The 72089-nt window shown below is 44.0% G+C and overlaps 1 long non-coding RNA gene and 1 other non-coding gene across 2 annotated transcripts; one reads left to right on the top strand and one right to left on the bottom strand.

The window, feature by feature from the left end:
- Positions 1–688: 688 nt before the first annotated feature.
- Positions 689–795, top strand: LOC122437433. Its single transcript, XR_006268260.1, has one exon. It is a non-coding gene; the product is annotated as a U6 spliceosomal RNA (small nuclear RNA).
- A 21738-nt stretch (positions 796–22533) lies between these two features.
- Positions 22534–58412, bottom strand: LOC122428134. The gene is made up of 3 exons (XR_006265653.1): positions 58280–58412; positions 45733–46025; positions 22534–22872 (listed from the first exon to the last, which is right to left on the bottom strand). It is a non-coding gene; the product is annotated as an uncharacterized LOC122428134 (long non-coding RNA).
- Between the last annotated feature and the right edge of the window lie 13677 nt (positions 58413–72089).

The raw sequence follows: 72089 nt of genomic DNA, 5'->3' as shown, positions 1-72089 counted from the left end.
AATTAAATTGGGGAAAGTCGCTTGGCCCGGGTGGGAAATTTGCACACAAAGGCACGGTGTCTGGCGTTTCCCTTCGACCAAACCGCTCACAACAAAACCACGACCTCACCCGCTCCCCAGCCCCCAGCTCTCCCCCTCTGCTCTCAGCACCCCCTCATTAGAGGGCATTTGTTTGGGAATGTTTTCCCAGCGATTCACTGACAGGCCTTTCATTCCTCCCTGGGCAATCAGGGGTGGCAAGTACAGGCTAAGAGCCCTCCAAGGCTGATTGCTGAAAGAATTTCCAAAAGTAAAGAGTGTAAACAGGTACATTGAAAAAGCCTCTTTTGAACAATTATGTAAACATTCCAAACACTATTTGAAAACTTTCACAGTGGAACTGTCAGATCGGAGCATTCTTGTCTAATTGCCCGCGCACAATGCACCCTGCAGACCCAGTTCTGAGAGAGTTTAGCTGGACGTGTGGGGCATCAGATAAAGAAAGTCAAGGGAACGTCGTCGTGCATAACTGCGTCTTTCTGTGTGTGTTCCCACCCCCTCGGCTTCCAGAAGAATCTTTTGGGAACAGGAGATTCTTTCTTCTGGGAGGATTTTTCCAGGACCCAGTCCAGTGCTCTGCACACAGGGTCAGTTGATGAGCCTGGAGATAAGATATTCCCAGATTCACTTCCATCAAAGCATCAAACAAGTGTTCACTTCGGCAGCACATATACTAAAATTGGAACGATACAGAGAAGATTAGCATGGCCCCTGTGCAAGGATGACATGCAAATTCGTGAAGCGTTCCATATTTTTTATAAAAGTATGAAAAATATAATAAAAATGAGAAATAATTTTTAAAAAAGCATCAAACAATCATCCAGTGATACCAAGCAGAGTTGTTGGCCATGTTCCCCTCACCACAGGAATGGTTCCTTGCTTGCCTGTCTTGTCCTCCTCTAACAGGGCTTCCCTGGTAGCTCAGCTGGTAAAGAATCCACCTGCAATGCAGGAGACCCTGGTTCCATTCCTGGGTTGGGAAAATCCCCTGGAGAAGGCAGAGGCTACCCACTTCAGTATTCTTGGGCTTCACTGGTGGCTCAGCTGGTAAAGAATCCGCCTGCAATGTGGAAGACCTGGGTTCGATCCCTGGGTTGAGAAGATCCCCTGGAGAAGGGAACAGCTACCCACTCCAGTATTCTGGCCTGGAGAATTCCATAGACTGTCTAGTCCACGGGGTGGCAAAGAGTCGGAGAAAACTGAACAACTCTCACTTTCACTTTCTTTCTTGTCTTCCACTAGTCTCCTGTTTTCCTCTTTTCGCATACAGCCCAGATTCCCACAATTAAACAGAACTACTCCGCTGCACGCCGGAAACTAGTATGATATTGTAAATTAACTATCCTTCAAGAAAAAAAAAAATTCTAAAAGGAAGGTCATATATGAAAAGTCATCTGAAACCTTGGTATTTCCATGATCACACTACTAGGAGATGGGAGTTTGGGTGACATGAACAAGCTGCTTCATTTCAAATTTCATGGAAACACCAAAGTTTCAGGTGACTGGTGTGCCAGTTTCTGGTGTATGGCAAAGTGATTAATTTGCATACATACACATAGATATGTTCTTTTTCAGATTCTTTTCCATTATAGGTTATTACAACATCTTCAACATAGTTCCATGTGCTCTACAGCAGTACAGTATTATTTATCTATTTTATATACAGTAGTTTGTATCTGCTATTCACAAACTCCTAATTTATCCCTCCCCCACCCTTTCCCCTTTGGTAACCACAAGCCGGTTCCCTATGTCTGTGAGTCTGTCTTATAAATAAGTTCATTTGTATAATTTTTTAGATTCCATGTATAAGTGCTATAGGCAGCATTTGTCTTTGTCTGACTTGACTTAGTATGATAATCTCTAAGTCCATTCAATACATGGCCTTCTTTGAGTCAATGTAGTCTCCAGTCATTTGGGGTCCATTCAGCCTCTGACTGTCAAGCCTTGAAGGGTTTATCTCAGTAGAAATTTTGGAGTGGGGCGGGGTGGGGTGTGACTTATTTTTGTATTTTAAAATCTGTTTCTTAAGAGTCAGTAGGAAAAGACAAAATGTTCAGCAAAGAGGACTGGCATATCAACACAATAAAGTCTTACAAATGTGTGACATGAGGGCTAAGTGGAGACATGGGAGATATTATGAAAACAAAGTAAAAAAATCAGGGCGCAAAATCATATTTGCACACTACCTGCAAAGACAAAAAACAAAAAACATATCTGCGGGTGGCAAGTGGAAAGGGTCATGGCAGAATGAAAACACTTGCTCTGGGGACTGGGTGTGCCAGCATGTTTCACTTTGCAAGCCTATCTTTAATGTCATTGCATTGTGTCGTCCAGGCAGGGTCTGGGAATGCTAGAAAGCACCCGTGTACATACACAGTTGAACATAAAAGGCTACCCCAGTAACCAACAGAGAGATGTACGTATCAACCTGCAGCACTGTGCATCCTTACCAAGGATGTGGATCAGAGTTTCTGAGTACCTTCCTCAGGTCTGCAGAAGGAGCTCAGGCTGGCCTGCTTGCTGAGTCCCCAGGAGGCAGACACAGAATCACAACTACAAGGTAAGTTAGATGTGGTTAGAAAAATGCTGATGCTCAACAGGGCCAGTTAGAGAGCTGGAATCAGAGAGGAAAGTTACCTCTATCTCATGAGCTTCCTAGATACAGAAGGGCTCAGAGTTGGAATGTGCCTACCTAGTAGGCTTACTCCATTTGACTGAAGTCAACATCACTCTGCATCTACATTGTTCCAGGGCCTGTGCTATTCACTGGGCATACAAAGTCATAGGATAATTTTGATCCCAAAACTTAACTCACAATTAAGTGAGGAACCATCATCTTCAAAAATGCACACGAGTCAAGTAGGTTTTAACAAGGGTATTAGGACAATGCATTTCCAGGTGGCGCTCTTGGTAAAGAACCCGCCTGCCAGTGCAGGAGACATAAGAGATGCAGATTCGATCCTTTGGTCAGGAAGATCCCCTGGAGAAGGAAATAGCAACCCACTCCAGTATTCTTGCCTGGAGAATCCCGTGGACAGAGGAGCCTGGTGGGCTTCAGTCCACAGGGTCTCAGAGTCCAACAGGACTGAAATGACTTAGCACATACACATAACGGGCAAAGAATAGTCTTTTCAACAACTGATGCTGGAACAAATGGATATCCATATGGAAAAGGATGAATTTGGACCCCTACTTCACACCATGTACAAAAACTGCTTCAAAATAGACCATACATAAATATAAGAGCTAACACTATAAGACTTTTGGAAGAAAGCATAGGTGTAAATCTTTATGACCTTGCATGAGGTAACGGTTTCTTAGATAAGACACCAAAAAGCACAAGCAATAAAGGAAAAAACTAGATTAACTGGAGTTGATAAAAATTAGAAACGTTTTTTTCTAAGGATGTTATCAAGAATGTAAAAAGGAAACTCACAGAATGAGTGAAAATATTTATGAATCATATACCAAATAAGGGTCTGTTGTTGCTACTGTTTAGTCGCTAGGTTATGTCCAACTCGTTGCGACCCCATGGACTGTAGCCCACCAGGCTCCCCTCTCTATGGGATTTCCCAGGCAAGAATACTGGAATGGGTTGCCATTTCCTCCTCCAGGGGATCTTCTCAACCCAGGGATAAACCCACAGCTCCTGCTTGGTAGGTGGTTTCCTTAGTATCCAACATATATAAAAATTCAACAATAAAAAGACAAAAAAATCTAATTTAAAAATAGCAGAGGATTTTAAGACATTTTTCCAAAGAATATATACAAATGACCAACAAGCAAATATAAAGATGCTCGACATCATTAGTCATTAATGAAATTCAAGTCAAAACCACAGTGAGATACCACCTTACACCTACCATGATAGCTATAATCAAAAAGATAGACAATGAAAAAAAAAAAAAGATAAGACAATGAAAAGTATTGGCAAAGAAATACTTATATTGGAACTCTCAAAGATTGTGGTGGAAGTGTAAAAATGATGCTGCCATTATGGAAAAGAGCTTGGCAGATCCCCAAAAAGTTAAACATAGAGTTACCATATGACATTGCAAGTGCACCCAAGAAAACTGGAAACATGCTGTGCTGTGCTTAGTCGCTCAGTCATGTCTGACTCTTTGCGGCCCCAAGGACTGTAGCCTCCAGGCTCCTATGTCGATGAGGATTCTCCAGGCAAGAATACTGGAGTGGGTTGCCAAGCCCTCCTCTAGGGGATCTTCTTAACCCAGGGATCAAACCCAGGTCTCCCGCATTGCTGGTGGATTCTTTACCATCTGAGCCACCAAGGAAGCTACCCAATAAGGGTAGCTTATCCTTTCTCCAGGGGATCTTCCTGGCCCAGGAATTGAGCTGTGGTCTTCTGCACTGCAGGCAGATTCTTTATCAGCTGAGCTACTCAGTTCAGTTCAGTTCAGTTCAGTTGCTCAGTCATGTCTGACTATTTGTGACCCCATAAATCACAGCATGCCAGGCCTCCCTGTCCATCACCAACTCCCGGAGTCTACCCAAACCCATGCCTATCGAGTTGGTGATGCCGTCCAGCCATCTCATCCTCTGTCATCCCCTTCTCCTCCTGCCCCCAATCCCTCCCAGCATCAGGGTCTTTTCCAATGAGTCAACTCTTCGCATGAGGTGGCCAAAGTATTGAGTTTCAGCTTCAGCATCAGTCCTTCCAATGAACACCCAGGACTGATCTCCTTTAGGATGGACTGGTTGGATCTCCTTGCAGTCCAAGGGACTCTCAAGAGTCTTCTCCAACACCACAATTCAAAAGCATCAATTCTTCGGCTCCCAGCCTTCCTCACAGTCCAACTCTCATATCCATACATGACCACTGGAAAAACCAAAGCCTTGAGCAGACAGACCTTTGTTGGCTGAGCTACTAGGGAAGCCTAATTGGAAACATATGTCCACACAAAAACTTGGGTATAACCATTTATAGCAGCATTATTCATAATAGCCCAAAAGTATAAATAATCCAAATGTTCATCATTGATGAATGGCTAAACAAATCGTGATATGTCCATACAATGGAACATCATTTAGTCATAAGAAGGAAGTACTGTTACATGCTGTGAGCAAGACTCAGAAGGCTACATATTGTCTGCTTCTATTAATATGAAATGCCCAGAATAGGTAAAGCCATAGAGACATAGAGTAGATTAGTGGATGCCAGGGGCTGAGGAAAAGGGAGAATGAGGGGTGACTGCTAAAGAGTACAGGGTCTCTTTTGGGGGTGATGAGAATATTCTAGAATTAGATAGAAATGATGGTTGCACAGCTTTGGGACTATACTAAAACCACTGTATACTTTAAAAGGATGAATTTTATGATATGTGAATTATACTTCAGTTATTATTGTTTTTTTAAACTGCACTTGAGAAGTTCTACAAACTGTAAAGTGCCACGCAAGGATATAGAGAAGCTGGAACTCTCACAGACTGTGGTGGAAGTGTAAAATGATGCTGCCATTATGGAAAAGAGTTTGGCAGATCCCCAAAAAGTCTGTAGCAGGAGCAGGAGCCCTAGGTATTGCATGGAATCCAAAATGCTCATCAGCCTAATTCCTGAGGCCCATCTCAGCCTTCACAGCAGCGTTTCACCAGAATGAGTTGACACTGTAGCCAGCCCTGGGACTCAGGAGCCTAACTGGAGTTTCTGTGTGGCCCTGTTCTTCCGGAATAGGATGCAGCACATGATTCCTAGGTCTGCTAAGCCTTCTAGGAAGGGAACATAGGGAACATGTACAAATAATCTGCCTGGAAAGCTAGCACACACAGGGAGGCCAATGGCACTGAGTCAGAATCAGAGGGCTCAGGCCAAAATTCCAGGAGTAGGGTAACCCTGAGCAGGGGCCACATATACACTCCACTGGTTTCTTTCATCAGACTGGGTTAGACTGTGCCTTGAAATTCCAAGGAGTGAATCTTCCAGTTATTCTGTGGTTCTGCAATAGCAGCCAAGGGGGGCAGAATCCTTATACCCCAAGCACAGCCCTGCTGGAGATGGGTTCTGTGTTTCCCAGAGCAGGCCTGCTGCAGTGACTGGCTTGGGTCCATAGGAGCTGGACCTGGTTTCAGACTGCTTCCAGGCCATGGGTCACCCATGCCCACCAGATTCCTGGGCCATGCCCCTGACTCTCCAGGTTGATATCCCCATTCTCTGTATGAATAGTTGTTGAGACTGCATCCAGGATCCAATATACATTTCAAATTGCCCCAAGGGCCTCATCTATCTTTGGCCATAGTCTTCTGAGCTCTAGACTGGGCTGGCCTGAGTGGTTGGTACCCAGTGTTCAAAGGGTAGCCTGGGCTTCAGAGCATTCCTACATTAAGATAATCTCCTGAGCTATATGAGTCTATAGGAACAGGCTCAGCTTGTCTCTCTGACCTCATCCCCCACCATTCCCACCTTCCTTCATTCCATGCAGGCCATGTTGGCCTCTGGGGTCCTGCAATCCAAGCATGGTCCTACTTCAGGGCTTTTGCAAGCTTTCTTCTCTAGCTGGAATGGTTCTCACCTTAGTCACATGGCTGGCTCACTCATTTCACTTAGTTCCTCCCTTGGATATAGCCTCACAGAAGTCTCCTCGGACCACCCTTTATAAAATAACACCCCTGTCACATTGTATCCCCATATCCTGCTCAATTTTCCTTTTTTATATGCCTTTCATCTGTAGCCCCCTCCAGAAGGGAAGCTGAAATAGGGTCTCCATAAAGATTGGACTTTGTGGTCTTGTAGACCAAAGCTTGTATCCTCAGCATCTGAGAGTCCATGGCACCTCACTGACTATACATATCGTTGAATGAATGAATGAGCAAATGATAAATAATGAATATTTTATCCCATTTGAACCTCCTGACAGCCTTATGAGAAAGGCAGGTTATGAGCTTTGCCTCAGCTCTGAGAAATTTAAACACAGGGCAATAAATTCCTTGTCTGTGTTCACAGATAGTCAGGGGTGAAAAAGAAACTTGTGTGCGGGGGCTGGTCTCAAGGCCCTCTTTACAACTCCAGAGCCATCCCTCTGCCCATGTGAAATCCTCTGTGTAGAGACCTCCTGGAGGGTTTATGGAAGGTCAGTGCAGCCTAGCATGCCTGGCCTTCAGAGGGAGCGGGTCTGGAGAACTGGGATGATGAGACATTCAAAGAGAGGAGCTCAGAGTCTCTCAGCACTGGCCCTGGGTGTGCCTTCCATCCCAGGAAAGCCCCTGCCGGAGACTGCTCCAGATATACCTGGGGCCATGTTCTACTCTCCTGCTACTGGCAGAGGTCAAAGAGTCTTTAGAAATTCCTGGGCACAAAGCTAGAGCACCGATGTCCCAGGCCCGGCCTCACCAATTCCTAACACTTAAACAATAGGACAAAGAGACCTGTCCTACTACCGCAGAAAGGGTAGGAAATACAGATGCACAGTACTTTGGAAATGGCCACTTGCACACATGGGATCCTGTCTGCCTTTGGAGAGGTGTTGTGGTGAAGGTGGAAAGCACTAGGCTGGGAGTTTGGAGATTTTTGTTGGAATTTCAGTTCTCCTTATTTAGGAGCTCTGGATGAACAAGGCTCCTCTGAACCTAAATATTCTCAACCATTAGATGGAACTAATAAACCCAGCCTCAGAAATGCTGTGAGGATTTCAGAGACTGAAATTTCAGGGAGAATGACTTCAGCATTGTCAGCTGTGGGTCAGTGTGACCTGAGTGTGATACATGTGTGGCCAACAAGCCTAGGAAGTTGCATGCGTGATGAGAGAAGAAGGAAACCAACCCATCAAGAGCAAGAATACTGACTCTCTGTGCCTCAATTTTCTCATCTGTAAAGTGGGGATAATAATAGGGCCTTTGGTAGGATTGTCATAAAATATGATATATTGACATATGAAGTGCTCAGAATCCTGCCTGGCTCATGGGAGGCTCTTAGGAGACATCAGTTATTACCGTTATTATTATTATATGAGCATCATGGATCACTATTATATTCTATAAATAATGCAATATCAACTGTGAGGGGTTTACACACTTGCCTCCACTTGGGCAATATTGATTATCCATCCCACCTCTACTCTCCATCCCAGGATCCCTATCGAGAGTGAATGACTCATTTGTCATCTCAGCTCCTTCCCCCAACATGCATCTCAGGAAAAACCTGGGTACTGTTCTTATACATAAGAAGTATTTAAGGGGAAAATACTACAGTGCCTTTCTGTGACAAGAAAAGTTTGGTGACTTACATTTCTCTGTGAATCAGGAAGGATGTAGGAAGCTGTGAAATTACTGGTTTAATAAAAGTTAACCACCCATGAGGTATCCAACCTAGAAATTCCAGTGGTCCTTGGAGGAGGGACAAATGTCTACACCCTCAGGTTGCTTTTAACTGTAAGAGAGAGGCAAATATTTTTTGTGCAAGAGGCTGTGCCAGGGCCAGGGCTGCAGATATAAGGAGGCCGACTGCAATTCAATATTAAAAAAAAAAACACTCTGCATCCAAAGAGCTGCCTGAAAATGAAATAGCCTGACTCGGGAGGAAGGGGGTTCCCTGTCACTGCATGTGAGTAAGCGGAAGCCTCTGCTGCAGAGGAAATTAACTCACTGGGTGAAGGTCTGAGTTACATTACTTTTAAGGTCTCTTCAACCCTAAGTTTCCACGACTCTCTAAGTGTATAAACTGCCTAGGAGGAGCAAAGGAAGCCTTGAGGCCTGTATCTCAGATCAAGACCTTATGCACAGAAAAACAGACCTGCCTAACAGTTACCTTTGGCCACCTGCATCGCACCAGCCAGGGGCGTATGGAGCATTCTTTCCTTCCCCCTCCAATTTTGAGATCATATCTTCTTGCCACAGGAAGTCAACTGTAAACAACATTCCACCAGTGAACTTGCTACAGATGGAGATCACAGAGGGCCAGGGTGAGGCTGCTCAGCTCTGCTCGTCTCAGCTTCATTCATTCAGCAAATGTTTACTGAGCACCTACTTTCTGCCGGGCACTATGCTGCGTGCTGGTGATACTGAGTCAAGTAAGTAAGTATGGTCCCTGTCTTCAGGGAACCCACAGTATGTTTGAGCATTCACAGAAGGCAGTGAGTGGGAAATAACATACACACACTACTATGTATAAAATGGATAATCAATAAGGGCCTACTGTATAGCACAGGAAACTCTGCTCAATATTCTCTAATATCCTATACGGGAAACGAATCTGAAAAAGAATGGATATGTTGATATGTATAGGTTGAATTGAATCACTTTGCTGTTCATGTGAAACTAACACAACATTGTAAATCAACTCTACTCCAATATAAAATAAAAACTAAACTAGAAATTTTAAAAATTAATGAAATATAAAATTTCACATATAATATAATTAGTAAATAAAGACAACAAAAACAAAAAAGTCAGCAAGGTGCATCACATAGGATAGTGGAGGCAGATAAAGGATGCAGTGAGGAGATGTCTAAACTAGACTGGAAACAATCCCCTGGAAGAGATGGCAAAGGCTGAGTTTCAGAGATTACATAAGAGCAAGATCTGTAGAATTTTCTGCAATAAAGGCAATGTTCTATATTCTACCAATATGGTAACCACTGGCCACATGTGACTATGGAGCGCTTGAAATGTAGTGTGTAAGGAGGTAGTGTGACTAAGGCACTGAATTTTTAATTGTATTAATACTAAAACATGCCTGGATTGGGTAGGAGGAAGGTGGTGGATGCCATGATACGGAATTTCAAGTGGATGAGACTGGGGACAAGGCCACTCAGAGCATGTGACTAGGATAAACAGAAGAGAACAGGAGAACAGAGGATTGAGCTCTGAAGACCGACCTTTAAAGGGTGAACCAAGAAAATCAGAGAAGCAAAAAGAAATCTAGAAGCTTAGTGTCACTGACATAGTGGAGAGAGGGTTTGCAGAGAGGAGTAGTCAAGGGTGTCAAACGCTATAAGCACTAAAAAGGTGATGGTGAATCCGGCAGTTAGACTTGAGGGTATGGGGTGAGGAGAGGAGACTGAATGGCGGGTTGGGGGGTTTTCACACCCATCTGGATTTGGCAGCTCAGACCTGTTGCTCTCTGAGATACCTTACTTCCTGGAGACTCAGAGCCCTGTGTGATTTCTGTCTATTCTTGGTTGTGCTGGGTCTTCATCGCTGTGAGGGGGGCTTTCTCTAGATGTGGCAAATGGGGGCTACTCCCTATTAATAGTCTCGATGCTCCGGGCTTCTCATTGTGCTGGCTTCTCTTGTTGCAGAGCACATGCTCTAGGCACATGGACTCAGTAGTTGTGGCTTAGTTGCCCTGAGGCATGTTGAATCTTCCTCGATCAGGGATGGAACTCATGTCCTCTACACTGGCAGGCAGATTCTTAACCACTGGACCACTAGGGAAGTTCCAAGCCCGATGTTTTGAAAACATTTTGGAGTCGCAAATGACTTTGATAATTTGTGTGCTGTGCTGTGCTTAGTCACTGTCATATCAGACTCTTGCTGACCCCATGGACTACAGCCTGACAGGCTCTTCTGTCCATGGGGATTCTCCAGGCAAGAATACTGGAGTGGGTTGCCATGTCCTCCTCCAGGGGATCTTCCCAACCCAGGGATCGAACCCAGGTCTTCTGCATTGCAGGTGGATTCTTTACTAGCTGAGCTACCTTAGGAAAGTGATATATTCCCTCTCTAGAAAAATCCACCAAAATGAAGTGTTGATTTCATTTTAGGCACCTCTAAAAGCTTGTCAACAGACCCCCTAGTTTTTAGAAATCTAAATTAGTTCTCATTTGCTGAGTTCTCGCTGCAGCTATCTGAATTGTAGCCAGGAATGTAAAAGGGGATAGAAACCTACAACTCCATCCCTGAGGCCCTCCAGCCTCAGTGCAAGTCTGGTTCATTCACAGTTCTGAGCTTTATTGTCCTGTGGCCTGTCAATCCATTACACAATTAGCATCTCTAAAGCCACCTAAGCAGCCTCTGCCTGGAAATGTGTAACTAGTGTTTCCCAGGGTGCTCAGCTTTGATACAAAGAGATCACAAAAGCAGTTACAAAACTGGGGGGACTGTTTGCCACACCCCTCCCCCGACGCCTGTGGGGCTAATTGTGGGCCCTGTTCCCGGCATTTTCAGGCCTGTGGCCAGCACCAGTATGCCACTTTCTCTTTCCATCCAAAGTCTTGACTCACAGACCCATTAAGGACCACTCTTCTAGTTTTTGAACATACTTAGGAATAGGGCTTCCCTGGTGACTCAGATGGTAAAGAATCTGCCTGCAATGCAGGAGACCTGGGTTCAATCCCTGGGTTGGGAAGATCCCTTGGAGAAGGGAGTATCTACCCACTTCAGTATTCTTGCCTGGAGAATCCCATGGACAGAGGAGCCTAGCCAGCTACAGTCCATGGGATCACAAAGAGTCGGATACGACTGAGCAACTACAAAGGAATAAAATAGTTGGATTAGCTGATATTCCACAGCCTTGTCTCAGTTTGGAACTCAGATATAGTTTGGGCCTTTAACCTGAAGAAAGAATCTGAAATTAAGCAATTTTTCAGGAGGGAAAAGAGAGAACAGGTGGATAGACGGAAGGGAAAGAAAGAAGGAGGGACAAATCACCTTGTCTCTTTATCTTGGGCTCTTTTTTCTTTTATCTTGGGTTTTTCAATCAGTCTTAGTTGTAAAGACTTTACAGAGGAAGATAAATCAGTTGCCAAAATCCACTACTACTGCTACAATAATTATAACAATAATGGCCTTAAATATTAAATGCTCCCTGGCTAGATGGTTGTGTTGTGGCTGAGCTAAAGTGAATGGTGATTCCTGCCCACAAGCTTATGCTTGGCTACTGTTGCTGAAAGCTTGGAAAGTCAGCAAGCCTCCCCACAAACCCACTCCCAAGAAATTGACACATTAATTCCAGAATGCTATGTGTTACCACTTCCAGCGCATCGATCCAGGCTGGGGCTCCCCAGACTGGCGCTGCTGGTTTTCAGTGCCACAGCGAGTGTGATATGGCCCTTTAGATTTCACAGACACCCTCTCCAAGTACAAACACACACTCACACACACACAGGCACACACGCACGCCCACTCTCTCTGCAGCCTGCGTGGTGCCTGCAGTCAGAAGCCGTGTGGGAAATGTGCCATCACACCTCGCTTTCTGAGGCAGTGAAATCTTTCTTGGTTTGGGAACTGCAACAGTTTGCACATTAAGAGGGTATAGGAGGTTTCCAGCATGCCGTGCGGAGTTTGGTGTTCTGGCACAGTTCACCTAGTTCCTATTTTGCCAGATTCTTCCTGGAAGCCCCCGCACAGCCTGGGGAAGACCCTCAACAGAGCATAACATAAGTCTGTGGTTCTTGTTAGTTTTCTCAAAGATAGTACATAGGTTTGTTCAATTCTTGACAGTTTGCACACATTACTTATAATTCTTAGCCCATTTGCTTCTCCCAGAGGCACTGGGAGGGATCCCAGCAGGAATTATTGACCTTGTTTTACAGGGGAGGAAAAGGAAGGGCAAAGATGTCAAATGATTTGCTAAATATAAAGAGTTTTCTTCATCAAAAGAGATACTTATTTGCAATCTTTTAAGGAAGTCCCATCCCAGGAGATGAGCTGGGGAGATGGACACCAAGAAGAATGAGTGATGCCAGGTCAGATGATCATAAGCGGTAAAGGTCAACGTGGTAGTGTTAAAGGAAAAATTATTCCATATATAAATGTAACAAACAGTATATTAAAAAATACTTTATTCAGGACTATTGTACTAGGAGAGAGAGAGATTGAGCTCAACTACAAACACAGCAATGAAAGCTGACTAAGGAACAGAGTGGAGGGGTCAGTGGATGAGAAATTACCAAGAAGGTATACAAGGGTAGGGGGATTCTTGCTAATCAAAGATGGGGCATAAAGCACTTGATCAACTACCTAGGGTGGGGCATTCTCTCTAAACTGATTTACCAGGATTCTCACTAAAATTTAGCTGTGTAGGGACAGACAGCCAAGGTCAAGACCTAATCAAAAAGAGAGCTCAGAGGAGCCTGCGTAAAGTTTACTCAAAGAGAGCGTCTTTGTCATAGTGGCAACATGCTTCAACTACAAGCTCAATTGTGTTCAACTCTGCATCCCAGTGGACTGTAGCCCGCCAAGATCCTTTGTCCATGGGATTGTTTTTTTAGGCAAGAATACTGACTGGGTTGCCATATCCTACTCCAGGAAATCTTCCCCACCCAGGGATCAAACCCACGTCTTCTGCATCTCCTGCATTGGAAGGTGGATTCTTTACCACTGCGTGTCTTAGTGTCAAAGCTGAGATTAAACCCTGGTTCTAGGCTGGCAGTTCTTTGGCTGTGCTGTTCTGTGCTAAGTCACTTCAGTCATGTCCGAGTTTTTGCAATCCTATGGACTGTAACCTGCCAAGTTCCTCCATCTGTGGGATTCTCCAGGCAAGAACACTGAAGTGGATTGCCATTCCTTTCTCCAGGGGATCTTCCTGACCTAGGAAAAGGCTGAATTAAGTGCACCTTCTTACACACACTGCAGAACGATTTGCCAAGTATATTGTGGATGTAAGTCTGATTGTAGGAAACATTTTCATTTAATAAACCAGTTTTTAAAGGGGAAAAAAATCTGGTTCTGAGGTTGGGGCTTTCCCTTGAGTTGGCATTATAATAATCATCATCCCAACCCATCCCTACATATATTAGTAACTTTCCAGCATGTCAAGTTACATATAGAATTCCATATACAGGATGTTATTCTTCTTCTCAAATTAATGCTAAGCCTAGGTTATGTTTTCTTTGTAAATTCTAAGTTTTTCCAACTCTAAGGATTAAGGAACTATTCATTAGGAATGAATTTTTATTGAAAGACAATGCTGATTGATGGACTTCCCAGGTGGCTCAGTGGGTAAAGAATCTGCCTGCAATGCAGGATATGCAGGAGATGTGGGTTCGATCCCTGGGTTAGGAAGATCCCCTGGAGGACGGCATGGCAGACCACTCCAGTAGTCTCACCTGGAGAATCCCATTGACAGAGGAGCCCCGGGGAGCTATAGTCCACAGGGTTGCAAAGAGTCGGACATGGCTGAAGCAATTGAGTATGCACGCACATTGATTGATAAAATACCTGTGGGGAACAAATGATGATGTCATATTTTGGTGTCAGATTTCAGTTCTGCTATTCGATTCAAGTGACCGTAAGTGATTCTCTTCATGTCAATGAGGGAACAGCCTAGCGGGTGCTGTTTTAGCAGTTACTAGCTGCGTGACCTTGGACATACATGATCCTTTCCCATAATTAACCTCAGCTTCATCATTTGTAGAATGGGGATAATAGTAGTACTCTATCTTGAGGGTGATGAGAGTTGAAATGTTCTATTTAAGGCACATAGCACGGTGCCTTTCAATGAGTGCTCCAGGGCCATCGGCTACTAGGATCTCAGGGTCCTTTTCTGTGAACTGGAGATAATAACACCTCTCTCACGGGATTGTTACGGACAATTATGAAGATGTGCTTTGTAGCCTTTGTACAAATCATGTACGATAGTAATACTATGTGCCCAGGGGGTGGATTAAACTGGTCAAATGACCTGGAAATACGAGGATGGCCCATGGGCTTCATGGGCATCCATCACAGTTGCTCTCCAAGCAGGGAGAAGATGGGATGAAGGCAGAGCCTCTCTTGGTTCTGGGTGGAGCAGCTTGGTGGTGGGATACGATTAGTTCTAGATGGTAAGAAATGAGGTGATGCTCTCCATGTGAAAATCTAGAACTTGAATAGATGTTTGGACAGGGGCTGTGCCTCTCCAGTCAGTAAACAGGTGGAATTTGGTTTTGAGGTCACTGGGAGTTCAGAGAAGGTCTTCACTGTTTCCCTGGGACTAGAAGATTATTTGCCATAGCCATATGAAATTGCCAATACTCAATTGGTTTTGACCTGCAAAACCAGCAACATGTGATTCAACCTAATGTTAACCTCTTCACGTGAGTTTGTCTGTACCACTTTGTCATGGATTGATTTCCAGGATTCACTGGTTCAGTCTTTCATTCTGCAGCATTTACTGTTGTCTACTATGCAGGCTGCTTTGGTAGGGGTTAAGGAACCAACCAATCTCCCTCTCTCCTTTCTACCTGAGTTCTAGACCACTTCAAAGAGGCGTGGAGTCTGGCCGGTGGGACCTGAAAAGTTGACTTTTATTACTGATAAGACTGGTTCTGGAGGGTGTGGCTTGGTCAGGGGTGATGATAGACTTCCTAATGCTGAATCCCAGGATTGGGCAGACAGCCCACTTGGTCACAAGGAGGGCTAGAAAACTGTCACCCTTGCCTTTACTGCCAGGGCTGTCCATGTACAGGTCCTCTTGTTGACAACCCAAAATGAAGCGGGGGAGGAGCTCCAAGTCGGGTTCCTTTCCAAACTCACCAATCAAGTCATCCGCCTCCACTCTAGGGGCAAAGTGAGTACAGCACCATCTATAAAGGGCAAAAGCACAACTTGCTGTCCTTCTCCAGGGAAACTGAGACAGGGAAAAGAAGGTCCCCCAACAAACAGTAACAGCAGCAAAACAAAAACAAACAACCCCCGCCCCCCTTCCCACACACACTAAAGACCTGCATGTTTAGACGTTAGTAAAGGTTTGGAGGGAATGGAAATGGGTTTATATTCCAGCAAAGCTGACAACTTATAATTCGTTATCAGAAATCTTTTTCTTAATAGGCTGCATTTAGTTCCTTTTCCCCCTTCCCCTCCTCTGCCCTCTCCCCTGTCTTCTCTGTCCTTTATCACTCAGGAGCATCCTCTACTCCTCTTTTCCCATTTAAAAAGTAGAACATCAGGGTTGTTTTCAACTTCTACCCCTTGATTTCAGTTAAACTGTTTCTTCGCATATTTCATCTATCTCCAAAGGTGTACCCCTTTCTATAATATAGACGCTAACTTAAATACATAAATAAATTTTCTAAGTCCTAAAAACCCCAAACCTCATTACCTCCATCTTTCTTGCCACAAAATAAAAACCTAAAAAAAAAAAACAACTTCAATTATGCTGACATACACCATTCCCCAAAACGTCTTTCTCTAAATATAACTATTCTAAGTACTAACCCCAGCTAAGTTTTGTATCGAAAAACACACTATGACCCCTGCCCTCCAAAATTACTGTTACTACATTAAGCTTTGTAGTATAGGCATATGTTAGTCTCAACCAGAATCATTGATTTCCATTCCTCCTCTCCCGTTCAAATTAAGAGAAAAATGAGGGAAAGCTAAGAAATTAAAAGAAATCTCTAATGACTCTTTCTCTTTAAAGAAGCAATCCTTTCTAGTAATCAGTTTTCAGGAATTGTGGCTTCTTTTCCAATGATTAATCATACGCACATGACAAGTGTGGGGAGAAATGTAAATTTAAGGAAAAGTACATTTTGATATAATTCTAAAAACATATTTCAAGCATTTGATCAATAACACAGTTGTACTAGATCATCTCTGATCCTAAGTATCAGGATAATAAAATGTGGAAATAGGGGATAATTTAGACACCATCAGGTGCCTCCTCCTTGTTGAGACTTTGTTCGATTGCCTCTCCCACGGTCACCCAGGGGGTGAGGGGCAAGGCAGGGACTAGCACAGGTCCCTTTCATGCCTGTTGTCAGATTCTACTTTAAAAACCAAAAAACAAAAAAACCATGGATGGACCTGGAGACTGTCATACAGAGAGAAGTAAGTCAGAAAGAGAAAAACAAATATCATATATTAATGCATATATGTGGAATCTAGAAAAAGTGGCACAGATGATCTTATTTGCAAAGCAGAAGTAGAGACACAATGTAGAGAACATATGGACACCAAGGGGGAAAGTTGGGTGGGTGGGACGAATTTGGGAATTGAGATTGACATATATCTACACTAATGGTACTATGTATAAAATAGATGACTAATGAGGATCTACTGGATAGCACAGGGAACTCTGCTCACTGCTCTGTGGTGACCCAAACGGGAAGGAAGTCCCAAAGAGGGGATGTTTGTAAACACACAGCTGATTCACTTCGCTGTGCAGCAGACCCTAACACAACACTCTAAAGCAACCACGTGTGTGTGCTTAGTAGCTTCACTTGTGTCCGACTCTTTGCGACCCCATGGTCTGTAACCCGCCAGGCTCCTCTGTCCGTGGGCTTCTCCAGGCAAGAATACTGGAGTGGGTTGCCATTCCCTCCTCCAGGGGAATCTTCCTGACCCAGGGATCGAACCTGAGTCTCCTGTGTCTCCTGCATTGCAGGTGGATTCTTTACCACTGAGCCATGGGGTACTCCCAAAGCAACTATACTTCAATAGAAATTAATTAAAAAAAGAAAAAGAAACAAGCGAACACAATCCCAGAACATCAGAGCAGACACTGGGGTTTTCACCTTCCCTCATGGCCTATGATAACGAAATTCTAATCAGAATAACCAAAGGACACCTAGAGTTAAAAATCTATGAAGTATTTGGAGCAGATGGACTTGGAATCTTGGTGACATCCTTTCCATCTATCCAAGAAGCCGCGTCCTCTGCCCGCTGGAGATGACCTGCTGATTCACAGAGCACTTCAATGCTAAGACCTCCTGTCTCCTTGGCGGTGCATCCTTCCAGCAGATACAGCAGTCCTCTCTGTTCCTTGCATCACTTTATTGATGCCTGTTCTAGGGGAGCATGGTTTACTCTTTTCTAGTGAAATATTCACACTTTCTTAATGAAGAGGAGGCCCTCCAACTTCAGTACATCAACTCCTGTGTAAGACCAGGGCAATCTCCAACCCTTCCATTGGAGATAACATGCTTACGTAACCTCTTATTGGACCACACAGAGAAAGCATGATAGAACACACATGGCACAAGCTTCCTTAGCTGTTTTCATTGACATCCAATTCTAGTGCTCTTAAAACCCATTTAACTTAGTCTATGAGCTCATTTGTACGTTTGCTCTTCGAAATACAACATGCTTGGTGCAGAAATGAGACCCAATGACTATATTATATGCAGATCCTGCTAATAGTCTAAACTATCCAGGTGGCATTCTGTGCTTCCCATTCAATTTGGGAATCAGCGTCAGGAATTATTCTTTTCATGTTAGAAGAGGGGAGAGAGATAAAGGGAGAAATTTTGCCTGAGTTGCATCCCACACAGCAGAAGCAGAAAAACCTGTGCTGGTAGAGCAGAGTTCTCCCCAGCCCAGTCCTCTTGAGTGAAGACAGTTCCCACCCCCACGAGGTGTCCCAGACTTGGGCTCTACTGTCACAATGACTTGGGAAGGAGCGGGGAGGGGCTGAAAGAGGATGTCACTGACAGTCGTCAAAGGGATAGGGAGTTATACTTTGGGAACAAACACCTTGACTTTGCTGAGGCATAAACTTCACAGCAGGAAACCATTATTTCAGTGACAAAGCTTTGTTCGGTTGACATTATCTCTTAATTATCTGCATAAGAATGCATTTGTCAAGTTTCAAGAGATGGGATTGATAACAATAAACCTGCATTGCTGCACAATATTTTAATTCTGAAGGCAGAAGCAGCACAACATACTAGGAAAGAACTGTGGGCAGCTCATCTTGGCTGCGGCTGCTGGAGCATGGATTCCAACCCTGTAACTAAAATGAATTGGGACTCCCCCACCCCGACCCCGACCCTGCCTACTCCATGCCCACTCCTGGCCAAACCAGGCCACCATGCTGTGTCAGCACTTCTAGAGCCACAAGTCTAAGGCAAGAGTCCTGGAATGTCCCAGCCCAAATGTTCCACATCCTGGGAAGATGCAATCCGTGCTTCTGCAAAACAGAGCCACTCTGGTTCCCTTGGCCGTGGGTGCCATATACCTGAGCATAGGTGATAATCAGAGGTTTTGACCTGAAGCCACCTCCTGGCCTAGTTAGCAGGACACCAAAATCCCAGCTTCTTCCACCCCAGCCTTTCCCCTAAGAGGGCTCCAACTCCCCAGTAGCTTTCTCTTTATGTCACTGCCCCTCCTGCAGTATTTTAATCAGGGCAAGATTCACCTATGATGGGAAATGGGGTAGTTTCTGGGCTTGGATGGCCTGACTTGATAATATTTTGTCTTTAAATTATTGACAGTAATTTAATTTTCAGATAAATACAGCTCCTTTTACAACTCCTAAGACATCTCTGATTCTTACATTCTGCCAGGGAATTTAGAAGATGTTACTCAAGGGGCTGGACCATACCATAGTTTCAGGATTTCTACTCAAACGACACTGAAACTTAGGTGTATATTATAACCCAGGAATCTGCTCTGAGGTTCCAGAGTTTCCTGGTTGGGTGTACAGGTTAGTGTCCCAGCATGATCTTCATTACAGGGAGCCAAAGGCAGAGTAGAAAATACAGGCATTTAGAGGGTGGGCTGAGAAAGGAACCCACAAGAGGCTGGGAAAGAACACTGAGTAGAACACATGTGTTTGTCCACACCTACTCCTGTCAGAGCTTTTGGGGACCTGGTAAGTGACTGTGACAGACTGTTACAGAGTCACCCCCAGTTTGTGTTGATACCTCCCTGTATCTACATCCTTGAGTGGTCCCCTCCTGCCCCGATTCAAGACTTGCCCATGTGAGCTGCGTTGACCAAAGGGGCAGTAACTAGTATGATGCCAGTGGAGAGTTGAAAGCACTTGAACTTGGAGCCCTGCGACAGCCATCATGGAAGGATATCCTGGCATGCCTGCAGCATGACATGAGGCCCATGACCCACCCTCCCAACTGACAGTCTGCTGACCCCCAGATACACGGGTGAGACCACCCTAGACCACTGAGCTGCAAACCAGCCACCGCTGACTGCAGCAGCAAGAGTGAGCCGATCAGGATCAACCTAGCAACCCAGAGCAGATGGACCACACTGAAGGTTTGTTCTGCATCCACTGATAATGTAATAACTAATACACTGACCAAGACAAACTCAGACTGGGGATCCCAAGTGTGACGGTTAGTTGCATGTGTCAACTTGAGTGGGCTACTGGCTTCCCAGCCATTTCGTCAAACATGATTCTGGGTGTGTCTCTGAGGTTGTTTCTGGATGAGATAGTATCCAAATCGGACTGGGGAAAGCAGATGGCCCTCCCTAACATGAGTGGGTCTCATTCAATCAAATGAAGGCCTGAGTAGACCAGAAAGGCTGAGTAAGAGGGACCTCTGCTTGCCTGACTGTTGAGTTGGGACACTGGCTTTCTCCTGCCCTCAGACTAGAACTGACACCTGTGGTTTTCCTGATTCTCCGTCCCTTGGACTCAGGCTGGAACTTACCCCACCAGCCTTCCTGGGTCTCATTTGCCAACTGCAGATCTTGGGACTTTTCAAAATCCAAAATCACGTGAGTCAATTCCTAATCATAAATCTCTTGATAGAAATAAACACTATTGTACTTATTATATATTATAAATATTTCTATAATTGTGTAATTTATATAAAAGGTACATAAATAGTATATATACATGTAATATAAATAGTATGTATCTCATTGGTTCTGTGTCTCTGAAGAACCCTGATTGGTACACCTAGTTTCCTGGTAACTGATGTTCTCTGCTCCTAGGCTCCCCTTAGCAGGCATCCTTCTCTCCCTTCCCCTAAGATGGCTGAGACAGTCTGCAGGTGGGACTGGAGCCTTCCAGACTCCTTTGTTCTAATTGCAATCAGCAGTGACTTTCCCCTCACTTGGTGCCACCGTTAGCTCCTCGGCTCCCTGTCCTCCGCCGTGGGAGGGTAGCCGTCACCTTGGAAATGAGGTCCCGGTCTGTAGAGGGGAGGAGGTGGAGAGGAGGAAGGTTACATCTGATTTATGTCGCACAGGGGCCATTCTTTTTCCTCTTTTTCTTCCCCCACAGAACTGAATCCAAAATAAATGATCAGACTCACCCATTCCTGAGTTTTAATGGAACTAATTACCTGATTGCAGAGTCCCAACTCTGTGACTGCTTCCATTCTGGCTAGCGTTAGATTGCATTACTATTTTCATTTGTTTTCATTATTATTAGCTTTTAGCAATGAAATGGAGTTAAAATTATTACAGTTTGTAACATGCTTTTTTGTACTAATAATTCAAGTACTTTGGAGTAGGAGCTGAGAGCATTAATTTGTCAATCACTCCCGCTTTGTATCTAGTCCTACTTTAAATAGACTAAACAAAAGAAATGAACACTATATATTTCCCCAAGGGATAGAACTTGTAAACATTCAGATATGTTAGGCTTTCATGAAATTATGAACCGTAATTCCAAGGTATATTGCACAAATAATAGGGTATTTCGAAATCAGTGCAGCTGACACACAAAAGCTTCAGCTCTGGTTCAGATAATAACACAGGGCAGCCATCTGTGCTCTGAGTCTAACCTAGTCAGGAATCAAGGTGAAGGGGAATAAATGCAAACATTTTTGGAGGTTGAGCAGAAGGTCTTCAAGAAGCTCTGAGTCAGGGACCTATGCATTAAGGAAAATGAGAGCCTTTCCCAGCATCTACGCCCACTCAATCGGAAGCAGCATTTCAAAAACAACAACAAAAAGGGGATAGCCTGAACTTTCCCTAAGAAGTGCCACATTAATTCTCCCAGAAGTGTTTACAACAAAGAGAAAAGAAAGGAACATCCAGAGCTTGAAATAAACACGCTGATATGGCTACATGTAAAAGCTGTATCTTTATTAAAAGGGATAAAAAAAATCAACTTGTATCCCTGAAATGCCTAAATTACAGGATACTTTTTAAATAAAGAAATGCTGTCTTATTACCTTAAAATGTATAGTATATTCAATCAGATTAAGACAATATTAGTCCTCTAGGACCTACTTTAATGAATGAATAGGAATGGTTTGTAATTACCAAATCAATTGTCTCATGCAACTAGGTCTTAAAAATAGTTCATTTTCTTAACTAGATTAAGCACTCTCTCTCTCTGAAAATCTTGTGTACCTTTGTTTTATAAAGCTTTTTTTTAAGCCCTAAAGCAAAGGAAATCTGTAACCTGGCTTCACTGTTGGTGGTTACAGAAGGACCCAGAACAGAGGGCCTTGGGTGGGCACAGGTGGGACAGCAGAAAGGTCTGTCTCTGCAGGTTTGATCCTACTTCTGATTAGCCTCATGCTGATTTTTCATCCCACCTGAGAAAAGCCAGAATGTCAAACTTGGCCCCCAAAATTCAACCCTTCCAAGAAAACACAGGAGTTCATATGTTCCTGGGTTTCACTCCCACTGTTTAAGACTGTGATTTAGATCATCTCAAATTTCTGACAAGAATATATTTTGTTGTGAGTAAGAGGCTGCCCTGCACCTGTTCACTAAACCCGGGAGGTTTTTCAAATCTAGATTTTCTCTGGCAGAGGAGACCTTGGAAATCAACCACTTGGTGAATCCCATTGACTCTCCAAATCCCCTCCGCATGCCCTGCCCCCTACCCTCACCTCTCAGCCTGCTCAAAAAATAGCTTTTGACTGTGGCCTTTAACAATATGATAATTTATTTAAAACAGATACAGTCCTGAAAGTGACCCACTTAAAATTATTAAAGAGATACTGTGTTTATTTTTGCTGTCCATAAAACAGAAAATGGTTTATGAATATGCAAACCGATCTGATGTAATTAGCATGATTGGCTCCTACCGCACTCCGTTTTATGTGGTTAGGAGAGTAGATGCACAAACTAATGAGGTCATGTTAATGTGCCTGTGAAGAGAGCTTCAGCTGTCAGAACCACGGAGGCGGATGTCTGCGAGGATCCTTTATTTTTTGCAGAATCACTGGAAGTGGGCACGCATGGGCTGAGTTCCTGCCTGGGGCCGGGGTACCACCAGGGCCGGAAGCCTCTTCCCCTTCTGCAGGCGGGAAGCCTAGATGAGAGAGAAAATTCTGTGTCCATTTGGAGCAATGATTAATGTGCTATTTAATTATCTAGAAAGTCTTCAACAAGTGCTAATAACCGAAACTCTTCTGGCAGTAGGCACGTGCCACAGGGTCCCATTAGACGTGCAAACACCTTATCGCCTGGCCCTTCTTAATTAAAATAAGAGGCCCAAATGTTAATTGTGCACCGACCACCTCTTGGGATTAATCTGCCCCGGTTGTTGGGCCCAGTGAACCCAGAAAGCGGATTTCTTATTCAGGCATGAGGCTCGTACAGGTCCTGATGCCCTGCCACACACTCGGTCCTGCCAGGGCCCCGCTGGGGAGGGGCAGAGGAAAGGAAGGGGCCACGGACCGGCAGGGAGGCTTTTTAATCAGAATGCTCGAAGGCATGTCTCAGAAAGCTTCTTAGATATTGAACAGGACACACAGACCTCCACTGAGCTGCTCCTTTACATCGCTTCTAAAGCATAAACATATGAACTTGAAAACCTTATTTTCCATTTCTGCCAGCTCCTCTCTAGCTATAAAAATACACCTCGCCTCTGCTTCTTGGTACCCCCTCTCTCCAACACACACACACACACACACATTTTGCACCAGAAACAAAGAACATCTTGAGAGCGCCAATGTTAAAGGGGAGGAACCAGTAGAAAGTGAAAAATGAGGTTTTGGTGCTAATCAAAGACTTAGTCAAGTTCAATGTAAAGAGATCTCACAGGAAAGACTGAGTTGGCTCGTTGTAAAGACACTTCAGCTGAAAGAAAAGGCAGTCGTGTTCTTCAGCCTGCACCAGGCAGCAGCCGTGACTCCCACTTTTGGAGAAGCAGCTGGTCCATTCCTGATGGTCTTCAGTCACAGGATCTCAAAGAAGAAAGTTTTTTTGAGTACCTACCATGTATCTGGTGCTTTTCGGGACCCCATGAAGTAAAGATTTTGAGGCTTTGAGAGAGTGAATAACTTGCCAAAGGGCTAGTCAATGGCAGAGGCAGTCTCCAGATCAGGTCTGTTATGCTTAATGAAAGCTAGTTGCTCGGTTGTGTCCAACTTTTTGTGACCCCATGGACTGAGGCTCACCACGCTCCTCTCTCCATGGAATCCTCCAGGCAAGAATCCTGGAGTGGGTAGCCATTCCCATTCTCCAAGGGAGTCTTCCTGACCTAGGGATTAATCCCAGGTCTCCTGCATTGCAGGCAGATTCTTTACTATCTGAGTTCATGTTTTTTCCCCATGTTATCTTAGGACAAGGGACAAAAGGGGACACACAAGTGTGGGTCTCACTCTGTGATGCCTTAAGTTTGGCATGTTTAAGGAAAAGAATAGTCTTTAGCCAAAAATAGTTCTACAGCCTTGAAAACTAGCTAGAGTTTGACAGTGGGGAACGGCAGCAGATACCACCCACATAACCCCAGGGAAGGAGATTAGCAGGAAAATAAATGGAGCTGGATCTCTTCAGCCTGGTCTCCAGGCACTCTTGTCCTTGGGCTCTACATCTTGGTCACATGGAATTCATTTGCCTCTTCCCAGATGTGCCACGGACCTGCACATCCCCGTGTCTGTGCCCCGCTGTTCCCTCTGGCTGGATTTCCCTCCCGTGCTGCATCTCACGCTGGGAAAGGTTGAAGGCAAAAGGAGAAGGGGGTGGCAGGGGACGAGATGGTTAGACAGCATCACCAACTCAATGGACGTGAATGTGAGCAAACTCCGAGGGAGAGTGAAAAGAGGAGCCTGGAATGCTATAGTCCCTGGGGTTGCAGAGTCAGACATGACTTAGCGACTGGATGACAACAGCTGCATCTCCTTTCACTTCTTCACATAGCAGCTGGCTATATCCTTCAAGGCTGAACTTGAACTTCCTTTTTTTCTGTAGACTTACATTCCTACAGAAGCAGGCACACATCATCACACTGGAATATAGCTACATGTTCATCTATCTTCCCGGCTAGTCTGTATGTTTTTTGAAAAGATGGAACCTGAATGTGTGTTTATAGCACTTAGCCATTGCCAGGTACATAGAAGGGGCTCTGTAAATGTTTTTGTTAAATGAATGAATAAAGGAACAAGTAAAGTTTTAAGCAGTGTGTGATCCTTTTCTTGGGGTTTTTACACTTTAAGGAGTACACTTCTGAGATCATTTCTTGCCTTTTTACACAGAGATCCCTACACTCCAGCAGGGTACAGTTCCCAGCCATGAAAGCAGAGATGCCAAAAGGTCCCATCCCAATCCAAAATCTCTCACCCACGCACTGTCCAGTATCTGTTTTCATCCTGATTTTGTGGCACCTGGCACCTCCTTCCTAAATATTTATCACAGTTGTAATTTTGCATCTAGTTAGGTGATCCTTTGATTAATAGCCAGTAACCACCTCCTTCACTGGCTGATAGGATCCACAAGGGAAGGTTCTGTTTGTCTTTTTTTCTTTAATCACTGTTGTCCAGCCCATACCTGGCCCAGAGGAGGCGCTTCATAAATATCTGTTGACATTCAGTCTGTCCATCTCTACAGCAAGCCCTCCTCCAGTCCTGCCGTTCTGTGATGCTCTGCTAGCCCCACCTTTATTTTTTCCGGCTTTATTGAGATATAATTGACATAGAACACTGTATATGTATATACACAAGACAGGGATTTTGTGTGTGTGTATATTGCAAAATGATCGCCACAGTATGGTTAGTTAATTCATCCATCACCTCATATAGTTAAAATACTTGTGTGTGTGTGTGTGTGGTGAGAGCTTTTAAAATCTACTCTCAACAACTTTTGAACATGCGGTACAATATTGTTAACTATAATCACTGTACTATACACTGCATCCCCAGAGCTTATTTATCTTATAACTGGAAGTTTATGCCTTTTGACCACCTTCACCCATTCCTCCATTCTGCTCCCCAGATACCACCAGTCTGCTGTTTCTATGAATTTAGCTTTTTAGATTCTTCATAAAAGTGAGGTCATACAGAACGTCTTTCTCCATCTGGCTTGTTTCATTTAGCATGATGCCCTCAATGTCAAGGATTTCCTTCTTTTTTATGGCTGAATAACATTCTATTGTATACATACACACCACGTTTTCTGTATCCATTCATCTGTTGATGGACGCTTGTTTCCATGTCTTGGCTATTGTAAATAGGGCTGTAATGAACATGGGGGTGCAGATGTCTTGTCAAGATGGTGATTTCATTTCTTCAGAAGTGGATCCCAAAGTGAGTTCCACATTTAGAGTCACTCTTGGGAGTAAAAGCTTTAAGTTTCCAGAAGGTCCAGGTCAAAATTAAAATCTATCCTCAAGCAAGAGTATACTAATACGAAAGCAAGGGCTGGCCTGGCAGACTGGCCAACTATCAGGAAAAGGGGCCTTGACAAAAGGCCAAGAGATGGGTGTGGTTGTAGCAACAAAGACAGGTGAGCCTGGGAGGAACCCAGCTGGAGAAGCAGGCCTAGGCACGGCTGTCAGGGCTCAGAAAGCCAAGAAGCAGTACTGGGGGTCAACACTGGAAAAGGATAAGAATAAGGGCATCCTCTGAGTGTCCCAGGGCAGCCCTCACAAACTACCACAAACAAATTTATTGTCTCTCATCTCTGGAGGCTGGAAGTCTGAAACCAAGGTGTTGGCAGGATCATGTATCTTACAAAGCTTTTTGAGGAGGATCCATCCTTGCCTTTTCCAGCTTCTGGCAGTCAAGGTCTTCCTTGGCTTATGACAGCATCAGTCCAGTCTCTGCCCCTGTCCACACACAGCCAGCTTTCCTCTGTGTCTTCATGTCATCTTTCCTGTGTCATCTCTTTCTTCTCCTCTTCTTATAAGGACTCCAGTCCTATTAGAGTGGGGCCCACCCTATTTCACCATGACCTCATCTTAACTTGCTTACATGCACAAAGCCCCCTTTTCCAAATAGGGTCACATTCACAGTTCCAGCATCAGAGGTTAGGATTTGAACATATTGTTTGGTGGCAAGGGGAAGAATAATTCAACCAAGAGAGGAATGAAAAAGCAGAGTCTTAAATCAGCAAACCTTTGACCACTGCTGTGAGATGGGCTACATGTGGGTCTCTTCAGGGGAAAAAAAATGAATGAGATGCCAATACAAAGTCCAAAAAGGAAATGTCCTCGAGAGGCACTCGATGTCATGAGGGTTCAAAGAAAGCAAGATCCTGTTCAGAGAAACCTTGACAGAGGTGGTTGGCTTTGAGATCTTGTTGAGGATGGATCAGAGTTCAGCAGATGGATATGGGAAAAGCAGATGTGGTCAAGGAAAAGAACCCAGCACAAGCAAACCACGCAGAACAGGATATGTGCTCTGCCCCATGACATTTCAGGTTTAGAAGAGGGAGGGAAGTGATTAGATTTTGGTTTTAGCAAAAATTCCAGTCAATGCACCAGCGTATCTAAGGTCCTGCCGATGGCGGTTGCTGCCTACCGCTAGCTCAGCATGAGGTCTGCTCTCCCCACTGTCCCGGGGGCACCAGACATATCAAGTCAATGCTCTTGAGAACTTGCTTACTCGAAATTTCCTTCTTAGCTTATTTATGGGCAAACACCCACCTGCCTTTTATAGCTCACCTCCAATGGCCCTGGTTTGGTCTGTTGTGACTTATTTATGCTTCCAAAACAGTGTCAGCTCACTGCTGTCCCGTAAGACACCTTGTTGTCACCATCTGTCACAGTCTAGCTCCCCGTCCGGACCACAGGCTTCTGGAGATCAGGGTTTGGGTCATTTCTATGTCAACCAGTAACCAACTTGGGGTCTGGTGTGGGGTTGGCATGCTATGGCAATCCCTGTCTGCAGTGCTGAGGAAAGGTGGGAAGAGAAGAAACCAAACCAGTAGGACCCATTTAGCTGGCCCTCACAGGAGCACTGGCGAGAAACAATAAGGCTTGGCCTTTCCTGGTGGTCCAGTGGTTAAGAATCTACCTACCAATGCAGGGGACACGGGTTCGATCCCTGATCCAGGAAGATCCCACATGCGGGGGAGCAACTAAGCCTGATCACCACAGCTAGAGAGGAACCACTGCTTACTGCCACTAGACAAAGTCTGTGCTCAGCAACAGAGACCCAGGGCCATCATAACCAACAAATAAATGAAATAAAAAATTGATAAGGTTTGAAATGTTACCGAGGTAGCGTCAGGGAAGGAAGGAAGACAGACTAGAAAGACTTCTCCCCAAGTCTAGAAGAACTGACTCCATCATTTGGCCTCCTACATCCAGAACAACTCTCTGTGAAGCGCCAAGGAGCAGGTTTGTCCTCAGCTAGTCAGCCCTGATTCTGGGCAACAAGCATACACTCTGTGGAGCTTAGCTTGAGGTCATTTTGGGGAAGATTTGGGGTCTGGTACAGTCCCAGCCAAATCCCCAGGGTAGCTCTTTCTGCTGTTTGCCCAAGTAGTAGTGTTAGTTGCTCAGCCATATCCAACTCTTTGTGACCCCATGGACTGTAGCCTGCCAGGCTCCTCTGTCCATGGAGTTCTCTAGGCAAGAATACTGGAGTCGGTAGCCATTCCCTCCTCCAGGGGATCTTCCTGATCGAATCAGGGTCTCCCTCATCGCAGGCAGATTCTTTACCATCTGAGCCACCTGGGAAGCCAAGTCCTCCCCTTAAAGTCTCCTCTAGAGCCCAAGAAGGGCCCTGCTATAGCCCTTCGGTGGGCTAAGAGCGACCCCCAGTGACCAGAAACCAGCCCAATCAGGGTCCTCCCTGCAGGTTCTGTTTAAAGGGAAAGTCAGGGCTGTGCTCCAGCCTCCTGAGAATCAGCCCCATCGAGACAGCAGAGAGCCCAGAGAGTGCATGAGGGCCAGCCTTCCCCCTCCCCACCCCCAATTCAGTAAGGCCCGCCTCCTCCCTCGGCACCTCTGACACGTTTCAGGCTGGCCCAGCCTTTCACATCTTTTGGTGAATAAGAGCCTTCCCCCAAGGACCACTGTTTTAGCTTCTAAAAAAACAAGCTGGCTCTGTCACAAGCAGGACACGATGGACTTGGACATAGAAGGTCTGCAGAGGCTGCCATGGGACACTTTTGGGCCCCATTCCCACAGGGCTCCAGACAGTGATCTACACTAATCTCACTAGCTTACAGCAAGGGTCCTTGTGCTCATATACACACCACAGGCCTGGCTGCTGCTATGACCTAGAGGAAGCAAGAGGGAGAGAAGATATTATTGTGTTCCATGGATTCAATCTCCATCTACCCCATATGGAGACTGTCTCTCCTCTGACTTGGAAGACCCAACTGGGGCTTATAGTCATGGAGTTAAATCGAGTTATTAACCATGCATACTCTCTCTTTCTGTCTTTTCTGTACCTTCCTTCCTGCCATTCCTCATCTTCTCTCACCAGTACCTGTGATTGGGAACTCCCCATTTTTTCTGTTTGCAAGGGTATTTTGGTGTCACTTGAAGGCAGGGCTTTAGACAAGAAGCCAAAAAAAAAAAAAGGAATAGCATTCTGACAAGGCAAGAGAGGAGAGTGTCCTGTTCTCCCTGCCTTCAAAAAGCTAGAGAGGGGCTTCCCTGGTGCTCCAGGGGTTAAGAATCCACATAGCAATGCAAGGGGCAATCCCTGATCCAGGAAGATCCCACGTGCATGGAGCAACTAAACCTGTGTGCCACAACTACTGAGCTAACACTCTGCAGCTACCAAAGCCCGCACGCCTAGCGTGTGTCTTCCACAAGAGAAGCCTGAGCGCAGCAAAGAAGAGTAGCCCCCACTACTGCAACTAGAGAAAGCCTCCGTGCAGCAAAGAAGACCCACCATGGCCATAAATCTCTTTTTAAAAATACCAAGAGGGAGGCTCCCTTTGGCTGCACGGATATGGATACAAAGCTATCCATAGACATATGACACATCCTTTCAGCAGACACTAAAGTACTTACAATGTACTGGCCACCCTCAAACCTGTCCACCTTCCATTTTTAAAGCCCGCTCACATCTCTTAAGGGGCTTCCTTGTACTTCAGTCGGTAAAGAATCTGCCTGTAATGCAGGAGACCTGGGTCCAATTCCTGGGTCGGGAAGATCCCCTGGAGAAGGAAATGACAACCCACTCCAGTATTCTTGCCTGGAGAAGCCCATGGACAGGGGAGCCTGGTGGACTACAGTCCATGAGGTCACAAGAGTCGGACATGACTGAGGGACTACACCACCACCATATCTCTTAAGTCTTCTGATTCTCACATCAACCTATGAGCTACATATGATGATCCTAACGTCACTCCAACTTCACTTTAGAGACAAGAGCCCGGAGAAGCCACAAGGAAGAGCCAGGTGAGAACCCAGGTGTTCTGACTTCTAATCCAGGGCTCTTTCTCCTGTAATGGCCACAGAACATCAGCCTTTAAGTCACCAAGTTGAACAGTTTTCAAAGCCCAGCACCTCCAACCAGACTCTGACATCCCAAACAAAGTCACTGCCCTTCAAGAAGGCCAGGAAGAATCTAAGGGATGGTGACAGTGACTTTGTGTTCACAGAAGTCCCCTACTCAGCATGGTCAGAAGGTATAGAAGTCAGGATCCAAATGCACAGTCACTAAGGGGACTTAGGAAAAGGCTGCCCTCCAACCTCAGGCTTCCCAAGTGGCACTAGTGAAGGACCCACCTGCCAATGCAGGAGACATAAGGGATATTGGTTCAACCCCTGGGTTGGGAAGATCCCCTGGAGGAGGACATGGCAACCCACTCCACTATTCTTCCCTGGAGAATCCCATGGACAGAGAAGCCTGGCGGGCTCTAGTCCATAGGGTCGCAAAGAGTCGGACACAACTGAAGCGACTTAGCACACACGCAACCAACTTTAGGTACTTGAATTGGAGTTCCCTTTGAACCTGGAAGAGTCAGTTTTGAAACATCATAGAAATTTTTACCTTATGTTTTGAGTGGTCAAATTTGTGCAATTCATTACTCTAAGCTGTCTACTAAAAATATAGTCACAAAGAAGTAAGGAATTGAAAACATCACATAATACCATCTCCTTCAATACTAAAATTTGTCCAGATGATTTAGATGAAGTTGTGGGTAACTTACAAAATGATCTAGAGTATTCTTTGTGTTGACAACTGGACAGATAGCTATGCCTTTTAATACAACATTCTTCAATGTCCTAATCAATGACATAATTCTGCACCTAAAGATCCAAGAAGGAATCTCTGGCATTCTTAACTCATTCATGTCACAAATATTTATTGATCATCCATTCTGTACCCTGGGTGCTGGAAATACAATGGTGACCAATGCAAACACACTCACTGCCTACAACTTGCAGCAAAGTCAGAGATGCAGACAATACAATTCTAAACTAAGTGATGTTTTGCTATGGGAATAACGGATGCAATGAGAATAAAGGTGCAGTAGGGGCCTCTGACCAAGCTTAGATGATCTGGGAAGGCATCTTGGCGTGGTAGACTTTAGCCAAAGGATAGAGATAGAGGGACAGTGGAGAGGCCAGTGGGGAGGTTGAGTCCCAAGTGGGAGAAACAGCTTGTGCAAAGGATGGGAGCTTAGTGAATGGATGAGACATCTACGAAGTTGACTGCAAGAGGTGGAAAGAAGGGCTTTAAGGGAGATGAGGTCAGAGAGGCTGGTAGGGGCCAGACCATGAAATGCCTTTCATATAATGTTCAGGTATGTGAACTTGAACATGAAGGCAAAGCCCTAACAAACTAGAAGTCACCTTTTGGAGGGTACAACTCAGGCTGAAATCTATCCCTTCATAACCCTGGAAGCTTTGACAGAGAGAAAATATACACTGTGAATGAACTGTTCAAGAGAAATGACCTCAAATGCAAAATATTCATATTTGCGGGGGTCAGTGTCCACAGCCCAGTTCCAGTGCTGGCTTCACCTCTAAGAACAAAGTGGTAAGTAAAGTGCTTGACAGACTTTATTTTCTTGGGCTCCAAAATCACTGCAGATGGTGACTGTAGCCATGAAATAAAAGACGCTTGCTCCTTGGAAGAAAAACCATGACAAACCTACACAGTATATTCAAAAGCAGAGACATTACTTTACTGACAAAGGTTCATCTAATTAAAGCTATGGTTTTTCTCGGAGTCATGTGTAGATGTGAGAGTTGGACCACAAAGAAAGCTGAGCGCTGAAGAATTGATGCTTTTGAACTGTGATTTTGGAGAAGATTCTTGAGCGTACCTTGGACTGCAAGGAGATCAAACCTGTCAATCCTAAAGGAAATTAGTCCTGAATATTCATTGGAAGGACTGGTGCTAAAGCTGAAACTCCAATACTTTGGCCACCAGATGCAAAGAAGTAACTCATTGGAAAAGACCTTGCTGCTGGGAAAGATTGAAGGCAGGAGGAGCAGGGGACGACAGAGGATGAGATGATTGGATGGCATCACTGACTTGATGAATGTGAGTTTGAGCAAGCTCCAGGAGTTGGTGAAGGACAGAGAAGCCTGGCATGCTGCAGTCCATGGGGTTGCAAAGAGTCGGACATGACTGAGCAATTGAGCTGAACTGAAATGCAAGTGCTTGAGGGTGTGGGCTGGAAAGGAATTGAAGGGTCCCTTCAATTCAAATGTGTCAAAGACACCAGTGTTTAAACACTGGTTCTGCAAAACATACACTTCCTGACTGGAAGCATTCCTAGTGTTTTCAGAACTCAGTTTCCTCATCTGTGAAATCAGAATAATCACACCTACAAGCCTCTGGGACTGCTGCAAAGATAGATGAAATGAATAGAAAATTCTTAACACAGTGCCTGGAATGTATTGCACAATTTATGGTACTATAATTCTTAAATGTATTTTGCCCTAGACCATAGGGTCTGAAAACTGGGTGTAGACTGATGAATTTTGCTAAAAATGCAGAGTCCAAAATGGTAGCTACAGAAGTTTCGCACAAGCCCGCCTCCTAGTGGGGTCTTTATTTCTAGTCCTGAATTGTATGTCAGTGAGAGCTAACACTGAAACTCTGCATGGTCAATACTTGGACTCTGCTTCCTGGGAAGGAAAACCTCCCTGGGAAAAATCTTCTGGGATTTGGATGCAACACAGCAACCTGACTGGCTCGGACAGGCTCTAGGGGGCTCCCAGCAAAGGATCCAGATGCAAAGCCAGAGAATATTATCATTAACTTAAAATGTGAGGCAGAGAACCCCTCTGAGAGGTTGTGGGAAGAGGTGGGGCATGATGTATGGAATCATTCCTAGGGTTCTTGTAACAGAACATTCAAACACTGTGGCTTAAACAACAAAAATCTATTCTCTCGTAGTTGGGGAGTCCAGAAGTCTGATCAAGGTGTCAGCAGGGCCACGCTCCCTTGGAAGGCTCTGGAAGTAAATCTTTCCTTGCCTCTTCCAGCTTCTGTGGCTCCAGGCAAGCTTCAGCTTGTGGCTGCAAAATTGCAATGCCTTTCTCTATCTTCACAGGACCTTCCTCTCTTGCCATCATGTTGTGCCTCTGCTCCCTCTGTTATTATTATTGTTTTTTTTGCCACACTGGGTTTCTGATGCAGCGCACAGGCTTTCTCTAGTTGCAGCGCACGCAGGCTTGTCTTGCAGTACACGGGGTTCTCACTGCTGTGCACGGACTTCTCTGCAGCCCACGGGTCACAACTAGAGAGGAGCACACGTGCCATAGCGAAGATCCCTGGAGGGCACCACAACGAAGACCAGAGGCAGCCAAAAATAAATAAATAAAGATAAATTTTTAAAAAGAAGCCATACAAAGACATAGTTTGACTCTTCCAGAGCCATCCTCACCTAGAAGGGGAGACAAGGGTTTCATTACCATGGGAGTGCGAAAGATACCTATGAGGAAATATTAATTCAAGCAAAAGATTCATTCTTTCTTTTTTACGTATAAATTATGCAACATAGTTGTTTTACAATGATTAATATTATTTCAGGGGCCTGACAAACACCATTTACAATGCAAATCTCCAGGCTGCAGAAAGGTACCGGCAATCAGGGAATGATGTCTGCCGGGCTGGAGTGGGGCTGAGGTGAAGCCCGGGGAAAGTCACACGGCTTGCCTTTGAACACAACGTCCAAGAGCATGCACGCCCCTCACAGCAAAGGCTCGGGGAAGACCTTCCAGATCAGCCCAGCGGGCCTTCTGAATGGCCTTCTCCTGCCCAGGTCTACCTTCGCATCCTGAGGCTTCCCTTTAAAAAGTCACATGCTTTCACTCCTAACCAAGAGAAAGCCACATGACTAGGGGTGGGAAGATGGGAAACTGGAAAACAACAACATGGGGAAATGTGTCAAAGTACCCATCTGTTCTAATCCATCCCATCATTAATAACCTCTCCTCCCCCCGCCAGGAAAGAGAAAGCAGGAGACCTCCCACTGTGCTTTATCACCCGTCTCCTCGGAGCCATCTCCATTGCTCGTGTGATCTCATGCTTTGATGTCGCTTGATTCCTTCAATGTGTGATTAGCACACACTTGGCACCGCACACCCAGTTTTAGTCCTTCGCAGGACTAAAACCTAAATTCACCCATGAGAACCCCCCAAGCCGTGACACCAAAGTGTCCTCGTGAGAAGGCCACTCTAACTCAGCTGCCCTGCACAGGGGGACATCCTGATGCAGAATGAACCATCCCCTAGTCCTGCCTGGGCTTAAACAGTCCCAAACACATCCCAGGGAAATCTCAGTCACTCTGGAATCCAATTTTCCCTTACAGCTTTATCCCCATTGCTTCTGATGTCCTGTGTTATAAATGTAGAAATTCAATAAGTGTGAGATTTTCTAGAGAGAGAGGGAGGGGAAAAAACTCATGATAGCATGGCATATACATTGCCGAATCATTAATTTGCCAGTACAACAATACCCCTGCAATGTTGCAGCTGGTTTCCTTAGTTACATGTTAGAGTAACTTACAGCAAAACATTTTGGGGTAATAAAATGTTCCCACTTGAATTCTGAATAAACTTTCACATGAGGTAAGGAAGTGTTATTCTAAAAATAGCAGATTAAGCAATCAATTAGCTTATTCAGTCATTCCATGAAACCTTAAAGTATGAAAATATTGTATTTACTGGAAATATGATGGGCTATCAGAATTGTGTCTGACAGGGCTGGTCAGTTACATTTTGAAGAATCGCTTGGAAATCTTTTCCTGTTTAACACTCAGCAATATAGAAACAGTTCACCTGGGCATTCTGAAATGAAGAGTTTATTTTTAAGGAGCTGATAATCAAAAATGGATTACTTGCCTGTACTGGATTTCAGGCAGTCTGAATTTCCAAATCATAATTTTCTAGAGGGCAATAGTTTTCAGACTTTACTGTGCCTCAGAATCCCCTGGAGGGCTTGTTAAAACACAGATTACTGGGCCCTACCAGACGTTCCAATTCAGTAGGGCTGGGGTAGAAACTGGGAATATGCATTTCTAACAAGTTCCCAGGTTGTGCTGATGCCTCTGGTTGGAAAATCATATTCTAAACCAGGACCTACTGTATAGTACAGGGAACTAGGCGCAACATTTTGTAAAAACCTATAAGGGGAAAGGATCTGAAAGAAAAGATATGTGTGTGTGTGTGTGTGTCTGTGTGTGTCTGTGTGTGTGTGTGTGTCTGTGTGTCTGTGCGTGTGTGTGTGTGTCTGTGTGCGTGTGTGTGTCTGTGTGTGTGTCTGTGTGTGTGTGTCTGTGCGTGTGTCTGTGTGTGTGTCTGTGTGCGTGTGTGTCTGTGTGTGTGTTTGTGTCTGTGTGTGTGTTTGTGTCTGTGTGTGTGTTTGTGTCTGTGTGCGTCTTGTGTGCATCTGTATGTGTGTGCGTCTGTGTGTGTGTGTCTCTGTCTCTGTGTGTGTATGTCTGTGTGTCTGTGTGTGTGTGTCTGTATCTCTGTGTGTGTGTCTCTGTGTGTGTGTGTCTGTGTGTGTGTCTGTGTGTGTGTCTGTGTGTGTGTGTCTGTGTGTGTCTCTGTGTGTCTGTGTGTGTGTCTATGTCTGTGTGTCTCTGTGTGTGTATGTGTCTCTGTGTGTCTGTGTCTCTGTGTGTCTGTGTGTGTGTCTCTGTGTGTCTGTGTGTGTGTGTGTCTGTGTGTGTGTGTGTCTGTGTCTGTGTCTATGTGTGTCTGTGTCTCTGTGTGTCTGTGTGTGTGTGTCTCTGTGTGTGTGTCTGTGTGTGTCTCTGTGTGTGTGTGTCTCTGTGTGTGTCTGTGTCTGTGTGTGTGTCTCTGTGTCTGTGTGTGTATGCTGTGTGTGTCTGTGTGTGTGTGTGTCTCTGTGTGTGTCTCTGTGTTTGTGTGTCTGTGTGTGTCTCTGTATGTGTGTCGGTGTGTCTGTGTGTGTGTCTGTCTGTGTCTCTGTGTGTGTGTCTGTGTGTCTCTATGTGTCTGTGTCTGTGTTTCTGTGTCTGTGTGTGTCTGTGTGTGTCTGTGTCTCTGTGTGTGTCTGTGTGTGTCTCTGTGTGTGTGTCGGTGTGTCTGTGTGTGTGTCTGTCTGTGTCTCTGTGTGTGTGTCTGTGTGTCTCTATGTGTCTGTGTCTGTGTGTGTCTGTGTGTGTCTGTGTCTCTGTGTGTGTCTGTGTGTGTGTGTGTCTCTGTGTGTGTGTCTCTGTGTATGTATGTGTCTGTGTGTGTGTGTCTCTGTGTGTGTGTCTGTGTGTGTCTGTGTGTGTGTGTGTCTCTGTGTGTGTGTCTCTGCGTGTGTATCTCTGTGTGTGTCTGTGTGTGTGTCTCTCTGTGTGTCTGTCTCTGTGTGTGTGTCTGTGTCTGTGTGTGTGTCTCTGCGTGTGTATCTCTGTGTGTGTCTGTGTGTGTGTCTCTCTGTGTGTCTGTGTGTGTCTCTGTGTGTGTGTGTCTCTGTGTGTGTGTCTGTGTCTGTGTGTGTCTCTGCGTGTGTATCTCTGTGTGTGTCTGTGTGTGTGTCTGTGTGTGTGTCTGTCTGTGTGTGTCTTTGTGTGTCTGTGTGTGTGTCTGTGTGTGTGTCTGTGTGTGTGTGTGTGTCTGTGTGTGTGTGTCTGTGTCTGTGTGTATGTCTCTGTGTTTGTGTGTGTGTGTGTCTGTCTGTGTGTGTCTGTGTGTGTGTCTCTGTGTGTGTATCTCTGTGTGTGTCTGTGTGTGTGTCTGTGTCTGTGTGTCTGTGTCTGTGTGTGTGTCTCTGTGTTTGTGTGTGTGTGTCTCTGTGTGTGTGTGTGTCTCTGTGTCTGTGTCTGTGTCTGTGTGTCTGTCTCTGTGTGTGTATCTCTGTGTGTGTCTGTGTGTGTGTCTCTGTGTGTGTGTGTCTCTGTGTGTGTCTCTGTGTGTGTGTGTCTGTGTGTGTGTGTGTCTCTGTGTGTGTCTCTGTGTGTGTGTGTCTCTGTGTGTGTGTGTCTGTGTGTAACTGACTCACTTTGCTGCCGTTGCTCAGTCTCTAAGCCGTGTCTGGCTCTTTGTGACCCCGTGGGCTGCAGCGTGCCCGGCTTCCCCGTCCTCCACTGTCTCACTTCGCTGTACACGTGAAACTCACACTCTGTGAATCAACTATACTTCAATCTAAAAAAAAAGAAAACCATATTTTAGAGGACAGCTAAAAATGATCTTTCTGATCCCCATAAACCTAAGCTACAAAAAGGGGATTTTTTTTTAATAAATCACCTTAAAACAATTGGAATGCCACAGCAATGTCATAGCTCCTCTTTTCTTATATGTTTTACAGAAGTCTTTAGGAGACGAGTCCATTCTCCTGGAAGATGGAGAAATGTAGCTGGGCAGAGACTTCATAGTTTAGAAAAGGATATTCAGGGGGCTGAGACCTCGCCTGAGATCAGGCCAGCATCACACAATGTAGAATAGGGACCCTGTTTGTAATCAGCTCCATCCCCAGACCTTTGCGGGCAGCCAGACAAGGGGCAGGAGCCCCGTATATGCTTCCAATGCGTAGCCTGACTTAAGGCTACAGTCAGCGAGTACCTTCGTTTTGTTACGGATTTTACTAAATGTGTTCACGGAGTCACTGGGGGTGGAAAAATACTTAAGTCACCCTTAATTATATCAGGAGTATATATGCCCTTTCGCTCCTGATATAACTATCCAGGTCTCCAGGTGGAGAGTCAACTTATAAAATGGAAAGGGCCGGAGTCAGGACCTCTTGGATTTGGTTCTGTCTGTGCCCTGACTTGCCAGTGACCTTGGGCTCTCCTTCATCTCCAAGAGCATCAGACCAGTGTTCCCTGAGAACGCCTTCCAGCCCCAGTGATCCAGGAGTCAACTTTGATCGTATGCTTGTTCTTTGTTTTATCTTTCAATTTCAATTTGAGGTAAAGGAAATTCCCAAATTACTGTTTTGAATCTTGTGGAGGATCGCTTCCCACGGCTAATTTCTCAAGTTCAGTTTCTTTCCTCCAGAAGCTTGCTGTGTCCACATTTCAATTAATTGCCTATTGGCACACACCCGACTCCAAATATTTGTGTAGTTCCCGAGAAAGCCTCATTCAGCTAAGTACCTGATCGCGTCAACCTGCTCTCTGGTTCCAACATCTCAGAATATCCAAGCGAGGAAATATGCAAATGCCAAAGTCACCCAGAGAGAATTCATCAGGGGAGGCAGTCATTGGAGGCAGGGAGAGAGGCTCAGATGAAAGATATTATCGCTTGCTGGAGACAGGGAAATCAGGGTGGGGGAAGGGAGGAGGTGGAGAATCTGAAGACTGGAAAAGCTCACACCTTATAGCACATGCTGCTGTTTTCTTCAAAGAAGGGCTGAGCAGATCAGCTGAGTTACAAATAAGCTATGGAGGTACTTGCAGGGAGCCAGGGCTTGTCTTAGCAGCTGGCAGAAAATGGAGTATTACTACAGAGACTACTCCAAGTCTCTATGCCAATAAATCCCCCTCTCCCACTTGCTGGCAAATTCCTACCAATAGAATCATGCTTCAGTGTGTTTGATAACATTGCGAAAAGGTTAGGGTATAGTGCTCAGTGGGGCTTCCCATGTGGTGCTAGTCTTAAAGAACCTGCCTGCCAACGCAGGAGACGCAGGTTCGATCTCTGGGTCGGGAAGATCCCCTGGAGGAGGGCATGGCAACCCACTCCAATATTCTTGCCTGGAGAATTCCATGGACAGAGGAACCTGGCAGGCCACAGTCCATAGGGTTGCAAAGAATTAGACATGACTGAAGCGACTAAGCATGCACACACAATAGTGCTTAGTAACAAAACTTGGTGTGCAAATTTTGTCAACAAAGGATCTCAGATGTATAGAAGAAAAGACAAGCTAAAGACGTCAATGCTGGCTGACCTCTGGATAGTGACAGCATCGAAAAGCTTGCCCCTACTTTATATTTTTCTTTACTTCCCAAGTCTTCTACAAGTAATAAGTATTGCTTTACTGCTCTCAAGGCAAAAAAAAAAATTTTTTTTTGAGGTTGTTTTTAACAAAAAAATGTCCTTTGAAGGTAAGTGACTGTCTTCAAAAAGATCTTGGTAAAATGCAAATGCATTACCTGAAAGGGATTGTCCATCACTGATTCTGCATAGTTTAGTTTGTCATCTTTGTTGACTGTCATCCTGGAAAGCGAGATCGGGGGCCACGGATCACATTTCATTCATCTTTGGATCCTGCAAGCTCAGTACAGATCAAGGCACAGGATAGGCATCAAATGTGTATTGAATTGTACCAAGAACAGAGGAGACAAGAGATGCCAGAGGAACTGCAACCCAGGATGAGCTTCAAAAGATCAAGGGCGACTTGGAAAAGCTCGGGCAGTGTAAGCCTCAGAGGACAATATACAGTAGGGGAGTCCAAAAAGCAATGTGAAGTCCTTAAGCACTGGCCTGGGGAGGGGAGCAGAGTCAAAACAGGGTGTGGCAGGGGACCCTCACTGCACAGTTCCACCACTAGCCAGCCCTGTCTTGCAACACAGTAGTTCAACAACTTCATACATTCTTCTTCTGAGTTCTGGTTTCAAAATTCCTCCATTCAGAGAGATGCGAAAAGCAAAATGGAAGTTAAATGAAGGAAAACATGCAAAACTTCTTCAAAGTTGGCTGGGTCTGCCCCTTCAGGACTGAAGACATGGCGCGGAGTGCTAAAGAAAACTCCAGGGAAATGTCAGTCGCTTTCAAGTTTGAACAGAATCCCACAGCAAGACTCAGGAATCTAGGGAGGCAACAGAAGGCACAGCCAGGCAATCCGAGGCGCAGAATGGAAGAAGGACTTTGACAAAACAGAGTGACATGATGTGGTCGGGTTCAATGCCACCACCCACGCTCCCAGAGGAAATGACTTACATCCAAAAAATGGAAAAATACTTCCTCGATTTTCTCGTATGAGACAAGCTGCTTACACATATCATTATACCTACTCATTTAATAAATATTTATTGAGTGCCTACCGTGTGTTAGGAGCTAGAAACTGGTAATGAATAAAGCAGTACTCCCTGCTCTGCTGGAATATGTGAGCTGGAAGGAACATTCACTGTCTAGTTCAACAGCTGCAGATTACAGATCTAGAGATCGCAACCCACAGCAGGGATGCCATCTGACCAAGAGCACCCTGCTAGGGCATTGTCGCCATTTTTTATGCCAGGTGGTTTTATATGTGACTCTCAGGGCTTTCTCTGCTTACCTGCGATGCTTGTGTCCTACTCCATTGAAAATTCTACATACTCTCTAAGTCTTGTTAAAATGTCAGCTAGTCTCGGTGGAGCTTTTTCTCTGCCTTCCTTGGGGTTCCCATTGCCGTCTCTGCCTCTGTGATAACATTTGTCACAGTCTGCCTTGAACTTTCATGAGGATACACCTGTCCCACCTGCTTGATGCTGAGCCCCCTGAGGGCAGAGATGACCTCTCATTCATCACTCTATTCTCAGTACCTAGCACAGCTGGGGGGAATAGTGTTTATGGAGGAGCCACCAAAACCTGGGCTCTGAGCTAAACACTTTATACACACTGTCACATTTAATCCTCACCCAACTCTCCAAAGTGGATATGGCTTAGCTTGCTTTAAAGATGAGGAAACCAAGGCTCAGAGAGGTTAACTAACTTCCTCAGAGTCACAAAGCCTAGTAGAGGAGCTGAGATCCAGCCAGTTCCATCTAGCTCCAAAGTCCATTCTCTCTTCATTCTAATATATTGCACGTTCCATAAGCTCAAGGTAAAAAATGCTGCTCTCCTGTCCATAGCACCTGGCACAGTGTCTAGCATGGTCACACAGACCAACCTGAATCAGTGTGGGAGGGACCACAAGAGAATCTGAGTACCAGGGGGCAGGGGCCCCTGGGGGCATCTTGGAAGCTGCCTGCCAACAGAGGCGTGGAGTTGAGACACTATCAGATATCCCTTAAGCAGTTCTGCCATTATACCAACCATATCATGTTCAAGGGCAGAAAGCAAAGTGAACACATTGGTAACCTGAAAACAAAAAGCAGAAGACCTAGAGGGGGAGGGAGGAAAAGGGAGGAAGACTCAAGAAGGAGAGGATATATATATATATATGTGTGTGTGTGTGTGTGTGTGTGTATATATATATATATATATGGCTGATTTGCATTTTTGTATGGCAAAAACCAACACAACATTGTAAAGCAGTTTCCCACCAATCAAAAAATTAAAAAAAAATTTTTAATAAGCAAAAGACAAAATGAGCCCTACTATGACCATGCCATAATTCCCAGGAGATTAAAGTATAAAGCAGAACCATATGGGACAGGGTGATAAAGTGAAGTAAGGGCTGGGGAAACGATGATGTGACTGAAATCCAGGGAGGGTCAAGGACAAGGATGCTGAGACTGTTCCCATAGCAGGATATACAGAGGTGCCCTCAGAGGGGAGCCCAGCCCCCTGCACAGGGCCGAGTGGGGCTGCTAAGAGTCATCTCCCAGCTTTAGACATTTATTTCACTTCCTAATTTCCAAGCCAAACCTCCTAGGGGACTAGTGTTCCTTCTAGGTCACTGCCAGCTCCCATCCCCCACTTCCTCCCAGTCCTACTCCCTGGTCTTGCCTTGGCCTCAAACACCAGATCCGGGTCCTCAGCAGCTCCAGAGCAAATCAGAGAAGATTCAGTGTACCCACATTTCCAACTCCAGCGAAAAAATGACCACATCTCTGGGAAATTCGTAAAAGCACTGAGATTTTTTTCCTACCAGGTTCCATCAATATTTCTATAGTATTTACAAAAAAAAAAAAAACCTACCTTTCCGTGTATCTGCTTTCTTTTTTGCATGCTGAGAAGCAGATAAGCCATGTGATTTCTCTGTGCATTGCCTTCTAAGAAGCTCTGAACTAAATTCAGTGTTTGTGTCTCACCCCAGGTTACATGTTTCTTATAGGCGAGAAGAGGGGTGGATGTCTCCTTTCACTCCAACAGGGCCTAGCACACTGTTTTGCACCGGGACTCTCAGAAGACTTGTGGGAGTTAAATGTTCAAAAGCACAGTGACCCCACCTCCATCCCAAGGTTTCCAACCTTCCTTTTGATTTAAAAAAAAAAAAAAAAAGCTGTCTTACAATATATGTGTTTTTACTGTGACCTACCTCCACTCCTTTTTGTAGGAAGGCAGGGAATAAATGAATAAATAAACAAATAAATGAATAACGGATTCCCTCCTGCCTGGGGAAATGTGCATAGGGCTTTGTCAGCTCTGCTTCAAGAAAATCCTCCCTAACAGAGATTGAGCTGAGAAACAACAGTTTGGGAGCTCAGCGGGTTTCCTTTCTTTTTCTTTTTTTTTTTTTTTAAACCTAGATAAGCTTGGGTGCCTCAAGTAAATTCCCCTTTGATTGGTATGTTTCATCAGTTGAACTCTAATTGGTGCAAACAGGTAATTTGGAGATTACAAGATTTATTCTTCTATAACAGTGATTACTGATTGCTAATGATAGTGCTGATTTTTAGGTATTTAAAACCTTGACAGTTACAATACTCATATGATTTACTACAGCGTCTCTGAGACTGCCTTCTACGGATCCCTGAGGACAGAGACCATGTCCCTCGTGAGCTCTGCCCAGTACCTCATGGGCGTGTATGTGTGAATAAATGCTTTTTAATATTAATAATTGTAATAACTACAGACTATAAAGCACACACCCAGAATACTGAGTCATTCAGTCTGCTTGTAATTTCATGGATTTGAAAATGTATACTTTCTCTCAAGGAGATATTAGGATTATTAGCTTTGGAAATAATTGGCCTTAAAGGCACATCTTAAAAAGGACAAAGTCGTCAACTCTCCTCCCTGACATTTGGAGACAGTCTGTTCTGGAAGCACTTGGAGGAGCTGGAAGTATGAAGGCGCTGCCTTCCCGGCACTCCAGGGAGAGGTGCTAACCCGGGCTGCCCTGGCCGAGTGCCAGCTCAGGAGCCAGGCACTGCCTGTGGGCGCGCTCCCTTGTTATCCCGCGGTCACAGGCCAGGCACTGGCATGTCAAAATGCCAGTGTGTGAGGGGATGGGAAGTGGCAGTGCCCAGACAGGAACGTTGCCTCCACCCAGGGAGCCACGCAGCAGGGTGTGGGCACCATGCCTGTGGGATGAAGCTTGGCACACAAGTCCACTTGCCAACAAGGAGAGCAGAAGGAATCAAGTCAGGCCGGCTCACTCAGAAGTGCTCACCAGTTCCCTCTGGGTCAGGCATTGGACCCAGAACACAATGGCAGTGCCCCAACGGCAGTACCTGTGTGATCTTCCTTTTTGTTAAGATTTTAGGTGAATGGCAGGGTATGCCCTTCCATTTCCTGCCACTAAGGCTTTGCATGAACTGTTCATTATATTTGTTACCCTGCACCTGCAAGACCTTCTTATCAGGTAAGGGCCAGCTCAATGCCACTTCCTTCCTTGTTTCTCCCTTCCCTCCTCCCTTCCACGCTGGGTGATGACTCCTTTCTCTGAACTCCTATGAAATTCTGTGACCATTCTGAAGTCGTAGGTGTACCCTCTCTGGGCAGTGCCAGTCACCTGGACAAGGGTGCCCTCACTAGATTGTGAGCTCCAGTTCTAGAGAATCAAAGACTAGTGTTCTTCCAACAGGCTAAGCACTCCTTCTCAGATGTAGCTTGTGTTCCAAAAAATTATTTTCACTCAGTCAAAAGCTTTCCTCTAAGACTTCCTTGGTGGTCCAGTGGTTGGGAGCCTACCTGCGAACGCAGGGAACACAGGTTCGGTCCTTGGTCTGGGAGGATTCTACATGTCGTGGGGCAACTGAGCTCATCCAATGCAACTACTGAGCCTGTGCACTAGAGCCCACAAGCTGCAACTGCTGAAGCCTGAGCACCCTAGAGTTTGTGCTCCGCAACAAGAGAAGCCACTGCAATCAGAAGCTTGCAAACCACAAATAGAAAGAAGCCCACACTCACCGCAACTAGAGAAAGTTGGTAAGGAGCAGTGAAGACCCAGTGCAGCCAAACATAGCAAACAAACTTTTTTAATTAAAAAAAAAATAACTTTCCTCTAGGTTGGTAGAATCCTATGCCTTTAGAAGGGAAATGAGCCATTGAGGAAATCTCTTCAATCCCTCCATTTGAGGGATGAAGATAAGTGTGCCAGGGAATTTCAGTAGATGGAAATATAAGACAGAAGACAATTTAGCTAGAAGGGCCTAAGAAAAATGTCCCCAGTCACTTACAAGTAAAAAATACTTCTCAGCCCTTGCTCTCAGAAAAGAGTTCTCAGCATGGGGATCACCACACCCCCTCCTCACAGCAATTTACGACACTCAAAGTGCTTTCCAATATATTGTTTGATCCTAATAACAATTTTAATGGAGTTATTACTTCTTTTACCTAAGAGGACATTTTAGTGAAATGACTTGCCTAAGGTCACACAGCTACTAGTACAAAGGAGAACTGGGGCTTGAACCCAGGACTTTTGATTTCAAGTTTTTGATGTGAAGATTTCAAAGAACACTTTTGATTTGTGTTCTTTGTCCCAAAACCACCTCTCCCAACTCATCTCCATGGAAACAAGTTTCCTGTACTACCCTTTGGCCTATAACTTCTGGAGAAATGTGCTTTGAAGCAGGTTTTATCTTTCTTATGTAAAACTAAAACTTTCCATCGGATTGTTCCTATCCTGCCTTTAAAAGTCTCTAAAAGGCTGGATATGTGAGACTTTCCAAGGTGTCAGCTAGGAACAGAGGGCTATGATTTGGCCTGGATGGCATCAATACCTTGCCCCTGAGACTGAATTCTAATCTACCACAATGTGTCTTTTCCTGAAAAACTGTGAAAAGTTTGCTCTTGCTTTGGGGACAGGGGTGGGGAGGGGAGTGGCATGTGCATCAATGTGAAGTCACAACATAAAGTTCATTTTCAATAGAAAAGAAACATGGAACCTTCTGGCCCACTTCCACATCTGACTCATCCTTTTCCCCAAAGGATAAAGGAACAAGGTTACAAACTAAAGTGTTCTACTCTGGTTGGCTGCCTCAAATGTTGCAACAAGAGGCATCATGGTCTTGAAACAAAAAGAATCCAGCTATCATTGGCTGGAGTGGCTCTTGGTGCAAAACAGGACTGATGGTCCTGAGAGAACCACATACTCATTTTCTGGAGTTTTTGGATTAGGAACAAAGAGGCATTTGACACTGCACTAATCCCCCTCCCCGCCCCCAAACAGGTGAAAGCCACAGGAACCAGGCCAGATTGCTGGCCCTCCTTCCTCTCTTGAGAGGAGCTGTGGTCCTCACTGGTCCATGTTGGTTCTGACATCTTTATTATGCTGTATTTGATCATTACATAAAGCTAAGGTGATTCTCTCCTACTTTGCCTCCCTAAAGAACTTTGAAAACAGCAAAGTGTTTCCCAGAGGATCTCAAGGCAAAATCAATCATGATCACAAATCATTATTCTTTAGAAAGTACCCTAGTATTAAAAATTCCTTTTAGTATTCAAATGTGCAATTACATTTTGTTTCCCCCACCACCCCACCCTCCCCCACACAGCAAGGTTGATCTAATCAGCAGCACCCCAACCTACCTGATCGTGAGTGATTTCCATTCACACACACACCCAGAGTCTTGCTTAAATATGACATGAGTCATCATTTTGCATTCATTATCAGGCATCTTCAGTGATCCCAAAAGAAGCTTGTTCTGAGAGTCCTGAAGGTGAAAAGTCTGGGTATGCTGATGACAAGTGAGAACCCAGCAGAACTTCCCAGATGAGCAGCTGGGCATCAGCCCAGGGAGCTGGTCCCCCGACTTTGCCGCTGTGTGGCCTTGGGTATTCACAAGCTCGGCTGCCAGGAACATGTGCCAATCTCTGCCACCCTGGTGGCATGGAAGATGAAGAAGACATTGAGCCAGATGACTTCATGAATCTCTGCCACCCTGGCTGCACTGCTCTTCTCTGTGGCATCGTAATCATGGGAGTGGGTGGGCCCCGGAGCTTGTTCCTATTTGAGGGAGAGACTCTTAGCTGCATGTCCTCCCCCTCTCCTTTCTTCCCCCTCTTCTCTCTAACTCCCACAAGCCAGGGCTCAGACAGTGACACCCACCCAGATGCTTTTCCCCAGAGATGACAGGCAAGGGGCCAGTGGCCCACAAGGACACCCTGGGGTTTGCAGCATCTCCCCTACATCAGGGAAGAGCAGCCATGGTGAGGACATGCCTTGGCAGAAAAGAGGAGGCATTCAGATGGCAGATGCAGTACCTCCTTCAGCATCAAATGGCACCGGCAGGCACAGAGCCCAAACTCCAGACACTGTTAATAACCAAGCCAAGCCCTTCAGGCCATGACAAACCCTCCCAATGTTCAGTGAGATCACCAACTAAAGCTGCCAATGGAACTATCCAGGGAGCCCAGCCTGAGATGTGGGGGTCCAAGGTGGGGAGCTCTGGCTCTGAACACCCTTGGAATATTTCCCTTGATACCATGGAAGAAAGACAGGGCCCCCTGGAGGAAGAAATGGCAACCCACTCCAGTATTCTTGCCTGAAGAATCCCCAGGGACAGAAGAGCACAGTGGGCTACAGTCCATGGGGTCGCAAAGAGTCGAACATGACTGAAGTGACTTAGCCTGCATGCACATTAGATTTAAATTTACTCTAATCCAGTATGACTTCATCTTAAAATTCAATCGGCAAAGACCTACTTCCAAATAAGACCACATTTCTGAGACTGGAGGTGAACATGAATTTTGGCGCAACACTATCCATTAACCCAGCTTGAGACGCCTACACCAACTCCTGGTCTCTAGGCTCCATGCACCACTTTTGGAGCAAGAGTCCTAGGGCACATCTGGGGCACAGCAGCACAATGATGCCAACAGACTTGAAACTAAGAACATTCCCAGCAAGCTGACCATACTGCCTCTGGAATAACATCACCATTTCAAAACATTTTTGCACTCATTTTCTCATTGGATCTTCCCAACATCCCAGTGAAGTAGGCAGAGCAAGAACTATTCATCTCAAACTACAGAAGAAATTGAAGTTCAAAAAGATGAAGTACCTTGCCCCAGGCTACCTTGATGGTTAGAAACAGAACTGGGGCTAGGATCAGGGTCTCTTCATGCTCTACCAGCCCAGCCAGCTTACTGTCATAAGAGGAGACACAGTCAAAGGAAAAAAGTGTCACCATGAACCTAGGTTCTCAATGTCCAGGCTACACTTTTGGTGCTAATTTTATGCTTGCTAAATGTTGTAACTTCAGTGCTAAATTCATTTAGATAATAGACACTGGAGAGACAAGAATTAATAAAATAAGGCCTCTGTTCTCAAGGAGTTTCCAGTTTGGAGAGGAAGACCAAAACACTTGAACAAGCCCACAAAGTAAAATGCTATGCACGCTGAAGAGGTCAAGTGGGGAACGAAGGAGGGAGTGGTCAGTGCCACCAGGAAAGGGCAATTAGGAAAGGCTTCAAGGAATAGAGAGCATCTGGAGAAAGTCTTTTCACAAAGACATTGATAGTTCTGGATCAGAAAAAAAAATTGCTATAAAGAATGGTATTCAGACAATTGCAAACATGGATATGAACTATGAGTGAGTTATCAATGTTAAACATCCAGAATGTGACTGTTATATCATGGATATGTTTTTAAAAAATTCCAAGATAATTTTTACTGAAGTCAAAGGAGTATCTTTTAGGAGTAAAAAAAGAGTACTAGTGTCTACACTTTACTTTCAAATGGTTCAGCAAATAATAATAACAAAATGAGTGTGTGTACATAAAAAGGCATACACATAACACAGAGAGAGAGCACAGGAGAAGAAGAAGGAAGTAAATGTGGCAAAATGCTAATGATTAGTGAAATCAGATGAAGGATATTGGAAGATATACCGTTATTGCAATTTTCCCATACACTTGATTTTTTTCAAAATGAATAGCTAAAAAAGATAAGGACTGAGTATGAACAGGAATGAATCATTTAAGAACTAAATAGACTGAAAATTATTATATTAAGATGTGACTAAATATCCTTGCAGTTCAGCAAGAAAAGAAGAGGTTGCTAGAGCACCTACATGGCAGTTACTGAGAGAAAAACTATTTCATCTAAAAAAAGAAATTATTTGTACTTTGACATGCAGGCTGGAGGGAGAGAAGGGGAAAGGAGTGATGGGAAAAGTCCAGAAGCCTAGCCAGTCTGGATGTGTGCTGTGTGGGCATGGCTGGCCACTGGAGAACTGGCGGTTAGAAAGAACCAGAGCAGCCAAACCTGCCAGCCACAAGAAAGAGCTTCAAGCCCGTCTGAGAACCAAGGGAGTCACTGAAGGGCACCAAACAGGACAGGGACTGAGATTTCCTACGTGTGGAGGGCGGCAGCCGCACGGAGAGTGAACTGGAGCAGAGTGGAGGCCGTTTGTGAGCTGTGTTACAAGTTATTTATCACAGATAATAGGTGAAGACCAGAAAGGATTTACTTACTCTGATAAATTACAGTAGATTCAAGGTTACTATGCTCATTCACATACATTCTAATTGCTTTATTGTACATCAGGTTTTTATGCCTAAAACAGGAAGTGTACCCAACATATAGCATCCCCCGTCCTGTCCATCACAGTCAAGAAAAGGTTAAGAGTCACTGGACTATATGACAGATGTAGAGAACAAACTTAGGGTTACCAAGCGGGCAGTGGAGGGTGGGATGATTTGGGAGGCTGGGACTGACATATACACACTGCTATGTATAAAACAGATAACTGTTGAGAACTTACTACACAGCACAGGAAACTCTACTCAACACTCATGGTAACCTAAATGAGAAGGAAACCTAAGAAAAAAAGAAAAAGAAAGAAAAAAACAGTGGATATTCCACTCCTGGGCGTATATCCAGAGAAAAACATGATCCAAAAGAACATATGCACCCCAGTGTTCATTGCAACACTGTTTACAATAGCCAAGACAAGGAAGCGACCTAAATGTCCATCAGCAGAGACATGGATAAGGAAGATGTGGTACATATAGACAGAGGAATAGAAAAGAATGAAATAATGCCATTTGCAGCAACATGGATGGTCCTAGAGATTGTCATCCTGAGTGAAGTAAGTCAGTCAGGGAAGGAGAAATATGACTTGATATCCCTTATATGTGGAATCTAAAAAGAAATGATACAAGTGAACGTGCTTACAAAACAGAAGGAGACTCACAGACTTAGAAAATGAACTTATGGTTGCCAAGGGGGAAGGGATAGCTAGGGAGTTTGGGATGGACATGAACACACTGCTGTATTTAAAGTGGGTAACCAACATGGACCTGTGTATAGCACATGGATGTGGCAGCCTGAACGGGAGGGGAGTTTGGGGGAGAATGGAGACATGCATATGTGTGACTGAGTCCCTTCGCTGTTCATCTGAAACTCTCACAACATTGTTAATTGGCTATACGCCAATGCAAAATAAAAACTTTTTTAAAAATGAAAGAGAGTGGATACATGTATACATATGACGGATTCACCTTATTATACAGCAGAAACTTACACAACAATGTAAAGCAACTATACTTCAGGAAAAAAAATTTTCTTTTAAAGAGTCACTAGACTATATGGATGAGAAACAGAGAGCATGATATTCTGAAGCCCTGCAAAGATCCAGGAAAAAAATTATCTGAATTGAAGACTGATGGTTTTCATATTTTGGCCATCGCCTGCTTCATAAACAATATGAAAAACAGATAAACACGCTCTGGTTGAATCAGGGATGAGAAGTCCCTAGTCTTGCTTGATATCCTCTTCCATTCCAACCTCAGAAGTGCCTGAAAGGACTCGAGGAAAACAACTTGAAAGCCCCTGGTCTAGACTCTTTAGGAGAGAATGGTGATCAGAGTCTAGAGAGGAAGTGAGATACGCAGAAAATTAGGAACCAGGTTTCAGATGAGTGTAAATAATTGAGAATTTTATTAATGGACTGGTTGCTAGTGTTCTGGTTTGAAGGCCTGGAAGGAAGATGATAGAGGCAGGCTTTAGAGAAAAATGACATCTTCCATGGCTGAGTGCAAGTGCATATAGACACTTTCCAAGGAGACAGGGGGACAGAGGGCAGAGGAAGCTCAGGAGAGTCTCAGCAGGAGAAACAGATCAAGAGTTCATCAGTAACCAGGGGTAACCGAAGTCTAGGGAAAAGAGGGAAAAATCTGAAAAAAAAAAAAAGAAACGATAAGAGAAAGGGAAAGAGACTAGGATAAAAACATGATAATACCAACATTTAATAGTTGGTCACAGAGGCTTCCCTGGTGGCTCAGACGGTAAAGAATCTGCCTACAATGCAGGAGACACAGGTTCCGATTCCTGGGTCAGGAAGATCCCCTGGAGAAGGGAATGGCAACCCACTCCAGTATTCTTGCCTGGAGAATTCCACGGACCGAGGAGCCTGGTGGGCTACAGTCCGTGGGGTCTCAAAGAGTCAGACATGACTGAGTGGTCAGATTTATTGTTATTAGCACAGAGGCAGGAAGATAAGCAGGTTTATGATGTCTTAGGAGCAAAGGAGAAGAAAGAGAGAAGAAGGGGTCATGGCCACACATTCTCTGTGTCCCCAAGACACCAATGTTATACTTACAACATAAGAACCATCACAAGGAATTATGTGAAGAGAGCTGAAAATCTGTTTCTTCACTTCCACTGACTTCAAAGCTAGGAATTTTCTCATTTATAAATATATCCTGTGCTTAACAGAGGCCCTGGAACATAAGAGCTTTATAAATATTTGTTGAATGAATGAACTAATTAATGAATCTTTGAGAACTATTTGGAGAAAGCATCACAATAGCATTAAGAGCTGAGCAGAACTTAAGGGAGAGGATCAGGGTAAACTTGAGGACCATCTGGAAGGTTCCCCAAGGGAAGATACAAATCAAACTGTGTGTTGGCTTCTGAAGACCTAGCAGCCTGGTCATGCTCCACACAGGGCAAGACTGAAGACAAGCAACAGAGACAAAGAGGAGCCAGCCCAAGTGGGCGTCATGGCCCAGGAGCACAGGTGGACAAAACTTTGTGGAACAGAGTCAAAGAGGAAAGGGAAATTAGAGGCTGTGCTTAAGGAAATCCAAGGTAATAAAAGCATAAATTCTGGGTTTCGGTTCTCACCGCATTATTGAAACTATATTTGAGAAGTGAGGCAGAGAGGTCTGGAGGGAATAATGTCAAAGCAGCAGCAGACTGCCTTTCCCTTAGAAACCAGGCTCTCTTTCACTCTCCCTGACCCTACAAACAAAGTGGAAACTCCAGTGAGGTTTCCTTCTTTCCAGCAACCAAATGGAGCAGGAGAATTTAGGACTATGGAGGTGTGAAGCTTCCTGAAGGAAAGCAGGTACAGAGCCTAGAAGCTCAAGAGTAGGGGCACACCCTACTGAGCAGAAGCTTGTTTGCTCCTCAAACAGGAAGTCTTAAATTTCCCTTTTATATCATGATAACTAGAAAATAACAGAAATTCACACTCTGCAATTAACTGGATTGAACCTGTGCATAATCTAAAAGGTAAGAGTAGCGTTAAGGCATTCTCCTGCTCGGGAAGATAAGGGACTTTCATTTCTGCCAATAAATAATCAGTTGACCAAGAACACTGCTCAGCAGTTTTTGCCTCTGCCCTGCAACCCAATCAAGAGGCTGGAGTGGAGGGAGGTAGGAACTGAAATTATTTTCTTATTATTTCTTCTGTGGTAGAGACAATGTTGACACTGTGAATTATTCTCTTGGCCACATGTCCTCAGAGACTTCTGGGCATCGTGTGTTGAAAGTTGTCCTTTCCAGCACAACTTCCAAATGGTCTCAGCAGGAATTGGAGCATTCTGATCACACATTTCTTGGCTTCTCTTTAGTGTTTTATCATTTCGCTTGGTTTTAGAAAGTGTTTTTCTACCCATTGGACGAGTAAGACAAAACTCTGATCTAAATGAGAACTCATAAAGGAAAGTGACCTCACTGTTACTGAAGCATGGAAGGGTGCAGAACTTCCTCAAAAGAGGACAAAAGAAGGAAAATGAGATACGGAGAGAGGGAGTGAGGGAAGGTCTGGGAGGATGCTAAGATCTTAATGCTAATTAATGCTAATGTTAATGTTAATGCTAAGATCTTAATCTCTAGGAAAAGGAATGTTTTGATTTTCCCTTTTGGTTCAACTGTATTTTCCACTTTTTCTTCAAGGAATTGTTATTATTTTTAAGTAGTGGAGAATAAAAGTTATTTTATGACAAAAAATCAAATTAACCAGATCTAAATATCCTAAGGTAAGATCTTTTTACTGCTTTTTAAAAAAAGTTTTGGATGTGTACTAAAATATACATAATGTAAATTTTACCATTTTAACCACTGTTAAGAATCCGCCTGCAATGGGGGAGACCTGGGTTCAATCCCCAGGTTGGGAAGATCCCCTGGAGAATAGAATGGCTACCCACTCCAGTATTCTGGCCTGGAGAATTCCAGGGACTGTATAGTCCATGGGGTCACAAAGAGTCAGACATGACTGAGCAACTTTCACTTTTTAAGGACAATTCAGTGGCACTAAGAACGTTCACAGTGTTGCACAACCATCACTGCTATCTGTTTCCAGAAATTTTTCATCATCTCAAACAGAAACTCTACACCCCTTAAACAATAAGTCCCCACTCCCCTCCTCCTGCCCCTATAACCTCCCTTCTACTTTCTGTCTCTATGGTTCTGTCTATTCTAAGTTCCTCATAGTAGAATTCTACAATGTTTGTCCTTTGTATCTGACTTCTTTCACTTAGCGTAACATTTTCAAGGATCATCCATGGGGTAGCATGTATCAGAATGCCATTTTTTTTTTAAGTTGAATAATGCTCCATTATATGTCTAGGTCACACATACCATCTGTTGGGGTTTGTTGCCTTAAAATTTCTTTATTAAAAATTTTATTTTAAACATTTAGGGGGAGGTACCTCAGTGGTCTTCTTTTTTATTGAAGTATAGTTGATTTATAATGTACCATCTGTTGATGGACATGTGAGTTGTTTCTACTTTTTTGCCCACTATGAATAATGCTGCCATGAACATTGGTGTGCAAGTGTCTATTTGAGAACTTGTTTTCAATGTGAGGGGTATGTACCTAGAAGTGGAATCACTAGATCATATAGTAATTCTGTATTTAACTTTTTGATGAAACTCCACATTGTTTTCCATAGCAGCTGCACCATTTTATATCCCCACCAGCAATGCACCAGAATCCAGTTTCTCCACATCTTTGTCAACACTTGTTCTTTACTACTATTATGGGATCTCATTGTAGTTTTGTGCTTTTTAAAAAATATATATATTTATTTATTCATTTATTAGGTTTTGCCTGATCTTAGTTGTGGCGCTTGGACTCTTCAGTCTTCATTGCAGCATGTGGACTCTTAGTTGCAGCACGTGGGATCTAGTTCTCTGACCAGGGATAGAACCTGGGCCACCTGCAGTGCGAGTGCAGTCTTACCCCTTGGACCACCAGGGAAGTCCCTTCACTGTGGTTTTGGTTGGCATTTCTCCAATGGTTAATGATGCTGAGCATCTTTTCATGTGTTTGTGGTCTAACTGTATACCTTGTTTGCAGAAATATCTATTCAGGTCCTTTGTCCATTTTTGAATTGGATTTTTTTATTGTTTAGTTGTCAGAGTTATTAACAGATTCTGAATTTTTATTCTTTATCACATATATGATTTGCAAATATTTTCTCTTACTCTGTATGTTGTCTTTTACTCTCTTGATAGTGTCTTTTAACAGACAAAAGTTTTAAATCTTGATGAAGTCCAGTTCATCTAATTTTCTTTCATTGCTATGCTTTTTGGAGAAGGCAATGGCACCCCATCCAGTACTCTTGCCTGGAAAATCCCATGGACAGAGGAGCCTGGTAGGCTGCAGTCCATGGGGTCGCTAAGAGTCGGACACGACTGAGTGACTTCACTTTCACTTTTCACTTTCATGCATCAGAGAAGGAAATGGCAACCCACTCCAGTGTTCTTGCCTGGAGAATCCCAGGGATGGGGGAGCCTGATGGGCTGCCGTCTATGGGGTCACACAGAGCCGGACACGACTGAAGTGACTTAGCAGCAGCAGCAGCGATGCTTTTATATCCAAATTATCACCAAATCCATTGTGATGCAGGTATTCCCCTGTGTTTTCTCCAAAAAGTTCTATAGTTTTAGGCCTTATGTTTAGGTCTTTAAGCCATTTTGAAGTAATATTGTACATGGCATAAGATAAGGATAACCTCATTCTTTTGCACAGATATTCAGTTTTCCCAGAACCATTTGTTGAAAAGACTTTCCTTTCCCCACTGGATGGTCTTGGCACCCGTGTAGAAAGTCTTACATGTTTTTTATATATAAGATTTATAGATTTCTTTTGTACACTTATAGATTTCAATGTACTCTTTGGGTAAATGTGAAAATAAAATAGCAACACCATACATTTGTATTAAGAGCAGCCAGGACAGTTGTAATATAACCCTGTATTTATACAGTGAGGTAGTTTTCTGTAAGTTACACAATTCTTGAGTTTGGTAGTTGTATGTGTGGGTTTGAATTCTGGCTCCATAATTTATGGTTTATAAGTATAACTTATAAGGTGTATAACCTTGGACAAGTCATTTAGTTTTTCTCAGCTTCCTCGTCTGTAAAATGGGATTATATTAATGACTAGTTAGGATTGTTATGAGGATTCAAGGACATAATTCATGTAAAGCACTTAGCGCATTTCCTGACACAGAGTAACTGCTTGATGCATGATGACTATTGCAATCATATTGTCATCATTAGCAACATACATGGAGTGGTTTATAGCCGTTATTTCCTGTGATTCCCACCTTAACCCTGTGAAACAAGCAGGATAGTAATAATAGTCTCATTATAGAGATACGTTAGGTTCAGAGTGTATTTTACCAGACTAATGCCACATGGTTAAGGAAGTGGCAGAACAAGAGTTTTTCCACAACCCATAAATGGGATATCAGCAACAAAGCAACTTTTACACAGAGATCTGGTCCCTGGGCTAATGTTCCTTTTATTAAGAATGTCTCTGTCTTCATACATCCTAAAAGAAATGGCTTACTGTTCTCTACCTTGGACAAAGAAGGAAACAATGACAAAGAGGGTAAGAGTCTTGTGCAGGGCAGACCCAGAAATAAGGGGAAATTTTTCAAGAACCAGGAACAGATTCAGCGCTACCAGAGTCTCATCAGAATATTTCTTCAGTAATTATAAAAGCCTTAAACGTGAAATAGCAAATTCATGCACACCACCTCCTGGCCAGATAGATGGTGTAAAGTGCCGTAGACGTGAATTGCTGCAAGTACGGGGAGCTTGCGCTTTCACTTCAGGCTTCGGAAAAAGAAGCAGCTGAGTTGAAACTGATGTAAGGATGGCTGCTTAAATTCACTTAGGAGCCAGTTACAGTCTCTCAAAAGAAAATCATTAGGTACTTATCATGGACAGGGTGTGTTAGGAGATGTGCAGATATAAAATTAGTCATCTTTGAGAAGCTTCAAGACAGAAGGAAAAGTAGGAAACAAGGAAGAACTACAGTTTAAGCCATCATGTACCGAGTGTCTTAAGAGTGCCTTGTGAAATTTCTATAATGCTGCTCCTCTCAGCAAAGGCAAGATCCCTAAGTTTGTCCAAAACAATGTGTCATTGGTTAGTCTCCAACAAAAACCTGTCTGATGGATTTAGTCTCGCTGTACTAAGCCCTTGATATGCAAAACCTCTTCCATATCTTCTAGCACTAAAGGGAAACACAGCCTTCCTGATGTAATAATGGGATGGATGGTAAGGCAATAAATTTATTTGGATTTACGATCTGGCTCTCTCCCTCACCTCCATCTGTGCCAAACCATCCGGGGACGCACCTGATTAATCTTCTGTGGATAAAGTACATTACTGCAAGGTGCATGTTCTCACTGAAGTACTTTTGACAAGACCCTGGGCACTTAGTGCAGAGGCTTTCAGGAAAGAAGCTGCTCAGAGGACATCAAATATTTGGCCTTTCCTGTACCTCACTACTCCCTAAATCTGGAATGGAATGAAATGCCCTCAGGATCAGGGAGAAAAGAAAAGGTAGAGAGGCTTGGCAGTCTAAGCCTCAGCGTGAGGCTGGGCAAATGTCAAGAAAGCTACCTGAACAGGTGACTTTGGGTGGGATGGCCTGGGGGACTCTATCCAGCCACAGGAAGTAGCGAGAGGTAGTGGGAAGGGGCAGGCTTTGGAGAAAGACGGGTTAAAATTCTGGTTCTTTAGTGTGTTGAGTTTCAGATTCTTTTTCTGAAAATGGAGAGAACTCTATCATACAGAGAGGTTGTTGGAATGGGCTTCTAAAATGGTTTCTAATGAATCTGCCTCTTGGTGTTCATGTCCTCTATTGGTCTTCCCCTGAGTGTGTGCTGCACCTAACTGGCAAGTAGCTCAAAAGTGATGGGATGTTGCTTCCAAGATTAGGAGGCTGTGACTTCCATTTTGCCCCACTCTCCCCCGCCTCAGTTCCTTTGCTGTGAACTGCTCTATGGAGTTGTCCACACAGCCAGGAACGAGGGCAGCCTCCAGCCCACAGTCAGCACGGAACTGAGGCTCTCAGTCCAACAGCCCCGAAGGTGCTGAATCCTGCCAACAACCCTATAAAGGAGATTGGGAGCAGATCCTTCCCCAAGTCAAGCGTGAATCTGACTGCACCTTGACCAGCACCTTGACTACAGCTTGTCAGGGGGCCCAGCTGAGCCACATGCAGGTTCCCAACTCACAGAGACTATGAAATAGCAAGTGGTTATTGTTCTCAACCACAGAGTTCAGGGATAATTTGTTATGCAGCAAAAGGTAACGAATACCATGGTATCTTGGATCAGTAGCCAGTCTATACTATCATTAGCAGAGAGGGACTCATTGCCTTCCAATCCATTTATAGGAAAGATGGTGGCATGGAGATTAGAGGACAGAGGGAAGAAAGGAGATGACATTTTCTAGGAAATCATGAACTAAGCAGAAACTAAAAAGAGAAATAGAGCCAAATGCCAACTATTTTGTGACATGTGATCATCTCCAGAGTCCCAAAATATTTCATTTGTGCGGTGATTATAGCCCCAGCACAGCGGGCTGTATGTTGTAAAGTTGCACCCTTCTCCCTTCATCCTATCCTCAAAGACAGGGGCTATGCTTTCATTTCCTTGGTTCATCATCATGCCAAACACCATACTTTGCAAATAATGAAAATGAAACTAGCCCATAATTGTTCTTCCTCCTATTTTTGAAAAAATCATTCTGGTAAGGTTTTTCTTTCCATTCTTTTCCTATTAAAATCCTCCTCACCTTTCAAAATCCATCTCATATAAGTCAGAAATAGAAAAACAAATACCATATGATATCGCTTATATGTAGAATGTAAAATATGGCACAAACTAATATATCTACAAAATAGAAACAGATTCACAGTCATAGAAAACAAACTTGTGGTTGCCAAGAGGGAGGGGAAGAGGGGAGGGACAGATTGGGAGTTTAGGGTTAGAAGTTGCAAACTATTATATATAAGATGAATAATAAACAAGGGCATCTGTACAGCACAGGGAACTATATTCAATTTCCTGGTATAAACCATAAGAGAAAAGAATATAAAAAGGAATGTAAATATCTGTATAACTGAGTCACTTTACTATACAGCTGAAATTAATACAACATTACAAACCAACAATTTTGTTGCTGTTGGTAGTCATTCAGTTGTGTCCAACTCTTTGTGACCCCACAGACTGTAACCTGCCAGGCTCCTCCATCCATGGAATTCTCCAGGCAAGAATTCTGGAGTGCGTAGTCATTCCCTTCTCCAGGGGATCTTTTTGACTCAGGGATTAGACCCAGATCTCCTGCATTGCAGGCAGATTCTTTACTGTCTGAGCCACCAGGCAAGCCAGCTATACTTCAATTTTTAAAAATTTCAATGAAAAAATTGTAAACCAACAATATTCCAATAAAAATTTTTAAACAAAACAAACTCAAATTCATTTCATAAATGTCCTTTTCTACATGGTCTCCCTGACTTCTAGCTTGTTTTTCAGTAATATTCACTCCCTCTGTGATGTTCTTAACAAACTATTTCTTCCTGCTATTAGTACTCACCTTATCTGGCTCTTGGTGAGAATTAGTGTGTTACAGCCAGCTCTCCCTCCAGATGGCAGCCTCCAGGCCAGCAGGGGCAATCTGTCTTACTCACCTTTGTGAGCTTCAGTGCCCACCCCAAGTTTGTGGCGGGTTCTCAGAACCAGTGGCTGAAAGAATAAATTATTTCAAACACTTCTCTAAGATTTGAACAAATGAATCTCTGAGAATAAGATGAAAGGGAAAGTCACAAGTTGTAACGTAATTTTCAAAGCTGCCAGGGCCCACAAGTCCCCTCCAACCCAATGAGATTTGCAGAGCTTGTGGGATCTTGCAGGTTTCTATTCCAGGCATGCTGTGGATCCCTGCTGGCATCAACCCCAGGACAAAGACAATGAAACTGTGAACACGGCACCTACAATGAGAGGACACAGTGAGAGGACACAGATAGGCATTGTTAGAAACATAATGCAACAGGGTACAATAAACAGTCACTTCTGGGATTCACTCATCGAAGCCAACCTATGCTCCCCTGGCCACCCTCCAACCCTCCACCCCCAACCCACTGTCACCCCTGCTCTGATACACCTGGGTCCAGTAGGAATTGTACTTCCGCTCAAAACACAGGTATGTGCCAAACAGAACAAAAGCAGCTGGAGATTTCACAATTTTCCTAGGTTTTTTTCCTAGGTTTTTTTTTTTCCCTCGGGGACAGCCAAAGATGCCATAAACAAGTGGAGAATGGGGAGTGTCAGCAATGCTACTCTGATAGCAACAGGACATTAAGGAAAATGAAAAGAAAATGAAAGTGAAGTCGCTCAGTCGTGTCCGACTCTTGGCGACCCCATGGACCGTAGCCTATCAGGCTCCTCCGTGCATGGGATTTTCCAGGCAAGAGTATAGAGGTGGGTTGCCATTTCTGATAACTCCCACGGTCCACGCTGGGTGAGAGAACGCCTGTCACCTTGGCAACCCTTCCTCCCTGAGCGCAACCTCAACTCCAGGGTGGCTAAGCCCCAGGCCGAGGGAGGACCTGGCCTCTCCACCCCTGGTGTCCCAGTTCCTGAACACAGGGTCTATGCCTCCTTGGAGGCGCCAAGTGAGCCACAGTTAGGTCTGGGTAGGAGCCTCAGGGCCTAAGGGGCCCTGATCGCAAAGGCTAGTCAGCATTCTTCTCTACCCGGACTCACAGGAATAACCATGCCGGCTGCGGATTGGTCAGCACCCGCCTGCTTGGTGGTGGTTGGCCAGCCCCTGTTCCTACTTGGTGGTTATTGGTCAGCACCCATTTGCTTAGTGGGTTTGCTTGGTGGGGCTTCTCCAGTGGCCCTTATGTCTCCTGCATGGACAGGCAGGCTGTTAATCACTAAGGACTCCTGGGAAGCCCTACATAACTTTAAGTGAACTTAAAGTGAAAGTCACTCAGTCATGTCCAACTCTCTGCAACCCCGTGGACTATACAGGCCCTGGAATTCTCTAGGCCAGAATACTGGAGTGGGTAGCCTTTTCCCTTCTCCAGGGGATCTTCCCAACCCAGGGGTCGAACCCGGGTCTCCCACATTGCAGGTGGATTCTTTACCAGCTGAGCCACAGGGTAAGCCCTGAAAGTGAAAGTCACTCAGTTGTGTCCAATTTTCTGAGACCCCATGGACTAGTCCATGGAATTCTCCAGGCCAGAATACTGGGGTGGGTAGCCTTTCCCTTCTCAAGGGGATCTTCCCAACCCAGGGATCGAACCCAGGTCTCCTGCACTGCAGACGGATTCTTTACCAGCTGAGCCACCAGGGAAGCACATTAGTATATTTTAAACACTTATACTTAACAGATGATTGTAATGCATATGTGTTATAATGCAATGTTATCATGCTAGTCACAAAATAATCCCAAGACTGTGGTGATACATTGATTCACAGTGCATTTCAGATAGGATGGCCCAGTAACAAGACACAGACTAAGGCTGCATGACAAACATCTTCCTCTTTCAGGTGTGTCCATGTTTCTCTGTGATTGGGTGAAAGTTTTCACTTGGAGATAATGTCAAAAGTTTAAACTTGTTCCTTTCTATGAATGAAGGTCTGGGAGCCAAATGGCCTTCTGGGTCTCCTGTGACTGGCCTTGAATTACAACACTGTCTTAAAGCCAGAGAAGCAGTGCGGTGTGGTGGCTGAAAACGATATTTCTACAGCAATATTACATGAGTTTGAGTCTCAGTCCTGTTGCTTATTAGTTGTGTGATTTAGGGCAAATTACTTAAATGATATTTACCTCAGTTTCCCCATCCGTAATATAAGGATAATAATACTACCAACCTCCTTGGTTTGCTGTGACTCTTAAATAATTTAATACATGAGTCTGGCATTGTTATCTTGAAGAGCAGGGATTTTAGGTTACAAAGAATAAAAGATATTCTAGACAAAAGAATTGGGTTACACAAAGGCACAGTGGTGTGAAAGCATCAGAAATGTTGAGGGGAGAAAAGTGTTAGGGGAATTGAAAGTAACAGCTTGTAGCTAGATTACAGATTTCATGTGAGGTAGGGAAAGCCCAAGCTCAGATGGGGAAAAGCCTTGTGCACCAGGATAAAGAATTAGAGTGAATTCTTTAGGAAATCAGGGCATTGGTGAATGTTAAGCATGACCAAAAGGAATGGAGTCTCAGAATTACGCGACTTACACAGGCGGTACATGGAAGAGTTGGGACTCAAAGGTTGGTCTTCTGCTGCTTTTAAATCTTATGTTCTCTTCTTTTCTTGAAAATGAACTTGTTCTCCTACCTTACCACCCCATCCTCCCACACCACTCACACGCACCACCATTCCATCCATCCCCTAGTGAGGCCAGGAAACAGCTCCTCCTCCATTTTCATCCCATATGGTCCAGGCGTTGTTACTGCCTCCACTTCAGGGACTCACACACGAGCCTGGTCCTGCCCATCAGTGTTGTTCCCCCTAGAAACAACTCAAACATCATCATCATCACCACCACTACCATCCGTCGTATCTGAGCCCTTAGCATGTGCCAGGCATTGTTGTAAAAGATTTCCGTGTATTACCTCTTTCATCCTCATGACAACTATCGAGAGAAAGCATGACTATTTTTTTCTAATGGCATTCTTACTCCAAAGTCCATTTGCTTTACTACTGTTGGCCCATTGGTCTGGAAGAAGATTGTCACCTCCCCAAAAGGCTGCTCAGGAGAAGCACTGGAACAAGCTACTCTCATATCACCAGTGTTACTCAGTCCCACTATTTAAAACAAATACAGAAACCAAGCCCACATTGTCCTTCCTTCCCAAATAAGTCAAACTTCAAATATATGAAATATATGCTGCAGTTCAGTTCAGTTCAGTCACTCAGTCCTGTCCGACTCTTTGCAACCCCATGGACTGCAGCACGCCAAGCTTCCCTGTCCATCACCAATTCCCAGAACTTACTCAGACTCATGTCCATAGAGCTGGTGATGCCATCCAGCCATCTCATCCTCTGCCATCCCCTTCTCCTCCTGCCTTCAATCTTTCCCAGCAACAGAGTCTTTTCCAATGAGTCAGCTCTTCGCATCAGATGGCCAAAGTCTTGGAGTTTCAGCTTCAGCATCAGTCCTTCCAATGAATATTCAGGACTGATTTCCTTTAGGATGGACTGGTTGGATCTCCTTGCAGTCCAAGGGACCTCTCAAGAGTCTTCTCCAACACCACAGTTCAAAAGCATCAATTCTTTGGTGCTCAGCTTTCTTTATAGTCCAACTCTCACATCCATACATGACTACTGGAAAAACCATAGCTTTGACTAGATGGACCTTTGTTGGCAAAGTAATGTCTCTGCTTTTTAATATGCTCTCTAGGTTGATCATAGCTTTTCTTCCAAGGAGCAAGCATCTTTTAATTTCATGGCTGCAATCACCATCTGCAGTGATTTTGGAGCCCAAAAATATAAAGTCTGTCACGCCATTGTTTGCCCACCTATTTGCCATGAAGTGATGGGACTGGATGCCATGATCTTAGCATGAATTGAAGGTGAAGTCACTCAGTCGTGTCCCACTCTTTGCGACTGCAAGGACTATAACCTACCAGGCCCATCCATCCATGGAATTTGCCAGGTAAGAATACTGGAGTGGGTTACCATTTCCTTCTCCAGGGGAACTTCCTGACCCAGGGATCGAACCCAGTTCTTCCAAATTACAGGCAGACACTTTACCATCTGAGCCACCAGGGAAGCCTAGTGGTCTTATCATGATCATGATCAAATATATGCTTATAATAGGAATTGTGAGAGTTGGACCATAAAGAAGGCTGAGCACCAAAGAATTGATGCTTTTGAATGTGGTGCTGGAGAAGACTCTTGAGAGTCCCTTGGACAGCAAGGAGAACAAACCAGTCAACCCTAAAGAAATATACCCTGATTATTCATTGGAAGGACTGAGGCTGAAGCTCCAATACTTTTACCACCTGCTGCAAAGAGCTGACTCATTGGAAAAGACCCTGATGCTGGGAAGGACTGAGGGCAGGAGGAGAAGGTGACAGAGGATGAGATGGTTGGATGGCATCACCGACTCAATGGACATAAGTTTGAGCAGACTCTGAGAGACAGTGAAGGACAGGGAAGCCTGGAGTGCTGCAGTCCATGGAGTCACAAAGAGCCGGACGTTACTTAGCAACTGAACAACATAGGAACTGATGAACATACATACATTCATTCCTTAAACATCCATCATTCTTCCTGGGCCAGTTCCCATGTATAAATACATAGGTGAATAAGGCAAGAGTTCAGCCTGGGAGCAGTGGCACAGTCTAGTGGGAAGTCAGGCTCTGTAGTGGTTTGCTTTTGAGCAGCACATCCTAACCCTACCCATGGGCCTGTCTGTCAGATGCAGAACTCCAGACAGGCTCCAGTCTGGCTGCTCCCCAATCAGAGTGAAGCAGCGGGGAAAGGGTGGGTAGCAGTCACATGGGCAGGGGCATTGTGCCCTGATGTGCCATATGACTGGGAGCCTACTGATAAGCCACTCTGCCACTTCCTAACTTGCACCAAAAGCATGATGCATTTGGCTTACAAGCTACACTCTCCTTAAAATGAGATCCAAGTCCATATTCTACCTTGGAAATTAAGTATTACTTAGTGAATTTTTAAAGCCACACTCTTTATCAATTGCAGGAAATTTGGAGGGTGGGGAGAGGGGAACGCAAGGAGAAAATCAAAATCACCCATCACCCTACCACCCAGAGGCAACCACTGTTCACTTCCTTCCAATCCTTTCTATATACATTTTTAACACAGTTGAGATCATACTGTATAATCAATTTTGTATCTTGCTTTTCAGAAATGTGAATTTAAAAGTCAAGCACCCAAGAACCCCAGCTATCTCATCAACACTTCAGATGCCTCAGAAATGCATCGGAATTTTTAAAAATTGATTCTACAAATCTCCCCCCTCCACTTCTCTCCTGACCACGTGGGATTTGCAGCAGGATACACATGATATAGACACATCCCCTGAAGTGTAATAGATTTGAATTGCACACAAGTTGGTGAATGAATGTCTAAATAATTAGGAGGTTAATTAATCTAAAATAGAGAAGGATGAGAGAAATTTGAAGATACAGATTCAATAGAGAGCTCTGCAAGCTTGTCTTGCCAGTGAAAATATGGAGAGGTGAGAGACTGCAGCAATTGAAGATAGTAACAGAGCCAGTTACTCCAAAGGGTGTCAGATTTCTCAGGACCCATCCACTGTGCTGTGAGGTGCTGGTGGTCAAGAGGTTCCTCAGTAGGCAAGATCAAGAACACAGATGCTAACACAGGACAATCTAGGTTCAAATTCAAGCTTTGCTGTGTATTAACTTTGTGACTTTGGGCAAATTATTGAACCTCTCAGACCCTGTCTTCTTATGTGTAAACAGGGATGATGTTAATAGCATCCACCTCACAATGTTGTTGTAATGATCAGTTAAGCCCAGATATAAAAGACATTCCAAAAAAACAAAAAGACATTCCAAATACATAAAAAATCTTAGTAAATGTTAGCTATAACTAACTAGAAAGCAGTATGTCCTAGAGGAGTAGCTTTCTCGAATTTTTTTAACTGTGCATCATAGTTCAGTTCAGTTCAGTCCAGTCGCTCAATCGTGTCCGACTCTTTGCGACCCCATAAATCGCAGCACACCAGGCCTCCCTGTCCATCACCAACTCCCAGAGTCCACCCAAACTCATGACCCTTGACTTGGTGATGCCATCCAACCATCTCATCCTCTGTCATCCCCTTCTCCTCCTGCCCTCAACCTTACCCAGCATCAGGGTTTTTTCAAATGAGTCAGTTCTTCGCATCAGATGGCCAAAGTATTGGAGTTTCAGCTTCAACATCAGTCCTTCCAATGAACACCGAGGACTGATTTCCTTTAGGATGGACTGGTTGGATCTTCTTGCAGTCCAAGGGACTCTCAGAGTCTTCTCCAACACCACAGTTCAAAAACATCAATTCTTCGGTGCTCAGCTTTCTTTATAGTACAACTCTCACATCCATACATGACTCCTGGAGAAACCATAGCCTTGACTAGACCGACCTTTGCTGACAAAGCAATGTCTCTGCTTTTTAATATGCTGTCTAGGTTGGTCATGACTTTCCTTCCAAGGAGTAAGCGTCTTTTAATTTCATAGCTGCAATCATGATCTGCAGTGATTTGCGAGCCCAGAAAAATAAAGTCAGCCACTGTTTCCACTGTTTTCCCATCTATTTGCCATGAAGTGATGGGACCAGATGCCATGATCTTAGTTTTCTGAATGTTGAGCTTTAAGCCAACTTTTTCACTCTCCTCTTTTACTTTCATCAAGCGACTCTTTAGTTCTTCACTTTCTGCCATAAGGGAGGTGTCATCTGCATATCTGAGGTTATTTCTCAGATATTTCTCCCAGCGATCTTGATTCCAGCTTGTGCTTCCTCCAGCCCAGCGTTTCTCATGATGTACTCTGCATATAAGTTAAAAAGGCAGAGTGACAATATACAGCCTTGATGTACTCCTTTTCCTATTTGGAACCAGTCTGTTGTTCCATGTCCAGTTCTAACTGTTGCTTCCTGACCAGCATACAGGTTTCTCAAGAGGCAGGTCAGGTGATCTGATATTCCCATCTGTTTCAGAATTTTCCACAGTTTATTGTGATCCACACAGTCAAAGGCTTTGGCATAGTCAATAAAGCAGAAATAGATGTTTCTGGAACTCTCTTGCTTTTTCAATGATCCAGCGGATGTTGGCAATTTGATCTCTGGTTCCTCTGCCTTTTCTAAAACCATCTTGAACATCTGGAAGTTCATGGTTCACATATTGCTGAAGCCTTTTCTATCATTATCCAGAACATAAAAACATACATGTTATAGTTGTATAATGCATGCCGACTCATTAGAAAAGACCCTGGTGCTGGGAAAGATTGAAGGCAGGAGGAGAAGGGGACGACAAAGGACGAGATGGTTGGATGGCCTCAGCAACACGAGTTTGAGCAAGTTCCGGGAGATGGTAAAGGACAGGGAAGCTTGGCATGCTACAGTCCATGGGGTCCCAAAGAGTTGTACATGACTAAGGGACTGAACAACAACACGTATGTGTGTTTATAGATATGTATGCATGTATATTTCATTAAACTCAAGTAAAGCAGTCATTTTTTCCATTCTATTCTATTTCATTTTTGAAAATGCTGATTGTGCCTCACTAAAATGATTCCATGACTCACTACTGGGTGGTAGTACTTGGCAATTTGAAAAACACTGGCCTAACTGAAAGCACAGATTTTGATGTTAAAAACAAAACCAAAAAACAAACAAAAAGTCTTTGGAATCAAATCTCACCTCTGTCACTTACTACTATAGGAACAGTTTTTTGTTTGCTTTTTAAAAAAATCTGACCTTCAGTTTCCTCATCTGTAAAATGAAGACATTTTATGGCTATCTTACCAGTATATATGCTATGAAACAGGACTTGGCACTCAGTAGGTACCTCATACCTTGTAGCTTTTGTGATTGATCTGCTTTGCGATGCAGACAGGACTCCAAGAGAAGCCTGCCCCCATTACCAATGCCTCTGGGACCTCCAAATGCAATTACCATGGGGCTTTGTCTTGGGGCTCCGTGTGGAAGCTGCTTCCGAGGTCTGTGATACTCTGACTTAACAGCACGCTTCCAAGTCCTGCTATTTGGATTTGATTTTTTAAAGTACTTCCTTTATTTTAATTCAGACCCCAGGGACCTGGAAAGTACACCACTGCTTTTTCCCAATAAAAATCAGGCCGGCAATAAGCATATTGCATTTGAAATGGTGAAGCTGGACGCGCCTTCAAAGGACACCGCATTAGGGCTTGGCTCACTCCCAGCCTGCGTTAGAGAGTCGATTTCCCTGGAGGAAACTCAGCCACATTCTCGCAGGCTGGTGGGCTGAAAAAAACCTTGGCTCTAACTGTTTCACAACTGGGCCAGTGAGACACTAAGGGGAGAGAGAAGCTAGCTGAATAATGGCTCTGGCAGGTTGGGATGCACATCCTACAATCCATCTGCCCTCCTAGAAGCTCTGAGCCAGAAGGGATCATCTACCTTCTTGGTCTCCACAGCCTGATCCCAGGAAGGCTCAGTATTCAACAAGCCTCAGTTATCAGAGGCATTTTCATTCCTGGGGAGGACACACTCAAGGTGGCTATACTTATATAACAACTTCAGTAGAAAAAAAAATTTTTTTTATAGCATTTACTAGACACCAGGCATCATTTAAATTGCTTAACACATCTTCACTCATTGAATTTTCACAGTCGTAGGAGGTAGATATTATCATTAACTCCATTTCAAGGTTTAAAAAACGAAAGTGCAAGGTGGATGGAGGGGGGCATTAGATGATTTGCCCAAATTGTCCTGTCAGACCTGACATTTGAACCCAGATAGACTGGCTCCTCATTGGAAAAGGTCCTAATGCTGGGAAAGACTGTAGGCAAAAGGAGAAGCTGGTGGCAGAGGATGAGATGGTTAGATAGCATCGCTGACTCAATGGACATGAATTTGAGCAAACTCTGGGAGACAATGGAGGACAGAGGAGCCTGGCATGCTGCAATCCATGGGGTTGCAAAAAGTTGGGCAGGTCTTAGCGACTGAACAACAACAGACTGGCTCAAGAACCTGTGTCCTTAGTTATCATTGCCCTTTAGTTATGACATGAATAACTAAACTTCCTTGTGGATTCATCAGGAGCCAGGCACTGTCCTATGCCCTTTATTTTTTTTTAATTTATTGAAATATAGTTGATTAAAAATGTTGTGTTAATTTCTGCTGTACGGCAGAGTGATTCAGTTATCCTTTTCATATCCTTTTCCATTATGATTTATCACAGGATAGTGAATATAGTTTTGTGTACTATACAGTAGGACTTTGTTGTTATCCATTCTGTATATAGCTAAACCCTTTATACGTATTCACTTATTCAATCTTCACAACAACCTAATGAGTAGACTTTGCTGTTACGCTTGTTTCCTATGCAGCCCTATGCCATGCCCAGAGCTGTTGTACATCTCATGTTTTACATTGCATCCTTAGTACTTATTTACCCTTTAACTGGAAGTTTGGCCCTTTTGACTGTCTCTATCCAATTTCCCCCTCCCTCCACCAACTTCTGGTAACCACAGATCTGAGGACCTCTACAGAAAAGAAGTGAACTTATGACATGAAGATTCTTAAACCAGAAGAAAGAGAAGCAGTAGTAAACATAAAATTTTATCAACAGTGTGATACCTTGATTTTACCTATCAGATTGGCAAAGAATAGAAGGGATGATAGTACTTAGGGCTGGAGAGGGTATACGGAAACTCACACTCTTAAGCTCTGGAGTCAGTGTAGATTGCTACCACCTCTCTGGGCGATAATTTAGCAATGAGTATCACAATTTTTAAAATATGCATACCATTTGATTCACCCACTTCTTAAAATTTCATCTAAGGAAATAAAATAGCATGCAAAGTTGTATGTTCAAGGATATTCACAGCAATTTTTTTGGTAATAATGAAAATTAGAAACAATCAAATATGCAACAGTAGGTGGTTGGTTAAATAAAATGCGACAGCTCCATATAATGGAGTTCCATGCAACTATTTATAAAAACAGTATAGATATATAAAAAATTGAATGACATACTACTTAGTTATAAAAGCAGTATACAAAAGAAAAAGATGTATGCATTTTATATATACATGACATACATATATATAGAAATGGTAAAATATATTTTATCTGTGAGTCTAAAACTAGAAGCATCTAAACACTGGAACATAGGACACAGATGGAAGTTCTAAAATCTTTAGAATAGAAAGTTTTATTCTGAGTGGTTTTTTACAATTCTTTTAAAAATCCTATCACTGTAATAATTAATGACAAGTTATAGACGATCCCTGACTTACAGTGGTTTAACTTAGAATGTTTCAACTTGAGGGCGGTCTGATACACATTCAGTAGAAACCACATTTTGAATTTTGATCTTTTCCCAGTCTGGACATATGCAGTGCCGTACTCTCTCGTGCTGCTGGGCAGCGTCAGCCAACTTCTGTCAGACTTGCCATCACAAGGGTTAACAACGGATATGCTTACAATCACTCTGTATCCAGTCCGCCATTCTGTTTTCACTTTTAGTAGAGTATTCAATAAATCCCATGAGATAGTCAACATTGTATGTAACAATATAGGCTTTGTGTTAGATGATTTTGCTCAACTGTAGGCCAACAGAAGTGTTCTGAGGACTTCCAAGGTAGGCTAGGCCAAGCAACAATGTCCAGTAGGGTAGGTGAACTAAATGCATTTTAGGACTTCTCTGGTGATCCAGTGGTTAAGAGTTTGCCTGCCAATGCAGGGGTCACAGGTTCTATTCCTGCCCCAGGAAGATTCCGTGTGCTGTGATGCAACTAAGCCCAAGTGCCACAACTACTGATGCTTAAGCTCCAATACCTTGGCCACCTGATTCAAAGAGCATACTCATTGGAAAAGACCCTGATGCTAGGAAAGATTGAGAGCAGGAGGAGAAGTGGGCAATAGAGGATGAGATGTTTGGATGGCATCATTGGCTCAATGGACATGAGTTTGAGCAAACTCTGAGAAATAGTGAAGGACAAGGAAGTCTGGTGTGCTGTAGTCCATGGGGTTGCAAAGAGTCAGACATGACTTGTCAACCAAATAGCAACAAAAAATGCATGTTAGGCTTATGATATTTTCAATTTTCAATGGTCTTATCAGGACACAAGCCCATTGTAAGTGGAGGAGGATCTGTACTGTGATGCCCAGAGACTGATGTGCAGCACTTTTGTAACAGACTTGCTTAGACAGGGTGGATCATGTGGTCACAGGTAGATCAGAGGACCATGATGGAGATCATTTTGCGTAGTAAGGATCCTGTCTTCTGGAGGAAGGTCACTTATCACCCTGCTGAAGAGTGTCCAGATGCCCCAAGTAAAAGGAAATTTGAAAGGAAAGACATGTTAAGAATAAGCAGTTGCTGCTGATGTAACTTTAAAAAAAGAGCCACAGTTTCTCAAAAGCTGTTACAGAAAATCCCAATGATATGTGATTTTTACCACATCTATAGATCAGGAAGGATTTCCTTATACATAAAAATTTTGTATGCTTTTTATTATTGTGCAACACTTCTTAAAAAATGTTTTCCTAAAGAAAACAGTACAAAAATTCATAAAGAAAACAAAGTATTGCCTTTACATTATTAAATATATAGGTTTGTGTAGGTTTCTTCCCTCAGATTTTCAGGTAAAAGGAGACATTTTCAATGGATACAATTTGAAGACATTTGTAATCAATACAATACAGTCACAGGGCATACTTATATTAAGTAATTTTTTACATTTAATTATTTCTTAGCAAATACTATATAACATATCTTCCATTTTAATGTATTTTGCCATCACTGTGCTCCTTTGAAGTTAAGAATCTAAATCCCAGAAATGTTGTTAATGCAAAATAAATCACATTCAGACCTTCTAGGTATCTAAGCTATGTTGTGTGTGTGTGTGTGTGCATGTGTATGTGTGTGTGCAGTGTGCAAATTTTAGCAGTAGTTGTCTGTGGTTGATTTAAATTATTTTGGATAATTTTCTCATAAGTGAGTTTAAATCTTATTTCAAGCCCTTACTCCTCTTGTGGCAGAAGCATAATCTTATTCAGATCAAGTCACTGGGGCTTACAGATTGCCAAGCCACAGAGGCCTCTAGTCCACTGTTGCCACTGTCTCTCCACACTGGTCACTCCTACCTTCAGTGCCTGAACCAGGGCGAACTCTGGGAGGCTCTCTCAGGTGCCGCCACCCATTTCCCTGCACAGCCATCTCTAGCCAACTGCTTCCCACCCTGCAGGAGAATTCTCCCAGGGGCAAGGCAAGAGAGATCTATGTCCTTGCATCCTCCAAGCTCAACAGGAGTGGCTGTCACCTCTGCCGATGTAATGCTCCATCTGGGGTCTGGGTGGGGCCCAGGCAGGGCGTAGGGTTCCTTCCACCTTCTGCTCACTTAACATGTTCGCTTTTTCTCTCTTCTCTCTGTTCTGCTTCACCTTTGTCTTGGTCCAGGAAATGTTATCTAGTCAGAGAGGTGGATGTTGGTAGGAAAAATGAAACAAAAACTGACTCTGATCAATCACATATGTTCCTAAATCATTTTTTGTTTTTGTAAGTAGAACCTGAAGAATTTGACTCTCTTGTTCTGATTACATGCTGTGTCTTGTTTTGATTATATGCTATGTTACATGTCTTATTATACACATATTTAGTTACTTAATTTACATAAATAAGTTATCTACATAGAAAACAATGGCACTTATGCTCAATGTACTTTTAGCTTGTATAACTATTGTGTTATTTTTTTATAATTATTATAAAATGATGTGTGAATGAATAATCTAGTACTTATTTTCCACCATACCCAGCACGTATCTTCTATTAACTCTGCAGACCCTCAAAACAACTCTTAAAGTAGGTTCTCCTAAAATTCCCACAATGAAAATAAGGAAATTGACTCAAAGAGAGATTATATAACCTGCCTGAGGTCACACGGCTTGTTAGTAAAAGAGCCAGAATTCAAACCCAGGAGTTGGGCCACAGGGCCTATGTATCTCCAGACACTGCAAAATTTAACCTACAGTTAGTGAATGACATCGTGTGCCAACAGAGGTGAAGCATCACCTGGCGAGTTTAACAGGTTCAAGCCTGGGAGTGGAACTCAGGTCTTCTGACTCCACAGCTCTCCTTTTTCCTGTGTGTCTCTGCTTTCTGAGACTGACAATGCTGATGACTTTGCCAACTAAGACCAGCGCAAAACTACCGGTCACTTCCAGACAAAATGTCTGGGAAGGCTTTACTCTGATCTGTGAGTCTAGTCCCCAGTGGAACTGTCATTGCTTAAGATTCTTAATAGACACAGTGTCAGGTCCAGCTCTCAGGTTCAAAAAAATAACTGCTCAAGTACAAGACTGGGAAGGGGAGATTTAGCCACAGACAATGAGAAATTCCCGGTAGGGATTATGACTGTAGTGGAGCCAAGAATGAGTCAACATTCTAGATGTGGGTTCCCTGATGCTCTGAGGCTGTATTCCTGCCAGCTTCCCAGTGTCTCAAACACGGGATCCGAAGGTCCTGTACTTATCCGTCTTGCCTGAGCCTACGCTCGCTTTGTGCTTCAAAGTGGGTACACCTGCTGGAGCCCTTGAGTGCTCCCAGCCCAATGGGGAGAGGGTAGAGGCATGTCACAGGAGAACAGGGAAGGATCATACATCATTCAGGGGCATGACTACTGTTTGCAAAACTCTGAAGGGCCACCATGAGAAAG

The sequence above is a fragment of the Cervus canadensis genome, chromosome 2 (genome assembly GCF_019320065.1).
Source record: "Cervus canadensis isolate Bull #8, Minnesota chromosome 2, ASM1932006v1, whole genome shotgun sequence".
Classification (NCBI taxonomy): Eukaryota; Metazoa; Chordata; class Mammalia; order Artiodactyla; family Cervidae; genus Cervus; species Cervus canadensis.
Note: the sequence above shows the minus strand (reverse complement) of the source record. Positions and strands in the feature narration are given on the sequence as shown.